The 72,089-nt window shown below is 43.5% G+C and overlaps 3 protein-coding genes across 11 annotated transcripts in view; 2 read left to right on the forward strand and 1 right to left on the reverse strand.

Annotated features, from left to right (window-relative positions):
* Positions 1–31,138: 31,138 nt before the first annotated feature.
* LOC121554357 (oocyte zinc finger protein XlCOF6.1) lies at positions 31,139–39,775 on the reverse strand. 3 transcript variants are annotated; one of them, XM_045213227.1, is made up of 3 exons: positions 39,643–39,775; positions 33,887–33,903; positions 31,139–32,811 (listed from the first exon to the last, which is right to left on the reverse strand). In XM_045213227.1, the coding sequence occupies exons 2-3, from the start codon at positions 33,896–33,898 to the stop codon at positions 31,537–31,539; spliced, it is 1,287 nt and encodes a 428-aa protein (XP_045069162.1). In that variant the 5' UTR covers positions 33,899–33,903; positions 39,643–39,775; the 3' UTR covers positions 31,139–31,536. The 3 variants fall into 3 exon arrangements, with proteins under 3 accessions (XP_045069162.1, XP_045069161.1, XP_041723846.2); XM_045213226.1 differs by lacking the exons at positions 33,887–33,903; positions 39,643–39,775 and adding an exon at positions 37,583–37,827 and having other exon boundaries at positions 31,139–32,822; XM_041867912.2 differs by lacking the exons at positions 33,887–33,903; positions 39,643–39,775 and adding an exon at positions 33,454–33,805 and having other exon boundaries at positions 31,142–32,822.
* A 1,569-nt stretch (positions 39,776–41,344) lies between these two features.
* Positions 41,345–54,719, forward strand: LOC121554218 (kelch repeat-containing protein). The gene is made up of 12 exons (XM_045213228.1): positions 41,345–41,571; positions 41,938–42,099; positions 42,559–42,640; positions 45,471–45,521; positions 46,153–46,432; positions 46,530–46,661; positions 50,792–50,979; positions 51,156–51,352; positions 51,829–51,920; positions 52,264–52,318; positions 52,653–52,750; positions 53,356–54,719. The coding sequence occupies exons 1-12, from the start codon at positions 41,510–41,512 to the stop codon at positions 53,589–53,591; spliced, it is 1,635 nt and encodes a 544-aa protein (XP_045069163.1). The 5' UTR covers positions 41,345–41,509; the 3' UTR covers positions 53,592–54,719.
* A 1,086-nt stretch (positions 54,720–55,805) lies between these two features.
* Positions 55,806–72,089, forward strand: part of mark2b (MAP/microtubule affinity-regulating kinase 2b) — a 73,643-nt gene continuing 57,359 nt past the window's right edge. For 5 of the 7 annotated variants that reach the window (XM_041867895.2, XM_041867899.2, XM_045213220.1 and 2 more), the window contains exon 1: positions 55,806–57,086. In XM_041867895.2, the coding sequence (XP_041723829.1) occupies positions 57,033–57,086 (54 nt within the window). In that variant the 5' untranslated portion in view covers positions 55,806–57,032. The remainder of the gene's footprint in view (positions 57,087–72,089) is intronic. The other 2 variants (XM_041867896.2, XM_041867900.2) reach the window with 2 other exon arrangements.

The raw sequence follows: 72,089 nt of genomic DNA on the forward strand, positions 1-72,089 counted from the left end.
CTTAAATTAATATTTGAAAGATATCAAAGGAGAGGAATTCTGCAAAAAGTAGAGGGAACCCACAGTACCTGTCTGTTGATCTCTTGCACATGTGGATAGCAAGCTATTAAAAAAAGGTCATTATTACCTGAAATATTCATTTAAAATCAGTGAACTTTAAATTAGGAATTCTAATGGATGTTGCATGGATTAGGGACATCCGTGACCTTGCTCCAAGTGATTTTTATCTCTCTATGTAATGCAAGTGGCTAGAGTAGATTGTATCCAAGTTAGAAAGGAGATAAATAAATAATATGCCATTTAGCAGACGCTTTTATCCAAAGCGACTTACAGTCATGCGTGCATACATTTTTGTGTATGGGTGGTCCCGGGGATCGAACCCACTACCTTGGCGTTACAAGCGCCGTGCTCTACCAGCTGAGCTACAGAGGACCACATGGGTGTATTCATATTTTTTTGACCTCGTATTTTTACATAAATCCTTAAAAATATACAAGATCAAATTTCATAATGTAATTGTTGTGGGAAAAACAACATAACATTGGTTTAAGATCTCAAGATCATTCAATTGAGACCACAGGAGGCTGCTCAGGGGAAGACAGCTCATAATATAGTCCCCTGTAGTTCAGTTGGTAGAGCATGGCGCTTGCAACGCCAGGGTTGTGGGTTCTTTTCCCACGGGGGCCATTTTGAAAAATGTATGTACTCACTAACTGTAAGTCGCTCTGAATAAGAGCGTCTGCTAAATGACAAAAAAAATAAAAATAATAATGGCCGGAACGGAGCAAATGGAATGTCATTAAACACATGGAAACCAGGTAGTTGATGTATTTGATACCATTCCACTGATTCCGCTGCAGCCATTACCACGAGCCCATCCTCCCCAATTAAGGTGCCACCAACTTCCTGTGATTAAGACAAAAACTTTTTTTTTCTGTTAACACCAGGTTCTGCAGATGGCACTTTTAAGACAGTCCCTTAGCCGTGAGCGCAAACATTCCCCCATTGAAACCAATCTAAAGTCACTTTATGAAAACAGAACTGAACTCGAAAAACAAAGGGTGTAGCTTGCTCTCTACTGTCAAATGATTCTAGACACTTTCACTTTCATCATCAAAGGACCTTCCGTCAAAGAGAGATTGACGAGCGAACTTTGAATATCTAACCAATATCCCTGCCCTGAAAACAAGTTCAGGGCAGGGACAACGTCGTATAACTGTCTCCAGTCTCCTTTTCAGGGCAGGGACAACGTCGTATAACTGTCTCCAGTCTCTTTTTCAGGGCAGGGACAACGTCGTATAACTGTCTCCAGTCTCTTTTTCAGGGCAGGGACAACGTCGTATAACTGTCTCCAGTCTCCTTTTCAGGGCAGGGACAACGTCGTATAACTGTCTCCAGTCTCTTATTTTTACGAAATAGCTTCTTCTCTTCAGATTATAAGGAAGTCATTGAAAATAGATTATAGTCTTACAATCATTGAATTTGAATTTCAGTTCACCTTTTGAATTGACCCCAACAATGATGTCTAAAGCCTTTATAGATTACCTCTGCTCCTCCTCTCCTTCCCTCCAGACTCCCTGCAGTTCTCTCTCTCTGTCTCTGAAGAGGAGGTTCCTCCTGAGCAGCAGCACTGTGAGCAGGAGTGGAGCCCCAGTCTGGGGCAGGAGGACCCAGAGCCCACACAGATTAAAGAGGAACAGGAGGAACTCAGGACCAGTCAGGAGGAAGAGCAGCTTCAAGGGCTCTTTGATACCAACGACTCCATATTTACTCCTTCCTGTGTGAAAAGTGAATGTGATCAGGAGGACCCATTTCAGTTGTTGACTCTTCCGCAAACTCAGACTTTGCACTCTAAACCAGTGGATCTGAAACCTTTTGGCACTGTGACCCGCCTAAAGGATCTCAACATTCTGTGTGACCCTCAAGATAATCAAAACAATGCCTCCAGCCACAGCTCAGCCATAAGCAGCGACCCAGTAGGACTTGACAGCAGCCCACTATTGGATCCCAACCCACCATTGGATCCCAACCCACTGTTGAATCCCAACCCACCATTGGAGAAACACTGTTTCAAACCAAGCACCACATCTAGAAAAACTCACCACTGCCGTGACTGTGGTGAAACATTTGCTCTGAAAGCTGACCTGCAGAGGCATGTGACTCACACCAGGAAGAGACCCGGCGAATGCCTCTTTTGCAAAAAACTCTATAACTCCACCTGTAAACTGAAGGCTCATGTCAGACTCTGTCACGGTGGGAAACCCTGCACCTGCCCCTTTTGTGGCAAGACCTTCAAACAAAAAGGACATCTGTCCAGGCACATGAGTATTCATACAGGAGAGAAACCATTTTGCTGTGGTGACTGTTGGAAAAGCTTCAATCGCAAGGAGCACCTTACCAGACATATACGCATTCACAGAGGAGAGAAACCATTTAGCTGTGGTGACTGTGGGAAAAGCTTCAATCGCAAGGAGCACCTAACTGAACATAGACAGACTCACACAGGAGATAAACAACATGGCTGCTCAGTCTGTGGTAAAAGATTCACCCGGAAGACTCATCTACTGAAGCATATAGATAATATCCACAAAGAGAGGAAAACAGAAAGAAGAAAGATCATCTTCAGTCAGGAGATGGGAATAACAAGGCAGGATGTGGACAACACTCTTAGGAAAGGAGAGCAACTCCAGACCATTCATACTGTGGGTCTCAGACAAAGAAATCTATCATGGATTTAATGTCGGAAAACATTGTATGTAAATAAAGTTTGATTTGAATGATGAGGTAATGATCAAATAGTACAAAGTATTGTAGGAAATTCAAAGGTCTGCTGTAATAATAATAATAAATGATTTATTCCATTTGTAAAGTGCTTTTAATTATACAGAATAATCTCAAAGTGCATAAAATAAAAACCCAAACATATATAAAAATGGACACAATAGACAGGGCAACTGACACAAAGAACACAGCTGACGCTAAAAGGGACATGGACACCAAGGAGCACAGCTATCAACAGAAAGCCTTCCTAAAGATAAAGGTCTTTAGGCCTGTTTTAAAGGAGCCCAGAGTCTGTGGTGCCGTCAGGTGGTCCGGGAGGGCATTCCAGAGGCTGGGGGCGGTCGAGCTGACAGCCCAATCCCCCAAGGGGTGGAGCTTGGTCTTGGGGGTGCAGGTGCCGGTGGGGTTAAGGAGGGAGAGCAGTTCTTTGAGATAAGGAAGGGTAATGCCATGAATACACTGGAAAGTCAGCAGGAGGGTTTTGAATTCAATCTGGAATGAGATGAGGAGCCAGTGCAGAGATGCCAGGATGGGTGTGATGTGATGGTGTTTCCGCACTCTCATCAGGATCTTTGCAGCGCTTTACTGGATGTATGGGAGCTTCTGAAGACTCCTGACAGGGATCCCGATGAAGAGTGGGTTGCAGTAGTCCAGCCTTGAGGAGATGAAGGCATGGATGAGCTGTACAAAGTCTGTATAATTATTTTTATATAATTAAAAACAGGAATATCTGGTCGTTTGATTCGGAATGTTTCTCAGGGTGATGAGAGAATGGTTGGGCTGATGTAATTGGTCCATGAAATGAAATAAAATTCCAGAAAAGGTCTCCTTGCATTTGTCCAAGAGTATTTCTCATAAATTCTGACCTAATGCTGCTCATTCATGATTATTGATGTAATGCTATATAGAGTAATGATAAACAGTCGACTCCTGATGAATAATGTAGCAGCGGGACAGCGACGGGTGAGGTTGTGTCTCTCTCTGGCGGGAGGTAAGCTTGGCTCATATGGTGTCGAGTAAAGATTAAACCATGTATTTAGATTGTAGGCAGGTCGGTATTGTAGTTAGGTATTGTAGGTAGTTTATCTAGGTAGGTAGTTATTGTAGGTAATTATTGTAGGTAAGTATTGTATTCGGCTGAGCCCGGTGAAGCACGAGGCTAGCTAACTCACTACCTGGACCAATAAAGCTAGCTAGCTAGCGGGTAGCTACTGGTAACTATTAGCAACTGTGGATAGTTGTTTCCAATGTTATTAAGAGTACCTGTAATTATGCCAGCTAGCTACCTACCATTCAGCTGTTTTTCTAACCTCATTATCTGAAGCGCTAACGTTAGGTAGTTAGTAGCTACTGTACTCGAAATGTAGCTACCTGGATAGCTAACTAAACAATAGCTGGAACGACCTAGCGTTAATATTTGGAGACGCTTTCTCTCCATTGGGACAGACGCGAACTGGCTGAATCGATTCAGTGGCTTTGCACTTAACTGGCTAACAGTAGCTACTAAGGGTAAGCTATAACCTACATTTATTTTAGTTTTGTTTTTACATACTGGTAACCAGAGTCGTTCAAGGGAATTCGGGACATGGGTGACTAGCTAACGTTAGCTTGGCTCTCTGTGTGTTTGTGCCGTGGGAGGAGGGGTTAGTTTGTTGGCAGAGAGCAATGGCTAGCTAGTATGCTAACTATTCTAGCTAACTAACTGGCTGAATAAGTTGACAACGTACTCACTCAAACTGTCAAAACTACCCCAAAACTTTACACAACGTTAGACACGGACACAAATGATCTGCTTGGCGTGTTAACACATTGGTGATTTGTTGTAACCGAGGATTGGTGCTAAACCATGTTATTGGAGGCTGGCATGCTAGTTGGCTTTGGCGTCATATGATTCGGTGTACCAAGTTAGCTAGCTGAATAAACTAAGTTAGAGTCTATTCCTAGAAACATTGAACCGCTGTAGTTTACAACAGTTATAATTTCTAAAGTGGAAGTTGGGAGAGTTATATTTGAGTGTTTCAGTTAAACGTAAGTGAGGGAGGCCCCGCTCTCTCGCTTTCCCAGATGTTTAGTTCATTTCATTCCGATCTCCTTTGCATTATTGTAACCTTTCTCTGTAGCCTGTCAACTATGTGTCTGTCTATCCCTGTTCTCTCCTCTCTGCACAGGCCATACAAACACTTCACACCACGTGGCTGTTGCCACTCTAATCTGGTGGTCCCTGCGCGCATGACCCACGTGGAGTTCCAGGTCTCTGGCAGCCTCTGGAACTGCCGTTCTGCGGCCAACAAGGCAGAGTTCATCTCAGCCTATGCTACCCTCCAGTCCCTCGACTTCTTGGCGCTGACGGAAACATGGATTACCACAGACAACACTGCTACTCCTACTGCTCTTTCCTCGTCTAACCATGTGTTCTCGCATACCCCGAGAGCATCTGGTCAGTGCGGCGGTGGCACAGGAATCCTCATCTCTCCAAAGTGGACATTCTCTCTTTTTCCCCTGACCCGATCTCCTCATTTGAATTACATGCTGTCACAGTCACTAGCCCATTCAAGCTTAACATCCTTGTCATTTATCGCCCTCCAGGTTCCCTTGGAGAGTTCATCAATGAGCTTGACGCCTTGATAAGTTCCTTTCCTGAGGATGGCTCACCCCTCACAGTTCTGGGTGACTTTAACCTCCCTACGTCTGCCTTTGACTCATTTCTCTCTGCCTCCTTCTTTCCACTCCTCTCCTCTTTTGACCTCACCCTCTCACCGTCCCCCCCTACTCACAAGGCAGGCAATACGCTTGACCTCATCTTTACTAGATGCTGTTCTTCTACTAATCTCACTGCAACTCCCCTCCAAGTCTCTGACCACTACTTTGTATCCTTTTCTCTCTCGCTCTCCTCCAACACTACTCACTCTGCCCCTACTCAGATGGTAATGTGCCGTCGCAACCTTCGCTCTCTTTCTCCCGCTACTCTCTCCTCTTCCATCCTATCATCTCTTCCCTCTGCTAAATCCTTCTCCCTCCGATCTCCTGAATCTGCCTCCTCAACCCTCCTCTCCTCCCTTTCTGCATCTTTTGACTCCCTGTGTCCCCTATCCTCCCGGCCGGCTCGGTCCTCCCTTCCTGCTCCGTGGCTTGACGACTCATTGCGAGCTCACAGAAGAGGGTCCGGGCAGCCGAGCGTAAATGGAGGAAAACTAGACTCCCTGCGGACCTGTCATCTTTTCACTCCCTCCTCTCTACATTCTCTTCCTCTGTTTCCACTGCTAAAGCCACTTGCTACCACTCTAAATTTCAAGCCTCTGCCTCTAAGCTCTAAGCCACCTTCTCCTCCCTGCTGAATCCTCCTCCTCCTCCCCCTCCCTCCTCCCTCTCTATGGATGACTTCGTCAATCATTTTGAAAAGAAGGTTGACGACATCCAATCCTCATTTATTAAGTCAAATGACACCGCTGGTCCTGCTCACACTGCCCTACCCTATGCTTTGACTTCTTTCTCCCCTCTCTCTCCAGATGAAATCTTGCGACTTGTGACGGCCGGCCGCCCAACAACCTGCCCGCTTGACCCTATCCCCTCCTCTCTTCTCCAGACCATTTCCGGAGACCTTCTCCCTTACCTCACCTCGCTCATCAACTCATCCTTGACCGCTGGCCATGTCCCTTCCGTCTTCAAGAGAGCGAGAGTTGCACCCCTCCTCAAAAAACCTACACTCGATCCCTCCGATGTCAACAACTACAGACCAGTATCCCTTCTTTATTTTCTCTCCAAAACTCTTGAGCGTGCCGATTTTAGCCAACTCTCCTGCTATCTCTCTCAGAATGACCTTCTTGATCCAAACCAGTCAGGTTTCAAGACTGGTCATTCAACTGAGACTGCTCTTCTCTGTGTCACGGAGGCTCTCCGCACTGCTAAAGCGAATTCTCTCCTCTGCTCTTGTCCTTCTAGACCTGTCTGCTGCCTTTGATACTGTGAACCATCAGATCCTCCTCTCCACCCTCTCCGAGTTGGGCATCTCCGGCGCGGCTCACTCTTGGATTGCGTCCTACCTGACAGGTCGCTCCTACCAAGTGGCGTGGCGAGAATCTGTCTCCGCACCACGTGCTCTCACCACTGGTGTCCCCCAGGGCTCAGTTCTAGGCCCTCTCCTATTCTCGCTATACACCAAGTCACTTGGCTCTGTCATATCCTCACATGGCCTCTCCTATCATTGCTATGCAGATAACACACAACTAATCGAATCGCATCTCTGCATGTCTGTCAGACATATCAGTGTGAATGACGGATCACCACCTCAAGCTGAACCTCGGCAAGACGGAGCTGTTCTTCCTCCCGGGGAAGGACTGCCCGTTCCATGATCTCGCCATCACGGTTGACAACTCCGTTGTGTCCTCCTCCCAGAGTTCAAAGAGTCTTGGCGTGACCCTGGACAACACCCTGTCGTTCTCCGCTAACATCAAGGCGGTGACCCGATCCTGTAGGTTCATGCTCTACAACATTCGGAGAGTACGACCCTGCCTTACACAGGAAGCGGCACAGGTCCTAATCCAGGCACTCCCGTCTGGATTACTGCAACTCGCTGTTGGCTGGGCTCCCTGCCTGTTCCATTAAACCCCTACAACTCATCCAGAATGCTGCAGCCCGTCTGGTGTTCAACCTTCCCAAGTTCTCTCACGTCACCCTGCTCCTCCGCACACTCCACTGGCATCCAGTTGAAGCTCGCATCTGCTACAAGACCATGGTGCTTGCCTACGGAGCTGTGAGGGGAACGGCACCTCCGTACCTTCAGGCTCTGATCAGTCTCTACACCCAAACGAGGGCATTGCGTTCATCCACCTCTGGCCTGCTGGCCCCCCTACCTCTGCGGAAGCACAGTTCCCGCTGAGCCCAGTCAAAACTGTTCGCTGCTCTGGCACCCCAATGGTGGAACAAGCTCCCTCACGACGCCAGGACTGCGGAGTCACTCACCACCTTCCGGAGACACGTGAAACCCCACCTCTTTAAGGATTACCTGGGATTGGATAAAGTAATCCTTCTACCCCCCCCCTTACCCCACCCCCCAAAAAAAAAGTTTTAAAAAAAATACATATTGTAAAGTGGTTATCCCACTGGCTAGAAGGTGAATGCACCAATTTGTAAGTCGCTCTGGATAAGAGTGTCTGCTAAATGACGTAAATGTAAAATGTAAATATAATGAAACTGGCTCTCATGAGGACCGTCACTGGAAGACCTAGAGTTACCTCTGCTGCAGAGGATACGTTCATTAGAGTTACTAACCTCAGAAAATGTAGCCCAAATAAATGCTTCACATTGTTCAAGTAACAGACACATCTCAACATCAACTGTTCAGAGGGGACTGGGTGAATCAGGCCTTCATGGTCGAATTGCTGCAAAGAAACCACTACTAAAGGACACCAATAAGAAGAAGACACTTGCTTGGGCCAAGAAACACGAGCAATGGAAATTAGACCGGTGGAAATCTGTCTTTTGGTCTGATGAATCCAAATGTGAGATTTTTGGTTCCAACCGCCGTGGCTTTGTGAGACGCAGAGTAGGTGAACGGATTATCTCCACATGTGTGGTTCCCACCGTGAAGCATGGAGGAGGAGGTGTGATGGTGTGGGGGTGCTTTGCTTTAGAATTCAAAGCACACTTAACCAGCATGGCTACCACAGCATTCTGCAGCGATAAGCCATCCCATCTGGTTTGCGCTTAGTGGGACTGTCATTTATTTTTCAACAGGACAATAACCCAACACACCTCCAGGCTGTGTAAGGGCTATTTGACCAAGAAGGAGAGTGATGGAGTGCTGCAGCAGATGACCTGGCCTCCACAATCACCCGACCTTATCCCAATTGAGATGGTTTGGTATGAGTTGTACCGCAGAGTTAAGGAAAAGCAGCCAACAAGTGCTCAGCATATGTGGGAACTCTTTCAAGACTGTTGGAAAAGCATTCCAGGTGAAGCTGGTTGAGAGAATGCCAAGAATGTGCAAAGCTGTCATCAAGGCAAATGGTGGCTACTTTGAAGAATCTAAAATATATTTTGATTTGTTTAACACTTTTTTGGGTTACTACATGATTCCATATGTGTTATTTCATAGTTTTGATGTCTTCACTATTATTCTACAATGTAGAAAATAGTAAAAATAAAGAAAAACCCTTGAATGAGTAGGTGTGTCCAAACTTTTGACTGGTAGTGTTTATGTGTGTGTGTGTGTGTGTTTGGTTTTGAATCGGGGGGGGTAGCATCTAATAATTGGATTTAATCATTTCCTTGGCACCACTCAGCAATGCAAACTAAGCATTATTATCAGAACTGTGCACCGACCACTGATATACCTTCCAACGTGGGAAAAGCGTTGCCAAACTTGCACAGACACAGGACGATAAATACGTCACATGGTGGGCTAGTTTTATACTGCTAGACCGAGATACAATCTAGATACAATGTCTGTCTAGAAGCTGACACTCAGGCATGTCTAAAGGCTGTATAGAGCTTAGAAATCTATAATTCAAATGTATGATTCAAGTGTCTGCTCCTCCTCTCCTTCCCTCCAGACTCCCTGCATCTCAAACTTTTGACTGGTACTGTATATACGGTGGAGTTGAGTTTTCTCAGCTAGTCTAAAGGCTGTATAACCTCTACCCTCCAGACTCCCTGCAGCTCTCTCTCACTGTCTCTGAAGAGGAGGTTCCCCCTGAGCAGCAGCACTGTGAGCAGGAGTGGAGCCCCAGTCTGGGGCAGGAGGACCCAGAGCCCACACTGATTAAAAAGGAACACGAGGAACTCCGGACCAGTCAGAAGGAAGAGCAGCTTCAAGTCTGGAGGCTGATATCATAGAGTTTAAATTCACTACTTCCTGTGTGAAAAGTGAATGTGATCAGGTGGACTCACTTTGGTCCTTGACTCTTCTCCAAACCCAGACTGTGGAGAACAGAGAGAGTGACTCTAAACCAGTGGATCTCAAACCTTTTGGCACTGTGACCCACCTAAAGGGTTTCAAAATTCCCTGTGGCCCTCCATATAATCAGAACATTGCCTACAGCCACAGCTCAGCCATAAGCAGCGACCCAGTAGGACTTGACAGCAGCCCCAGTCCACAAATGAATCTAAACCCACCAATGGGGGAACTCTGCACCTGCCCCTTTTGTGGCAAGACCTTCAAACAAAAAGGAAATCTGTCCATGCACATGAGGATTCACACCGGAGAGAAACCGTTTAGCTGTGGTGACTGTGGGAAGAGCTTTATTCGCAAGGAGCATCTACTGACTCACACTGGAGATGTTTCGGTCTCAAGCAGAACCTAACCATGTAGAAACTGATAAATAGATCAATGATCGATTTAATGTTGAAAACATTCAGTAAATAAAGTTTGATTTGAATGATTAGGTAACGATCAAACAGTACAGAGTATTGTAGGAAATTCACAGGTCTGCTGTTCAAAGTCTGTTGAATTTTTCCCTTAATTAGAAACAGGAATATCTGGTCATTTGATTTGGAATGTCTCTCAGGGTGATGACATAATGGTCGGGCTGATGTTATTGATACATGCCATGAAATATAATTCTAGAAAATGTCTCCTTCCATTTGTCCAAGAGTATTTCTCATCAATTCTGACTTAATGCTGCTCATTCATGATATTGATTTAATCTTGTATAGAGTAATGATATACAGTCGACTCCTGAAGAATAATTGATTATCCCAGATCATCCAACTGGCGCTGCTGTTGTGTGTTTCTGGGATCGTCACCCACTAGAACAAAGAATTTCTCAAATTGACTAGAACATGGAAGTAAGATTGGAAACGAGTTTGTGTTGGTTTTGCATTCCTTGTGTGGAGTACAGAAAGACCTACTGACTGAACTAAATAGGCGACCCGACTCTCATTCGACTGAAATGTCTGAAATACAGTTGTTGCTTGTGTTTTTAAATGAGCGCTTAATGGCGGCTGCTGTGGAGATTTTCGGTGCAGTTGAGGAAACGGTAGTGGTGTACCAGGCGGAGAATGATCGGCTATGGAGACTGCTGCGGATCACACCAGAGATAAAACAATGTAGAATAGGTTCGTATGTAGATCTACTGATAGCTAGCTTAAGTTTTACTCGATTAATAAACTTTGGGGTAACAGTGATCACTATGAATCCATTTTAAAGAACAGTTATTTCATGTAAGATTCACCCGTGCATGATTTAGAAGAATTTCTGTCACGAAAAGCTTATCATTATTGAAATAGCATATAGCTGGCTGAACCACAATCTGGCTGAACCACAGTCTGCCGTTACAGGAGACGTTGATACTGTTTACATTTTAGTCATTTAGCAGACGCTCTTATCCAGAGTGATTTACAGTTAGTGAATACATTATTTTTTAAATGTTTTTATACTGGCCCCCCGTGGGAATCGAACCCACAACCCTGGAGTTGCAAACGCCATGCTCTACCAACTGAGCTACATCCATGCCGGCCATTTCTTCCCCTACCCTGGACAACGCTGGGCCAATTGTGCGCCGCCCCAGAGGACATTTCTCCAAAAAGTACAATCTTTGTCCCCATGTGCAGTTGCGAACCGTAGTCTGGCTTTTTTATGGCGGTTTTGGAGCAGTGGCTTCTTCCTTGCTGAGCGGCCTTTCAGGTTATGTCGATATAGGACTCGTTTTACTGGAGATATAGATACTTTGCTGTTGTTCTGGGATTGATTTGCACTTTTCGCACCAAAGTACGCTCATCTCTAGGAGACAGAACGCGTCTCCTTCCTGAGCGGTATGACGGCTGCGTGGTCCCATGGTGTTTATACTTGCGTACTATTGTTTGTACAGATGAACGTGGTACCTTCAGGCGTTTGGAAATTGCTTCCAAGGATGAACCAGACTTGTGGAGGTCTACAATTAGTTTTTTGAGGTCTTGGCTGATTTCTTTTTTCCCATGATGTCAAGCAAAGAGGCACTGAGTTTGAAGGTAGGCCTTGAAATACATCCACAGGTACACCTCCAAATGACTCAAATGATGTCAATTATCCTATCAGAAGCTTCTAAAGTCATGACGTCATTTTCTGGAATTTTCCAAGCTGTTTAAAGGCACAGTCAACTTAGTATATGTAAACTTCTGACCCACTGGAATTGTGATACAGTGAATTATAAGTGAAATAATCTGTCCATAAACAATTGTTGGAAAAATTACTTGTGTCATGCACAAAGTAGATGTCATAACCGACTTGCCAAAACTGTAGTTTGTTAAAAAGAAATTTGTGGAGTGGTTGAAAAACAAGTTTTAATGACTCCAACCTAAGTGTATGTAAACTTCCGACTTCAACTGTATATAAGATTCAACCTTGCATGATTTAAAAGTTGTCTGTCACGAAAGCTTATTGAAATAGCATATAGCTGGCTATTGCCCTTCTGACAATGCATTTAAATTGGAGACATTGAGAATCTTCCTTTTGATTAGCTGAGGATAAATGGTTAAATGTCATTTCCATGTAAAAGGACCCATGAGCACCAACATGTGCCGTTCATAGGAGCACGTCAAATTTGATGTCAAATGAAAGCTAAGAGTCTATATATTTTGGGTAAATTAAGGCATATATACATTTTGTAACCATTTTTCATCCTGAAATTAGGAATAAACAAAGGATCTAATTTCTGGTCAAACAGATGGAAAAGGTGTCTTAGAACACATCTATGAGCTAAAGTATTAAAAGGTATTAGAATACATCAAAACACAATAATGTTAAGACTACAGTTCCCGATTTCGGTGGTGTAACTGACAATAATTATTAATATGTTTACATTCCTAGGCGCTCCTGAAGCTCCTCTGTCTAATAAATGTGTCTTTGGCTCCATCCAGTGGTTAGCTACGACCCATAGGACACAGAGTAGCAGCAGCGTGTGAAGAGTGAAATAGTGTGAAAGTGTGTGTGTATGTGTATGTTTGTGTGTGTGTTGTAGTGTCAGTTTAGTATGTGTGAGTGTGTGGGTAGAGTCCAGTGAGTGTGAATAGAGTCCAAGAGAGTCCTACAACAAAAAAAGGGTTCTATGCCAATAGTCCGGGTAGCCATTTTGATTAAAGGTTCAGCAGTCTTACGGCTTGGGGGTAGAAGCTGTTCAGTGTCCTGTTGGTTCCAGACTTGGTACATCGGTACCTCTTGCCGAGCGGTAGAAGAGAGAACAGTCTTATGACTTGGGTGGCTGGAGGCGGACAATTTTTAGGGCCTTCCTCTGACGCCGCCTGGTATAGAGGTCCTGGATGGCAGGGAGCTCGGCCTCAGTGATGTACTGGGCCGTACGCACTACCCTCTAGCGCCTTGTGGTCGGAGGCCGAGCAGTTGCCATACCAGGCGGTGATGCAGCCAGTCAAGATGCTCTCAGTGGTACAGCTGTAAGACCTTTTGAGGATCTGAGGGCCCATGCCAAATCTTTTCAGCCTCCTGAGAGGGAAGAGGCGTTGTCGTGACTTCTTTACGACTGTGTTGGTGTGTTGGTGTGTGTGAACCATGATAAATCCTTAGTGGACACCAAGAAACTTGAAGCTCTCGACCCGCTCCACTACAGCCCCGTCGATGTGGATGGGGGCGTGCTCGGCCTTCCATTTCCTGTAGTCCACAATCAGGTCCTTTGTCTTGCTGATGTTGAAGGAGAGGTTGTTGTCCTGGCACCACACTGCCAGGTCACTGACCTCCTCCCTATAGGCTTTCTCATCGTTGTCTGTGATCAGGCCAGCCACTGTCGTGTCGTAAGCAATCTTAATGATGGTGTTGGAGTCGTGTGCGGCTACGCAGTCATGGGTGAACAGGGAGTACAGGAGGGGACTAAGCATGCACCCCTGAGGGACCCTCGTGTTGAGGGTCAGTGTAGCAGATGTGTTATTACCTAACCTCACCACCTGGGGTTGGCCCATCAGGAAGTCCAGAACCCAGTTGCAGAGGGAGGTGTCCTGAGCTTAGTGGTGAGCTTGGAGGGCACTATGGTGTTGAACACTGAGCTATAGTCAACAAACAGCATTCTCACTGTTACGGATTTCCCTGCCTGTGAGTTTTATAACTCCACACATCCCCCCGACGGTGGCAGAGAGACTCATTCTGTCTATTAGTATATTCATTCATTTCTTAGTTATTCATTCAGTTATTTAGTGTGTAACTCTCTGTGACCGGGAAAGCTGTCAGCGAATCACAGACCAGCCCAACCGGAGAGACGAATTGGAATGGGTCCAGGGTGTTTGGGATGATGGTGTTGATGTGAGCATTTCGAAGCATTTCATGTCTACAGATGTGAGTGCTATGGGACGATAGTCAGAGGTTACTTTGGCGTTCTTGGGCACAGGGACTATGGTGGTCTGCTTGAAACATGTAGGTATTACAGACTGGGTCAGGGAGAGGTTAAACATGTCAGTGAAGACACTTGCCAGCTGGTTAGTACATGCTCTGAGTATGTATCCTGGTGATCAGTCTGTGAATGTTGACCAGTTTAAAGGTCTTACTCATATGTTAACCTCACATTGGCTACGGAGAGCGTGATCACACAGTCGTCCGGAACAGCTGGTGCTCTCATGCATGGTTCAGTGTTGCTTGCCTTGAAGCGAGCATAGAAGGCATTTAGCTCATCTGGTAGGCTTGTGTCACTGGGCAGCTCGCAGCTGGGTTTCCCTTTGTAATCTGTGATAGTTTGCAAACCCTGCCACATCCGACGAGCGTCAGAGCTGGTGTAGTAGGATTCGATCTTAGTCCTGTATTGACGTTTTGATTTTTTGATGGCTCGTTGGAGGTCGTAGGGGGATTTCTTATAAGCGTCATGATTAGTGTCCCGCTCCTTGAAAGTGGTAGCTATAGCCTTTAGCTCAGTGGGTATGTTGCCTGTAATCCATGGCTTCTGGTTAGGATATGTACGTCCGGTCACTGGGGGGATGACGTCATCAATGCACATATTAATGAATTTGGTGACTGATGTGGTACACTCCTTAATGTTATCGGATGAATCGCGGAACACATTCCAGTCTGCGCAAGTGAAACAGTCCTGTAGCTTAGCATCCGCTTCATCAGACTACTTCCGTATTGAGCGCGTCACTGGTATTTCCTATTTGAGTTTTTGCTTGTAAACGGGAATCAGGAGGAGAGTTATGGTCAGATTTGGTTAAAGGTGATAAAGAGTCTTGTCGCCTCTAGTTGCATAGGTGACATGCTGGTAAAAATGAGCTAACATGGATTTCATCTTGGTCATTGTGTGTAAATAAAGTTCCCATGTATCAACACTTGGGTTGTCTTATTCCCGTCTAACAGGGCGGTGTCAGTGGGCCACAAACCAGTAAAATACGTAGAGGCGGGTTGCTCTCATTCACTATATGCGATTCGATACTGTGATGTTATTGCAATTTGATGTTGAAAAACATATTGCTCCCTGTACAGTGCCCTCCACTAATATTGGCACCCTTGGTAAATACAGTGGGGAAAAAAAGTATTTAGTCAGCCACCAATTGTGCAAGTTCTCCCACTTAAAAAGATGAGAGAGGCCTGTAATTTTCATCATAGGTAGACGTCAACTATGACAGACAAAATGAGGAAAAAAAATCCAGAAAATCACATTGTAGGATTTTTAATGAATTTATTTGCAAATTATGGTGGAAAATAAGTATTTGGTCAATAACAAAAGTTTCTCAATACTTTGTTATATACCCTTTGTTGGCAATGACACAGGTCAAACGTTTTCTGTAAGTCTTCACAAGGTTTTCACACACTGTTGCTGGTATTTTGGCCCATTCCTCCATGCAGATCTCCTCTAGAGCAGTGATGTTTTGGGGCTGTCGCTGGGCAACACGGACTTTCAACTCCCCTCCAAAGATTTTCTATGGGGTTGAGATCTGGAGACTCCAGGACCTTGAAATGCTTCTTACGAAGCCACTCCTTCGTTGCCCGGGCGGTGTGTTTGGGATCATTGTCATGCTGAAAGACCCAGCCACGTTTCATCTTCAATGCCCTTGCTGATGGAAGGAGGTTTTCACTCAAAATCTCACGATACATGGCCCCATTCATTCTTTCCTTTACACGGATCAGTCGTCCTGGTCCCTTTGCAGAAAAACAGCCCCAAAGTATGATGTTTTCACTCCCATGCTTCACAGTAGGTATGGTGTTCTTTGGATGAAACTCAGCATTCTTTGTCCTCCAAACACGACGAGTTGAGTTTTTACCAAAAAGTTATATTTTGGTTTCATCTGACCATATGACATTCTCCCAATCCTCTTCTGGATGCACTCTAGCAAACTTCAGACGGGCCTGGACATGTACTGGCTTAAGCAGGGGGACACGTCTAGCACTGCAGGATTTGAGTCCATGGCGGCGTAGTGTGTTACTGATGGTAGGCTTTGTTACTTTGGTCCCAGCTCTCTGCAGGTCATTCACTAGGTCCCCCCGTGTGGTTCTGGGATTTTTGCTCACCGTTCTTGTGATCATTTTGACCCCACGGGGTGAGATCTTGCGTGGAGCCTCAGATCGAGGGAGATTATCAGTGGTCTTGTATGTCTTCCATTTCCTAATAATTGCTCCCACAGTTGATTTCTTCAAACCAAGCTGCTTACCTATTGCAGATTCAGTCATTCCAGCCTGGTGCAGGTCTACAATTTTGTTTATGGTGTCCTTTGACAGCTCTTTGGTCTTGGCCATAGTGGAGTTTGGAGTGTGACTGTTTGAGGTTGTGGACAGGTGTCTTTTATACTGATAACAAGTTCAAACAGGTGCCATTAATACAGGTAACGAGTGGAGGACAGAGGAGCCTCTTAAAGAAGAAGTTACAGGTCTGTGAGAGCCAGAAATCTTGCTTGTTTGTAGGTGACCAAATACTTATTTTCCACCATAATTTGCAAATAAATTCATTAAAAATCCTACAATGTGATTTTCTGGATTTTCTTTTCTCAATTTGTCTGTCATAGTTGACGTGTACCTATGATGAAAATTACAGGCCTCTCTCATCTTTTTAAGTGGGAGAACTTGCACAATTGGTGGCTGACTAAATACTTTTTTTCCCCACTGTATGAGCAAAACGGGGTGTGAAAAAAAATTATTTATTTTTGATCCTCTTGGTCTTTTCATTCAAAATATTCACAAAAATCTAACCTTTAATTAATGTAAAATAATTGAAAGAAAAAATAATTATTATCATAAAACAAATATTTTTCTCAAATATATGTGTGCCACAATTATTGGAACCCCTTCATTCAATACTTTGTGCAACCTCCCTTTGCCAAGATAACAGCTCTGAGTCTTCTCCTATAACGTGTGATGAGGTTGGAGAACACATGACAAGGGATCTGAGACCATTCCTCCGTACAGAATCTCTCTAGATCCTTCAGATGTAGCAAGTTATGGAGGTAAGGCAATAAATAGACTATAGTGCAAAATAATTACAATTAGTATTAACACTGGAATGATAGATGTGCAAGAGATGATGTGCAAATAGAGATACTGGGGTGCAAATGAGCAAAATAAATAACAATATGGGGATGAGGTAGTTGGGTGGGCTAATTTCAGATGGGCTGTGTACAGGTGCAGTGATCGGTAAGGTGCTCTGACAACTGATGCTTAAAATTAGTGAGGGAGATAAGAGTCTCCAGCTTCAGAGATTTTTGCAATTCGTTCCAGTCATTGGCAGCAGAGAACTGGAAGGAATGGCGGCCAAAGGAGGTGTTGGCTTTGGGGATGACCAGTGAGAAATACCTGCTGGAGCGCATACTACGGGTGGGTGTTGCTATAGTGACCAATGAGCTAAGATAAGGTGGGGATTTGCCTAGCAGTGATTTATAGATGGCCTGGAGCCAGTGGGTTTGGCGACAAATATGTAGTGAGGACCAGCCAACAAGAGCGTACAGGTCACAGTGGTGGGTAGTATATGGGGCTTTGGTGACAAAACGGATGGCACTGTGATAGACTACATCCAATTTGCTGAGTAGAGTGTTGGAGACTATTTTGTAAATGACATCGCCGAAGTCAAGGATCGGTAGGATAGTCCGTTTTACCAGGGCATGTTTGGCAGCATGAGTGAAGGAGGCTTTGTTGCGAAATAGGAAGCCGATTCTACATTTAACTTTGGATTGGAGATTCTTAATGTGAGTCTGGAAGGAGAGTTTACAGTCTAACCAGACATCTATGTATTTGTAGTTGTCCACTAGTGAGGGTCATATATCATACACATCCAAAATACAAAATCCTATTACACACACTTCTCAACACTTTAACCATCGTTTCAGTCCATTTACGCTGTTTGCTTGAGGAAATAAGAGAGTTTGATGCACTTTTGTGTGCAGTGTGTTGTTCTCCAATGGAGAAGTTCCTTGACTGAGCCGTAGTCATCCTCAGTCTTCATCGGGACCCTGCTGTGTCCATGTCTCCAGCAGGCCATCTGAGCACCATTTGATGAGACTGGCCGCTCTTGAGGCTGATAGGAGAAACTTTGAAGTAGACGGTAAGCGAAGGGGGAAGGGTTGGACTCATCTCGTTGCAAAGTTAGCTTTTCAGTTTCTCTAAAAACTCAGACAACATGGGAGTGATCTGTATTGATGATGACTGAATATATTTGCGCAGTGTAGGGAAATGGAGTGTTTTGTTTGGCCTCAAATCAGAGAAAATAACATTTATTTAGAAAAGAAGTCCGTTTTTCAATCATGTCAATAACTGTTTTATCCCTCCCCTGTAGTCCAAAATTAAGTCCATTCAACTGATTGAAGATGCCACTAAAAAACAAAAACGAATCTGATAGGAACTGACCTCATCAAGCATTTTCTCTAGATGTGTTGGCTTTCTTGTGGCAGCAACCGCGGAGAAAAGCAACTCAGTGCGTAATAATGGTGTTTAACGACTACCTCATCTCTGTACCCCACACATACAATTATCTGTAAGGTCCCTCAGTAGAGCAGTGAATTTCAAGCACAGATTCAACCACAAAGAGCAGGGAGGTTTTCCAATACCTTGCAAAGAAGAAGGGCACCTATTGGTAGATTGGTCAAAAACAAACATTGAATATCCCTTTGAGCATGGTGACGTTTTTAATTACACTTTGGGTGGTGTATCAATACCCCCAGTCACTAGAAAGATACAGGCGTCCTTCCTAACTCAGTTGACGGAGAAGAAGGTAACCACTCAGGGATTTCACCATGAGGCCAATGGTGATTTTAAACCAGTTACGGAGTTAAATGGCTGTGATAGAAAACTGAGGCTGGATCAATAACATAGTAGTTACTCACAATACTAATTTAAATGACTGAGTGAAAAGAAGGAAGCCTCTACAGAATGAAAATATTCCAAAACATGTTTCCTGTTTGAAATAAGGCACTAAAGTAACACTGCAAAAAAATGTGGCAAAGAAATATACTTTTTGTCCTGAATACAAAGCGTTATGTTTGGGGAAAATCCCACACAATACATCACTGAGTACCAGAAGGAAACCTGGTTCAGTCTGCTTTCCAACAGACACTGGGAGACAAATTCAGTGACACAAGCCTACCAGACGAGCTAAACCACTTCTATGCTCGCTTCGAGGCAAGCAACACTGAAGCATGCATGAGAGCACCAGCTGTTCCGGATGACTATGTGATCACGCTCTCCGTAGCCGATGTGAGTAAGACTTTTAAGCAGGTCAACATTCACAAGGCCGCAGGGCCAGACGGATTACCAGGACGTGTACTCCGAGCATGTGCTGACCAACTGGCAAGTGTCTTCAGCGACATTTTCAACATGTCCCTGACTGAGTCTGTAATACCAACATGTTTCAAGCAGACCACCATAGTCCCCGTGCCCAAGGACACTAAGATAACCTGCCTAAATGACTACCGACCCGTAGCACTCATGTCTGCAACCATGAAGTGCTTTTATTGGCTGGTCATGGCTCACATCAACACCATTATCCCAGAAACCCTAGACCCACTCCAATTTGCATACCGCCCCAACAGATCCACAGATTATGCAATCTCTATTGCACTCCACACTGCCCTTTCCCACCTGGACAAGAGGAACACCTACGTGAGAATGCTATTCATTGACTACAGCTCAGCGTTCAACACCATAGTGCCCTCCAAGCTCATCACTAAGCTAAGGATCCTGGGACTAAACACCTCCCTCTGCAACTGGATCCTGGACTTCCTGACGGGCCGCCCCCAGGCGGTAAGGGTAGGTAACAACACATCTGCCACGCTTATCCTCAACACGGGGGCCCCTCAGGGGTGCATACTCAGTCCCCTCCTGTACACCCTGTTCACCCATGACTGCATGGCCAGGCACGACTCCAACACCATCATTAAGTTTACCGATGACACAACAGTGGTAGGCCTGATCTTCGACAACGATGAGACAGCCTATAGGGAGGAGGTCAGAGACCTGGCCGTGTGGTGCCAGGATAACAACCTCTCCCTCAACGTGACCAAGACAAAGGAGATGATTGTGGACTACAGGAAAAGAAAGAGGACTGAGCACGCCCCCATTCTCATCGACGGGGTTGTAGTGGAACAGGTTGAGAGCTTCAAGTTCCTTGGTGTCCACATCACCAACAAACTATCATGGTCCAAATACACCAAGACAGTCATGAAGAGGGTACGACAAAGCCTATTCCCCCTCAGGAGACTGAAAATATTTGGCATGGGTCCTCAGATCCTCAAAAAGTTATACAGCTGCACCATCGAGAGCATCCTGACTGGTTGCATCACCGCCTGGTATGGCAACTGCTCGGCCTCCGACCGCAAGCCACTACAGAGGGTAGTGCGTACGGCCCAGTACATCACTGGGGCCAAGCTTCCTGCCATCCAGGACCTCTATACCAGGCGGTGTCAGAGGAATTGTGAAAGACTCATGCCACCCTAGTCATAGACTGTTCTCTCTGCTACCGCACGGCAAGCGGTACCGGAGCGCCAAGTCTAGGTCCAAAAGGCTTCTCAACAGCTTCTACCCCCAAGCCATAAGACTCCTGAACAGCTAATCATGGCTACCCGGACTATTTGCACCCCCACCCCATTTTTTTACGCTGCTGCTACTCTGTTAATTATTTATGCATTGTTGTTTTTGTTTTTTTTACATTGTTTGCAAACTGGTATGTGGCACGTATTCATGCCAAATAACATGCAAAACAGGCATCCCAAATTATTATTATTTTAGCTAGAAAGGCGGGGCTCAAAAAAGGTGGGGCTCTTCCCTATATGTCGGGTCGCCACTGAGAATGTACAAAGAATCTCTGTTGCTAGGCAGGTGGTGTTATCGCCCGAGTCCAGAACCTTTGTACTCCTCCACACATCTCCCGGTCTTCTTATCAGTAGGGAGTATACATTCTGGCACCTTGTCTCAGTCCATTGTTAATTATCCAGACTCATACACAAACAGCTATTTGAGAATAAGCAACCCATTCCTATTCAAGTGAATATCACGATGCAAAACAGAGATAATACAATGATATAAAACAGTGAAGCTATAACATAGAGATAATATTATGATATAAAACAGTGAAGCTATAACATAGAGATAATATTATGATATAAAACAGTGAAGCTATAACATATTGAGATAATATTATGATATAAAACAGTGAAGCTATAACATATTGAGATAATATTATGATATAAAACAGTGAAGCTATAACATAGAGATAATATTATGATATAAAACAGTGAAGCTATAACATATAGAGATAATATTATGATATAAAACAGTGAAGCTATAACATATAGAGATAATATTATGATATAAAACAGTGAAGCTATAACATATAGAGATAATATTATGATATAAAACAGTGAAGCTATAACATATAGAGATAATATTATGATATAAAACAGTGAAGCTATAACATATTGAGATAATATTATGATATAAAACAGTGAAGCTATAACATAGAGATAATATTATGATATAAAACAGTGAAGCTATAACATAGAGATAATATTATGATATAAAACAGTGAAGCTATAACATATTGAGATAATATAATGATATAAAACAGTGAAGCTTTAATACAGTGCTATAGGGCAATAGTTCACTATCTATAGTATTAGCTCTATCACATGACTCCTATCTCATCCTTATGGAAACATTCTGTCTCAGAGACAGGCCCCTTATGTGCTTTGCCTCTGACCACAAATACATTTGCACATAGATCATTCCACCTAACCCATAACACGTTAATCACTACTGCTAGGCCACTTATATAGTTATAAACATACTAAAACGTGCTCAAGTCAATTAGTCACTCGCATGTTCCATGGCAACTAGAATACATATTGACTTGAACAGGGAAGAGAGAAAATACATGTTTAATAATTTCACACCCCCCTTGATGAGAATGAGATTGGGGCAAGGACCACAAAGCCCCTAATATCAACGTCCTAATTATGGTTAGTCCAAGTTACAATCTAGTGTGTTTTCTGATAACCTCCCTCTCGGAAGGACACGGAAAGATAAGGTTTCCCTGGGAGGAACCCTCCCTGGACTCACTGGATTCTCACAAATATTGAATTAGTTTCAGAAACCACCTGCAGGATGAGCAGTGCACCCTCCCCTTCACTTTGTGCTCTCCTCACAGTTTAGGGGCAACGCACTCCGTCTCTCCTTCTCTCCTTTCCCAATCATAATTAGAACTATTGATAAGTTATTTAGAATGACAGTCCTTAGTGCTTCACGTTGAGTCTATCACAAGGCCCTCAACTTAGCACACCACCGACACTGGCAGAATGGACATTTACATACGGGAAATATATATATACAGTATGTATTACTAAACATTGACATACATTATATTCATCTTATATTCCCAGCATTAACTTTTCTCAGCACGGCCCCTGTTTGTCCCTGTCTTACACTGCCACGAGTTGCATGTTAATGACAGATCGGTATCTCAATGCATTTTTTGTCTAAATTACTATACATTTCCCAGTGTGTAGACCCCGAAAATCAACCTGATACCCCAAAATAAAACATTTAGGGCAACCCTAACTCAATTACGGGCACGGTTGACCCCTCCTTCCCGGCACTCATTCTTCTGGCGTCTCTTCTACTTCATCCTCCCCATGGCACACATGTAACTAACGCCTGTCAAAGTGGATGGCCCTTGATAATGTCCCGATTTTCAATATCTTGGGAAATAATCTGATTTCCCCAAGCAGACGAATGTCTCACCTGAGCCGCCACAACCCTTTTACGGTCCATTCTGTCTTGTCCATTTTACGACCAGTACACCACTCTCCATGCTCACGCCACCACTTCTTTCACTCCTGAGAGAAAAGGCAGTTGATAGCTTCGACTGGTTGCTGGCTCGGACTCAGGTCTCAGGTAGAAGTGGTGAAGGACCATAGTGAACGCCATTGTCGCCATTACTTCGGCCGGTTAGAGGGGGTGAGGCTCACACTGTTCTCGGTCAAATGATCCCTTCCTTGCATCTAAATACCATCTGGAGTCACTATCGCCATAACCTCGAGAGAGGACAGACCAGAACGACAGTTTAGGGTATTTCTGATTCAGGATATCCAGACAAACTATTCACTGTATGACAATTATTACACTTCCAATATTCTTCATAAACATTTCTAAAACAAATGTCAAAGAGAATAACAACACATGTTGAAACCATTTTGCAAATTGGCGTATACTCCCCTATCATATTGGCGACCTCACCGCAGAGTTACAGGGTCAGGGAGTCAGAGGACTAACCCTTAGGGAAACATCCCACCATACAGCAACCCAATCTGGTGAGATTTGTATTGAAGCAAGACAAAAACAAAACAAAAACAAACAACAATACACTTCTTCATATTTACCAGCATTTACATATTATATTTAAATCTCACCCAATGTCTCTATCCTTTCTGGCGAGGGTGATCAGGCCTCACCAGAAAGTCAGAACAGCGGTCAGATGTCATTCAACACCATTAAGTGAGTCTGTTCTTTCCCTGTACTTCAGACTCATTATTTAAAAGACATTTCAAACATTCTGTGAACCAGGTTTATATTGGGTTTTTCAGTACATTTCTTTCCCCCTTTTCCCCCCCGATTTCGGCATATCCAATTGGTGGTTACAGTATTGTCCCATCGCTGCAACTCCCGTACGGACTCGGGAGAGGCGAAGGTTGAGAGCCATGTGTCCTCCGAAACACAACCCAGCCAAGCCGCACTGCTTCTTGACACAATTCACGCTTCACACGGAAGCCAGCCGCACCAATGTGTCAGAGGAAACACCGTACACCTGGCGACCGTGTCAGCGTGCACTGCGCCCGGTCCGCCACAGGAGTCGCTAGAGTGCGATGGGACAAGGACATTCCGGCCGGCCAAACCCTCCTGACGCTGGGCCAATTGTGCATCGCCTCATGGGTCTACCGGTCGCGGCCCGGTATCGAACCAGGATCTGTAGTAACGCAGATAGCTCTGCGATGCAGTGCCTTAGACCACTGCGCTAGTTGGGAGGCCTCAGTTAATTTCTTATCAGGAGAACTTACATATGTGCAACCAGAATTCGGACAATAGCTACTTCAGAAAACTAAATGTGTGTGCCCTTTAAGGTGCATCCTCTCTAACCCACGAAGAACCTACTAAAACCAAATAAAAAGACCCCACACAATAAATCAGACACGGTATTAACACCACTAACTAATATTCATAACAGGTGGGTCGTGTGTGGGTGTGCTGGTGTGTGTGTGGTAAGACGTAGGGCAAAAACAAACAAAACGGCCAGGCTTTACTGAATTGGGAGCTCCCATTCCGGCCGGATCTGGGTACCTTTATACTTAATAGAACTGCAGAATTTCACTAACTTCTCTCCCAAGGCAACAGCCTCGGTAAACATTTCAAAGGGAGAGATAAGGACACCCCATCCTCTCCTAAAAGAGAAAATAAACATTGTTAGTTTTCACTTTGCTAAGCCTTAAATCAGCAACAAAAAGGTTTTAATTACAGACTTAACAAAACATGATAACGTCTGTTCACAGGGAGGCCAATGTCCACCCTCCACTCATTAATCATTTGTGTTTTAATCCATCCCAACATTTACTGCATATACTATCACCAATCTCCATTGGATATTCAATATTAATATGATATTCACTAATATTCTATTCGGACAACATATTTGGTAAATTACCTTCTTTCTTTTCTAATACAGGGGTTTAGATATTCACAAATTCATCCTTCACACTAATATTCTATTCAGACAACATATTTGGTCAATTACATTCTTTCTTTTCTAATACAGGGGTTTAGATATTCACAAATTCACCCTTCACACTAATATTCTATTCGGACAACATATTTGGTAAATTACATTCTCTCCTTTGCTATTTTCACACACCACCTCACTATTTTCCTATATTTAATTCACACATAACTTGCTTCGGTATTCACACAGAATCCCTATACAACGTTATCAATCGAAGTCCACACAGAACTTCGTGCAGTTCCCTGAACTACTTAAGCTATTCCCAGAATGCCTATATAACGGGACTTCGTTCAGTTCACACAGAACTTTCTTAGATATTCACATCCACACCACCAGCAATGATCAGCACAGTGCAGTCAGCCTGAGAGGTACCAGGTGATCATGTTCTTGATATAATCTGTGTCCGGGGGGCATCAATGAACATATTTCCCTATTCTAAACGAAGTTCGCAGAACATTCATGTCGTTCCCTGAACTACTTAGGTATTCTCCCAGAACGCCTATATAACCCTTGCTTAGGTATTCTCCCAGAACCCCTATATAACGTTATCAATCAGTCCACACAGAACTAAGAACAGTCCACACAGAACTAAGAACAGTCCACACAGAACTAAGAACAGTCCACACAGAACTAAGAACAGTCCACACAGAACTAAGAACAGTCCACACAGAACTAAGAACAGTTCACACAGAACAGTCCACACAGAACTAAGAACAGTCCACACAGAACTAAGAACAGTCCACACAGAACTAAGAACAGTTCACACAGAACAGTCCACACAGAACTAAGAACAGTTCACACAGAACTAAGAACAGTCCACACAGAACTAAGAACAGTCCACACAGAACTAAGAACAGTCCACACAGAACTAAGAACAGTTCACACAGAACTAAGAACAGTCCACACAGAACTAAGAACAGTCCACACAGAACTAAGAACAGTCCACACAGAACTAAGAACAGTCCACACAGAACTAAGAACAGTTCACACAGAACAGTCCACACAGAACTAAGAACAGTCCACACAGAACTAAGAACAGTCCACACAGAACTAAGAACAGTTCACACAGAACTAAGAACAGTCCACACAGAACTAAGAACAGTTCACACAGAACTAAGAACAGTCCACACAGAACTAAGAACAGTCCACACAGAACTAAGAACAGTCCACACAGAACTAAGAACAGTTCACACAGAACTAAGAACAGTCCACACAGAACTAAGAACAGTCCACACAGAACTAAGAACAGTTCACACAGAACAGTTCACACAGAACTAAGAACAGTTCACACAGAACTTGTTTAGGCATTCAAAGACACGCACACACATATTCCCTTCCTAATTACTATTACCATATGCTAACTATTCCATAGTTTAAGAGCATTCACACAGAACACTAGACTACGTTATTAAATTAAAGTTCACACAGAATGCCTATATAACGTTATAAACGATGTTCCCCGAACTCGCCCAGTTCACACAGAATTTGGATCCTTTCTAAAACAATGTATTACTTCAATTAAGTTGACTTACTGAAATCAGTTGAACCGTCCTTCAAGGTGTCGTTGATGCTGTGTTTCTCCCCAGGTGTGTTCCGCAGTGGAGGTCTGTTAGGGACGGGTCCTCGTCCTCTTTTAGGGAGATGGAAATGTCCCTTGACGCCTTCCCAAAGAATGCGCCGCCGGCGTTCCCTCGCAGACCTTTACTGCTGGATCACACCGAGAAGATCAATCACCTGTTCGTGACGCCAGAACTGTTGTGGAAATTCAACACTAAAGGACTCAAACTCAAAGTAAATGAATCAATCTTTATTTAACACGCTGAGAGGTTCACAAACTCAACACAAGCTTGATGAAAATTCTGAAAGGGGCGTTCCCTTTCAGTCCTTATATACTGCTACACAGACAAGTTATATAAGCATGATTTACATTATTCATTATTAAAACGTTGGTTCCTGCATGTGACTGACTGATACCTCACGAGGCTTCATCTCTCAAAGCTGAGACCTTGTATCGCCTCTCTAGTCCCAGAACAATGTTCTGCCAAATTGCTTATGAGTGATAGTGTGGGTTTACTCCTTCAACCAGTCACTCGCATGAACCCAACCAAGACAGCTTATTACAAAGCAGCATCGTGCTAAACACATGTTCACATACACACAAGAAAATGTCCATCACAGGAAAAAGGTTTTGAAGTGTCTCTCCTATATCTAGGAGATATAAGAAAACCATGTTTGGTCACATTATCCTTTGAGACATTTTACACTATGCACTGGTACTGCATTATCTTCAGACGACTCCCCTGAAGCTCGTGTGCATTGTAGAGCAGGAAAACGGACACCTTTCGCCTTCGTGACAGTTGCCGATATCGGTGACACATTGGTTTATAGCTCCAACAGTTCGGTCTGGACAGTCGGTTTTGTGAGAATACCTCTTCGAAACGAAGTAGTTCAGAGGCCTGCCGTGACGCTTGTGTCGTAGAGCCAAATAAAATCTCCCCTTTCCATATTGGTAACATATTAGTTTATAGCTCACACGGTTTGGGTTTTACAGATGATTCCGTGATGATTTTCTTGTCCGGATCCTCTCATGTGTAGAAAATGGTCTCTTTCACAAGCCTCATGTTATGGAATAAGCGAAAAAAGAGGGGATTGAGCTGCAGCCACTACAATATGGTATTAAATTATATAACCTCTAGCATACACACGGAGAGCTATTCAATATTCAACATGACGTCACTGTGTGACGCACAGCAGCATCAATTGACTCTAGGGGGTTTTAAAAAGGGGCAATCTGTGATTGGTACATCCATTTTTTGGACTTTGGACAGTCACACCGCCACAGAACACAAAATAAATCTGAACCTAAAATGCTAAGCATGTTTTAATCTATTGTTTGTAAACAATGTAAATTGCTAACAAACACTGTATATAGCCTCATAACATGGTTAAAACTATTATATGGGTGATCAGTCCTGGCATCCAAAGATCTGTCTGAATATGAGTTTACATTTCTCCAACCTCAGTTGTTTACCAAAACAGTGGCAGGTTTCCCACTTTGTTCTTGTTTTAACTGCAGAGGGGTACACTACAAAGCAGGGTCAATGAGCCAGATAACTTTGATAAGCAACCAGAAATAACTATAGATTTTCTGATTCACTAAGAAATCTACACTCACATACGTATTTCGGTTGTTGAGGCAATAAGACCACGCCCATTTGGTGCTCATCTTTCTCAAAATAAAAGTTTATTTCTGAATATTTTGTTATCTGGCGGAGGTTCAGTCAAGCTAGTCGTCTTCACTACTTTCTCATGGCATTCTCGTTGGCACCAAAAGTTTAAAAAAGTGTTGCTAGGGGACAGAATGCGGTCGGACCATCAAATAATTGGCATATACATTACTCTTACTGAATTTCCACATGGGCGAGGATATTGGAAATGTAACCAAAGCCTATTGGATGATAACTTGTTTTTAACTAGGACAGAATAATTTATAACTGACTTTTACGACATAACATAGTTACAGCAGATCCCCTTATTGTATGGGGCACTTTCAAATGTGCCTTTAGAGGCCATGCAATTCAATACTCATCTCTAAAACAAAAGCATTTTTAGAACAAAAGAGTCCATATTAATAAAGGAAATGGAAGGACTAACAGAACAGATAGATAGCAATAAAAACGGTACTATAGAGGCACAGAATAAGTTAGAGGAAAAACTAAAAGAAAGTGAGGAACTCATTCAAGAAAGATCAAGTGTTATATACTATAAAATAAAGCCAACTGGATGGAATATGGGGGAAAAAAATGCACCAAATAATTTTTAATCTTCAACATAGAAATGCTACCAAAAATTATTTACTGAAACTAGTTACAAATGACAGAGTCAACCATGATTCACCAAACAATATTTTGAAAGAAGAAGCAAAGTACTTTAAGCATATGTTTTCGTTTCAGTCTCCTTCGTCTCGACTAACCGATGTTAATTGTATGGATTTATTTTCTGTTAATAAATGTAAAATTAACACCTGTACAGAAAGACTCGTGTGAATGCCAAATTACAGAAGAGGAACTTCTTGATGCAATTAAAGCCTTTAAGTCCGGTAAAACTCCAGGGTTGGATGGCATACCAGTCAAGGTATATCAAACCTTTTTGATATACTCAGAGGACCGTTAATAGCATGTTTTAACCACTACTATAAAAATAGTAGATTATCAGATACTCAACAAGAAGGTCTGATTTCATTATTACTGAAACAGGACCCAAGTGGTAAATATAAAGATCCAGTCCATTAAAAAAATTGGAGGCCCCTTACACTTCAGTGTCGTGATGTGAAAATTCTAGCAAAATGTATAGCGCATAGAATTAAAAAAGGTATTGTCGGACATTATTCAATCTAATCAGACAGGTTTTTTTACATGGACGATACATTGGAGATAATATAAGGCAAGTACTGGAAACAATAGAACACTATGAAAAATCTGGGAAACCAGGCCTAGTATTGATAACTGACTTTGAAAAGGCTTTTGATGGAATATTTCAATTTAGGAGAATCTCTTATAAAATGGGTTAAAGTTACACTACCGTTCAAAAGTTTGGGGTCACTTAGAAATGTCCTTGTTTTCAAAAGAAAAGCAATTTTTTGGGCCATTAAAATAACATCAAATTGATCAGAAATACAGTGTAGACATTGTTAATGTTGTAAATGGCTATTGTAGCTGGAAACGGCTGATTTTTTATGGAATATCTACATAGGCGTTCAGAGGCCCATTATCAGCAACCATCAGTCCTGTGTTCCAATGGCACGTTGTGTTTGCTAATCCAAGTTTATCATTTTAAAAGGCTAACTGATCATTAGAAAACCTTTTTGCAATTATGTTAGCACAGCTGAAAACTGTTGTGCTGATTAAAGAAGCAATAAAACTGGCCTTCTTGAGACTAGTTGAGTATCTGGAGCATCAGCAATTGTGGGTTCGATTACAGGCTCAAAATGGCCAGAAACAAATAACTTTCTTCTGAAACTCATCAGTCTATTCTTGTTCTGAGAAATTAAGGTTATTCCATGCGAGAAATTGCCAAGAAACTGAAGATCTCGAACAACGCTGTGTACTACTCCCTTCACAGAACAGTGCAAACTGGCTCTAACCAGAATAGAAGGAGGAGTGGGAGGCCCCGGTGCACAACTGAGCAAGAGGATAAATACATTAGTGTCTAGTTTGAGAAACAGACGCCTCACAGGTCCTCAACTGGCAGCTTCATTAAATAGTATCTGCAAAACACCAGTCTCAACGTCAACAGTGAAGAGGCGACTCCGGGATGCTGACCTAGGCAAAGTTGCAAAGAAAAAGCCATATCTCAGACTGGCCAATAAAAATAAAAGATTAAGATGGCCAAAAGAACACAGACACTGGACAGAGGAAGATTGGAAAAAAGTTATGGACAGACGAATCGAAGTTTGAGGTGTTCGGATCACAAAGAACAACATTTGTAAGACGCAGACCAAATGATGCTGGAGGAGTGCTTGATGCCACCTGTCAAGCATGGTGGAGGCAATGTGATGGTCTGGGGGTGCTTTGGTGGTGGTAAAGTGGGAGATTTGTACAGGGTAAAAGGGATCTTGAAAAAGGAAGGCTATCACTCCATTTTGCAGCGCCATGCCATTCCCTGTGGATGGCGCTTGATTGGAGCCAATTTCCTCCTACAACAGGACAATGACCCAAATAACAGCTCCAAACTATGCAATAACTATTTAGGGAAGAAGCAGTCAGCTGGTATTCTGTCTATAATGGAGTGGCCAGCACAGTCACCGGATCTCAACCCTATTGAGCTGTTGTGGGAGCAGCTTGACCGTATGGTACGTAAGAAGTGCCCATCAAGCCAATCCAACTTGTGGGAGGTGCTTCAGGAAGCATGGGGTGAAATCTCTTCAGATTACCTCAACAAATTGACAACTAGAATGCCAAAGGTCTGCAAGGCTGTAATTGCTGCAAATTGAGGATTATTTGACGAAAGCAAAGTTTGAAGGACACAATAATTATTTCAATTAAAAATCATTATTTCTAACCTTGTCAATGACTACATTTCCTATTCATTTTGCTATATTTCCTATTCAAACTCATTTCATGTATGTTTTCATGGAAAACAAGGACATTTCTAAGTGACCCCAAACTTCTGAACGGTAATGTGTGTGTGTGTGTATATATATATATATATATATATATATATAAATAAATGGGGGATTGGAAATGCAGACAATTATTGATGGAAGCTAAATTTATTAGTTAAATAAAGGTTTTAAATAATAATAATAATAATAATAATAATAATAATAATAATAAGCAATATTAAAGCTGATCTACCCCCACCAAAACATTTCAAATTAATTAATTCACTGGCTAACTTGCCAAATCTTGAATTGTAGTTTACACCTCCGATTGCCCCTTTAATTAACAAAGTAGCAACAGGGACATAGATAGATTAGATCATTAGCGTGACATTGGACTGAGCAGGATAAGGAGGACCAGTTAAGAGTCCACAGGTGATCTTGGGTGTATCTCAATACTCTTATTACACTCTCTGGGTGTATCTCAATACTCTTAGTCTCTCTGTCCTAATTTCCTTTCTTTGTTCCTTCATCTTCTCTTTCTTTGTGGTTGTTTTTGACATGCCTCAACAGATTAGTCTTCTGAATGAATCTTTTACCACAGACTGAGCAGCCATGTTGTTTCTCTCCTGTGTGAGTCAGTATATGTTTGGTTAGGCTATTCTTGAGACTGAAGCTTTTCCCACAGTCACCACAGCTAAATGGTTTCTCTCCTGTGTGAGTCAGTATATGCTTATTCAAATCTCCCTTATGACTGAAGCTTTTCTCACAGTCACTACAGCTAAATGGTTTCTCTCCTGTGTGAGTTCGTATATGCATGGTTAAGTGTCCCTTCTGACTGAAGCTTTTCCCACAGTCACCACAGCTAAATGATTTCTCTCCTGTGTGAGTTCGCACATGCATGGTTAAGTGTCCCTTCTGACTGAAGCTTTTCCCACAGTCACCACAGCTAAATGGTTTCTCTCCTGTATGAGTTCGTATATGCTTGGTTAAGAGTTTCTTCTGACTGAATCTTTTCCCACAGTCACCACAGCTAAATGGTTTCTCTCCTGTGTGAGTAAGTATATGATTGGTTAGGGTATGCTTGAGACTGAAGCTCTTCCCACAGTCACCACAGCTAAATGGTTTCTCTCTGGTGTGAGTCCGTATATGCATGGTTAGGTTATACCTCAAAAAGAAGCTTTTGCCACAGTCACCACAGCTAAATGGTTTCTCTCCTGTGTGAGTCAGTTTATGCCTGGTTAGATGCTTCTTGATACTGAAGCTTTTCCCACAGTCACAGCAGCTGTGAGTTGTTCTAGACGTGGTGCTGGGTTTGGAACGGTGTTCCCCCAATGTTAAACTGGGATCCAATAGTGGACTGCTGTCAAGTCCTACTGGGTCGCTGCTTACGGCTGAGCGGTGGCTGGAGGCATTGTTTTGATTATCTGGAGGGTCACAGGGAATGTAGAGACCCTTTAGGTGGGTCACAGTGCCAAAAGGTTTGAGATCCACTGGTTTAGAGTCACTCTCTCTGTTCTCCACAGTCTGGGTTTGGGGAAGAGTCAAGGACTGAAGTGGGTCCTCCTGATCACATTCACTTTTCACACAGGAAGGAGTGAATATGGAGTCTTTGGTATCAGCCTCCAGCCCTTGAAGCTGCTCTTCCTCCTGACTGATCCAGAGTTCCTCCTGTTCCTCTTTAATCTGTGTGGGCTCTGGGTCCTCCTGCCCCAGACTGGGGCTCCACTCCTGCTCACAGTGCTGCTGCTCAGGGGGAACCTCCTCTTCAGAGACAGAGAGCTGCAGGGAGTCTGGAGGGAAGGAGTGGAGGAGCAGAGGTTACCAATACACTATTTAGACATGCCTGAGTGCACAATAATATTTCAAATGTTTAGCTAATGGAACCTCGAGAAGGAACACAAATAAACATAGTCTCAAAGCTGTGTTACACAAAAATCTCTGTGGAAATGTGTGGTAAAACAGCTAAGGAGTGAATATGGAGTCTTTGGTATCAGTATCTTTTGTATTTGTAAAGTTATTTTGGATGATAATTACGTTGAGTGTTCAAGGTTTCCAAAACCGTATCACAATCAAGGATCAATTGTTTCTAGATAAAACTTTTCACAATTAACCAAATCATCGTCCTCAGCTAATCAAAATGGACGTTGAATAACTCCACTGTCTCATTGTAGTCAGAAGGCCAACATAAGGACCAACTTTATGGAAGATCTGAGTAAATTCTAATAGAATTGTATTCAACATTCGTCAATGGAAAAATGTGGGACGCTGTTGTCCAAGTAAGGGAAAGCATTGGCACGTCGTCAGTGCTACTTTTATCCATTCACGGTAAAAAACAACTTCTTCAAATTGTTGATCATTGAAAGCCTAAACAGTTTATTGAGTAGATCTGTAGCTACAGTATCAGTAGATCTACATACGAACCTATTCTACATAATTGTATTTCCGGAGTGATCCTCAGTAGTCTCCGTAGCAGATCATTCTCCTCCTGGTACTCTGCTACCGTTTTCTCAACTGCACTGAAAATCTCAATCGCAGCAGATGCCGTTAAACGCTCATTTAAAAACACACGCAACAACTGTAGTTTAGACATTTTCAGTGGACTGAGAGTTGGGTATTCAGCTAGTATGGCTTCGTGAAGTGGGTCCTCCTGATCACATTCAATTTTCACACAGGAAGGAGTGAATATGGAGTCTTTGGTATCAAAGAGCCCTTGAAGCTGCTCTTCCTCCTGACTGGTCCAGAGTTCCTCCTGTTCCTCTTTAATCTGTGTGGGCTCTGGGTCCTCCTGCCCCAGACTGGGGCTCCACTCCTGCTCACAGTGCTGCTGCTCAGGGGGAACCTCCTCTTCAGACACAGAGAGCTGCATGGAGTCTGGAGGGAAGGAGAGGAGGAGCAGAGGTTACCAATACAGCACAGAATTAAATAGAACACTTAAATAATTTTTTACATTTTAGTCATTTTAGCAGACGCTCTTATCCAGAGCGACTTACAGTTAGTGAGTGCATACATTTTTCATACTGGCCCCCCGTGGGAATCGAACCCACAACCCTGGCGATGCAAGCCACACCAACTGAGCTACAGGAGGGCCTATATAGCCAATATAGCCAAGCAGGCTCAAACCTCCAGCGGCATAGTTAAAGCTTGTGCCTGAGGTTGAGCAGAGGTTCCATTGTCAATAAAAGGTAAAACAATTATCAACCAGTCATACTTGGCGATACTTCCTTCATCCTAGATTTGGAAGGCAACAGTGTCTTAAAAACGTCTGTTACACCATGTTAGCTGCAGCATCAGAAGGAGACGACAGCATCAGTCAGCGCGACCCAAACAAGACCCAAACATTTACACACATGGGAGAGGCCATTTTTCACTTGACACAAGTGATTAAGGGGGTTCGATTAAGATGGCCTGGCTGAGCGGACTTTGCACAGTGTGAAAAGCGACTGCATTTGTTTTAGAACCGGGCTGCCTCCTGGTCAACGGCGAAGTCTTCCCAAAACAAGTGACGTAGAGCGGGTGGATTAAAGCAGAGTCTAAAGCTGCGGGGCCCATTGTGACACACGTTCGTGGGTGACGCACAGCCAGTGGTGTAGTGGAACAGATCTGAATGTTTAGCTTAAAATGTTGATAAACATAAATGATTCTCTTCACATTTTAAGGGGCAGCACAGCGGTAGGCCTACGAAAAATATATAGCGATGGGCCTAACCGTCTTCTGGTAGATTGGAAGGTGTTCCCAAAATAAATGTAAACTAGCTACAAAGTAGCCTACGTCTACCTGGCAGAATGATATGATTATTTGCATCAATCCAGTGTTAAGCAAACTGTAGCTCATGTGCTACAGACACAGCACTAACAGTGCTAGGTACACAGTTGAATTAAAACTACACACAAAAAAAAAATCTATACACAGTGCATTCGTATTCAGACCCATTGACTTCTTCCACATTGTTACGTTACAGCCTTTTTTCTAAAATTGATTAAATAATGTTCCTCAATCTACACACACACAATACCCCATAATGACAAAGCGAAAATACTTTTCTAGAAATTTTGGCAAATGTATAAAATAAATGGAAATAGCTTATTTACATAAGTATTCAGACCCTTTGCTATGAGACTGGAAATTGAGCCCAGGTGCATCCTGTTTCCATTGATCATCCTTGAGATGTTTCTACAACTTGATTGGAGTCCACCAGTGGTAAATATATATAGTCCCACAGTTGACAATACAATAGCAAAAACCAAGCCATGAGGTGGAAGGAATTGTCCGTAGAACGCCGGGACAGGATTGGGTCGAGGCACAGATCTGGGGAAGGGTACCAAATTTTTTTTTGCTGCATTGAAGATCCCCAAGAACACAGTGGCCTCCATCATTCTTCAATGAAAGATGTTTGGAACCACCAAGACTCTTCCTAGAGCTGGCCGCCCGCCCAAACTGAGCAATCGGGGGAGAAGGGCCTTTGTCAGGGAGGTGACCACGAACCTGATGGTCACTCTGACAGCGCTTCAGAGTTCCTCTGTGGAGATGGGAGAACCTTCCAGAAGGACAACCATCTCTGCAGCACTCCACCAATCAGGCTTTTATGGAAGTGGCCAGTAAAAGGCACATGACAGACCGCTTGGCGTTTGCCAAAAGGCGCCTAAAGACTCTCAGACCATAAGAAACAAGACTATCTGGTCTGATGAAACCAAGACTAAACTCTTTGGCCTGAATGCCAAGTGTCACGTCTGGAGGAAACCTGGCACCATCCCTACGGTGAAGGCTCGTGGTGGCAGGATCATGCTGTGGGGATGTTTTTCAGCAGCAGGGACTGGGAGACTAGTCAGGATTGAGGGAAAGATGAATGGAGCAAAGAGATCCTTGATGAAAACCTGATCCAGAGCGCTCAGGACCTGACTGGGGTAAAGGCTCACCTTCCAACAGGACAATGAACCCTAAGCACACAGCCAAGACAACGCAGGAGTGGCTTCAGGACAAGTCTCTGAATGTCCTTGAGTGGCCCTGCCAGAGCCTGGACTTGAACCCGATCAAACGTCTATGAAGAGACCTGAAAACGGCTGTGCAGCGACGCTCCCCATCCAACCTGACAGAGCTTGAGATGATCTGCAGAGAATAATGGGATAAACTCCCCAAATACAGGTGTGCCAAGCTTGTAGCATCATGCTCAAGAAGCCTCGAGGCTGTAAATCACTGCCAAAGGTGCATCAACAAAGTACTGAGTAAAGGGTCAGAATACTTATGTAAATGTCATATTTCCGTTTTGTATTTTCTAAAAACCTGTTTTTTGTCATTTTGATCGTTTCAATAGTAGGCCCACTATTAGCCTACTGCACAGTACCGCTAGGGATTCCCTGACTGAAAGACCAATGTGGGATTAATAATTTTAGGTCATTCAGAGTGTATGGTACTGTTTGTCATATAACTTTCATATACCTTCTCACAAAGGGCGCCATTCCTTGGCCAGGTGGCCGTTTGCGATTTTTACGACCGCGTGGGAACACTAACAGCCCTATAAAGGCCAGTAGTATTTTATCTGATATGAAATATACATTTACAAAACAGTAGCGCAAGCGATGCGTGTTAGAGGTTTACAGCAAGACGGGCTCTTAACAAAACACCCCACGGTCAGAAGATACTATCGTCAATAGGCGTTAAAGCAGTTCGCGTCTATGAATGGGGTAGCTCCAAGTGAACCGGGTTAGCTTTGATTGCATTAGATTTGGAACTGGGCTGCCTCCCGGGCGTGAGCCAGGTGCCGTGTTCTGGCCAACCGCGAAGTCCCCTCAAAACAAAAGTGACGTGGCGTAGGTTAAGCATGTGGAGTAATGAGTAGGATTCTGTGATTGCTTTTTTTAAATATTTTTTTTTTTATCCGCCTTCCCAATGAAAACTAGTTTGAAAATTCTAACATTTATTTTATGGAAAATAGTATGTTTCTGAACAATGCACCATTTAAAAAATTGTTGACAACATGAGTGGAGCAGATTACTGTTCTTTTTTTTAGCAGCCATAGCCAGTTCAACCCTGCGCAGTTTAATAGAATCCCCTCATTAATACACCACCAGTGCCTTAAAAAAGGTGCTGCATAGTCAATCCAACGTCTGTGTAAAGGACGTCACGCTGCTTTCATAGCGAGTACCACTTCCTCCCGATTCGGCCCATACCTGGGCTCGAACTCGGGCACAAACACACTTGACCGCAGTCCTCAAGCATCTTAGCCTAGCTAATGAAGCGATGCAAGCGGGACACTTAAGGCTGAGGAGTAAGTTGCACACATCCCCCATGTGCTACGTTTGCGTCGGCCTTGCAGCATTTTACGGTGAAAAGGCCTCTGCAGAAGTCAGGGCATTCATGCTTCCCAGGCAGAGCTGTTGTGAAGGACGTTGTATTAACACAAACTCACTTCCTTGACAAGACGCTTTTCGTGAAGTCAACCTTTTAATCTATTCATGGTAAAATATACAGTAGATAACTGTTCTTAAAAAGATTAAAATGGTGATCACTGTTTGACTAGAACTATAGCCAGCAAACAGCAAATCTACATATGTACCGATTCTGCATAATTTTATCTCTGGTGAGATCCGCAGCAGTCTCCGTAGTCGATCATTCTCCTCCTGGTACTCCACTACCGTTTTCTCAACTGCCCCGAAAATCTCCACATCATCCGTCATTAAGCGCTCATTTAAAAACACACAAAACGACTGTAGTTTAGACATTGAGTCTTTTGAGAGATATTCAGCTAGAATGGCTTCATCCACGAAGAAAGAATTGTGTTCACAAACAAAACAAATTATACCAGCGGCTCGTCAACGACACTAAAAAAAGTACTTCCGGGTCACGGAATTTCGAAAACGTTCTAAATAAAAAGTCCCCCGTAATACATTTGTCATTAACCTGTATTTGTTCATGATATATGAACAATAATTGTCTAAGCATTAACAAGTGATATTTGCATTACATTTGGGTTTCAAAACATGTTCCAAGATCAAATAAATTCCCCCAATGCAATATATGAAATGCATTTTGGCTTATAGAGAGAACTATTCTCGGTGCCAAAGTAAAAGTGGGGTTGGGATTACTCAATAGGGTCTGTAGAATCTATACATCCTTGCATGGTATTCCCCCCCCCCCCGGGTACTGAGGTCTATATGCCAGCAACACTTCCTACTCCACCCATGCCATAGCCCCCAAAGCAATACAGTAAGCCGAAAAATGACATATTGGCTTATAGAGAAAAAGTATTTGATGTGTCATTTGTCACATGCACCGAATACAACGGGTATTGACCTTACAGTGAAATGCTTAGTTACAAGCCCTTAACCAACAATGCAGTTAAGAAAAATAAGTGTTATGTAAAAAATAAAAAAATAATTAAAAGAGCAGCAGTAAAATAACAGTAGGGAGGCTATATACAGGGGGTACCGGTACAGAGTCAATGTGCGGGGGCACAGGTTAGTCGAGGTACATGTAGGTAGAGTTAAAGTGACTATGCATAGATAATAAACAGTTGCAGCAGCATAAAAGAGGGGGTGGGGGGAATAACGCAAATAGTCCGGGTAGCCATTTGATTAGATGTTCAGGAGTCTTATGGCTTGGGGGTAGAAGCTGTTAAGCCTTTTGGACCTAGACTTGGCGCTCAGGTACCGCTTGTCGTGCGGCAGCAGAGAGAACAGTCTATGACTAGGGTGGCTGGAGTCTTTGACAATTTTTAGGGCCTTCCTCTGACACTGCCTGGTATAGAGGTCCTGGATGGCAGGACCTCTATCATCTTAAATAACTGCTCATTATTTATTCATGGCTCAAATAATAATCTGCTCTGCTTGGTCATATTGTAAACAAAGAAGCATCCTGCATCAACATCATGACGTCTATGATTGCTTCATAGACGTCCAAAAATCAATGTCCGTGGAAGTTGAAATCAAGGCGGTCTGGACTGCACCAAATCGGAACCAAATATAGATGTCTATGATTGGTTCAGATTTACTCCAGATCAGACCTAAAACCAATGTCCGTGGACGTTGAAATCAAGGAACTGCACCAAAATAAAATACTTCCAAAAGGCATCGGCGTCGATCCGTGCTTAATGAGGTGTAGCCTACAGGGTTGACTGAAATTGAATTTTATGAAAGCCTACCGTTTATAAAACACCTAAATAAGACGTTGACTCCGTGCTAACTGGGGTGTAGCCTACCATGTCGGCTACAATGGAATGTGCCCACCCGTTGTAAAACAGGCCATTGCGTTGGCTTTATTAGTCCTGATTCCTGTGACTAATCAATTTGGCTATTTAAGCTCTGAATTTCAACTACCCAACTTTATCAGGAGTTATCTTGAGCCTATTTGCAATGTGTTTACACAGTAGGAAATGCAAAAGTATTTCATTTTTCGCTATGAACAGCTTGTCAAAAATGTACGAATACAAACATGACAGCGCATTTTTTATTTGATTGGGCGCCATTTAGGTTAGGCTATTTGATCGGAGAAACCTGCATGATGTAAAAAAAAAAAAGAGCTTTCTGCGGGAATTTGTACTCTTTCTGAGGTCTTCTGTCGCTAATTAGCATTTCTAATTTGAGAGTAAATTGATGCCAATATATTGATAAAACTCACCTTGTTTGAGAGAGAATTACACGGTTATCAAAACGTCACGCAAAGGCTACATCAAACTCACACTTAATTTGAAGTGTTTGTACAACTCACGATATGAAAAATTAATGTCGGAAAAAACATTTACAACCATTTCCTTGTTTTACCGCTAGGTTTTATGGGTATTTTGACGCGTCTTCGTCTTCTTCAGTGGGGTTTATCGGCGGTTGGCGTCCAACGTTATGGCGCATTATCGCCACCTACTGTACTGGAGTGTGGGCCAGAGACAGGGAGAAACTAAATCCTACCTGCCAGCCCCGTTGCTCTTAAAAAAGATAACAAAATATTTGAGACTATGTCTAATGACGTTTTACTCAATATACTCTTTAAACTAATTTCCTATATCCCCTTCTCCCTCATACTAGATCTCATCCTCTCTCTTTCCCTCTGATACTGCCCACACTGTAGCAATACATGGTCTCTGTTTCCTGACAATAATCACACTTTCCTGTTGGATGCTTTCCTATCACATTTAATGTCTTAGGTATTTTGACGCGTCTACTGTGACAGACTATGAATCAGTTTGATGGAAACATCTCTGGTGGGAAAATGCGCATGTTATGTTATGCAGATTTTAGAATATTCGCATGAAAATCTGTCGCAAATTGAATGGAAACCTAGCTACAGGTTCTTTGATGATGTTGGTGGTGTAACGTCATTTCATCCAGCTGTTTTTATCGACACAAGATAGTTCAATGGAAATGCACTGCAGCAGACAGTTGCCGCATCTATTTTCTATATGATTTTTCTAAACGTCGATAAAAAAATATCACTGGCCAAGTTAATGGAAACACAGCTTATTTTGCATGAGGAAACCCAGAATCCTACTCATTAGGCTCCACGTGCTTAACCTATGTCACTTTTGTTTTGAGCCGACTTCGCCGTCGCCAGGGAGGCAGCCTGGTTCCAAAACGTATGCAATAATTTTTCACCTGGCGCAAACTCTGCCCAATATGGAGGTTTTCCAGGTGCAGTCAGTGGTCATGTTCCCCTGCTCAGACGTTGCATGCATCAACCAATGGTTGCGTGCCACGTCATCGACTGTGCCATCGGGTACTATATTGATAAAACCTATGATGTGGTTAGATGATATGTAAAATACCTATCCTGGCGTTGTAAGATCTAGCATGCGTCGGGCAACGTCTGAGCAGGGCAACACGACCCGTAGACTACTGTTAGACTGTGTGATCTACAACTCACCTTGCATCCTAAATAACTACCCATTATTATATATGGATACATTAATAAATTAATGCACGTCTCGTCATCTGCAGGACAATTTTGTTTTTAGATGTGTCTGTTTTTTTTGTCTGTATAACTTCCAAAAAGTGAAGAGAGGATATTACACTTTAGAGTCTACTTCTTCAGTTTACTAACTGAATACAATTTATAGACTTTAAGATATCCATAACAGTTACAATTTATAGACTTTAAGATATCCATAACAGTTACAGCTTCAAGCGCATAACTTGAAATTCGGAACAGTACTCGAATGCTTTGGAGGCTGTTCAATATTCTTGAACACGACACACACAGGAATCTGAATATCCCGCCTACGGAAGGCCTCAGTGGCCGGCGACCATTTGTTCCATCGACGCTACTGAACCCAGCCGTCTGATTGGCTTACAGAAGGTGCAAAACTTGGAGAACTGGCGCGGGTTTTTGTATTTTATGCACTACGGTGGCGGGAGATGAGGAGTTGGACTGGGAGACATTTGATTAGTAACTAGCTTTCTAGCTACTTTTGAGAATTAATGAAAGTAGCTTAATGTTTTGAGTTTATTTCTGTTTCTGAAGATCAAACTTGCTTTGCTTCGGGAGGAGAAGGACAATGGACGATTTTGGGGTCTACGTTGTTTTGGGAGTGAACGATGCACCCATAAAGCTTCTATGGTAAAGTATCTAGCTAAACGTGTAACGTGAGTTTGATGTATCTTATTCGATACTAGATGGCTATCTATCGTAAATGTATCGATTTTTCAACTTATTTGTCATATTGTGTTTATTAATCGAGAACATGAATGTGTGTAAACTAGCCTGCCTGCTACGAGTTGCATGTTTTTATAAATGCATTTAGCTAGCTATGCTATCACAATTCCATAGTCACGCATGATGCAACAGTCAAAGCTAGATTGTGGTATGGCTACCCCAACACATTATTTATTGTCAACGTGTAGGAAAATGCATGATATAATGTAGCCCAAGCGTCTATATTTTTTGTAATAGCTAAGTAGTTCATCTTCAACTCTCCTTTTACAGCGCCGACGGGTCAGCCCAGTTTTCCGTTGCAGTACCACCGAGTGCCCAGCAGGTGGTACTGTTTTCCAAGGGGCGATGGGGAGACAGGATCTGCGTCAACGCAGAACTCAACGACGCTGACAGAGTTCCAATCACCATTGGAAAACTGACACCTTATAACAGGTACGTTCCCATCTTTCCAGGGCCAGGACACGTTAAGAAAAACACAACGTTGAGGAACGTTTTAGATAGACATGTCATGAAGAACAAAAAAATGCCTCCCTGACATGTAGCACAACGAATCACATCAGCCCTTAGTGACGTTGCTATCTGAAAACGTTCCACAACATTTGCTTACTGAACGTGGCGCAGCTTGGTATGTTGTAGACAATTACAATGAAGGATATTGTAAGGGTGTCTCCCACAAAGGCACACACTGTCTGACTGACTTGTCCCTGGTAAAAGTGTATTTTGCATGTCTCCTAGACCAGTATTTCTCAATCCTGGTCCTGGGGGAAAAAAACAGAAATGTGCACCCCTTTGGGTCGCCAGGACCAGCATTGAGAACCACTGTCTTAGACGGTAATAATAGGATGTAAAATGTTGTAGTGTGATCGTCACATTATCTTGTCCCTGGTTTAGGTGTTTAACATGGGAGCAGTGGGAAGAGGAGAGCTGGACTAAGGGAGTGACGTTAACTGCCAGCTTGGAAGGAGGACGCCTGGTGAGTGGATTGGTGGACAAATGGGACAGAGGAACAATTGAACGACTTGACTAAACATTCCAAAATGTTACAGTGGAACATCAAATGGCTTCTTTTTGTAAGGGTTACTGTGGCTTTTAGCGACTATTCAAACAAAAAATGACTTAGCAATTCCTACTAAATATAATGAACAAAGATACAGTGAGGGGGGGGGGGAAGAATTTGATCCCCTGCTGATTTTGTACGTTTGCCCACTGACAAAGAAATGATCAGTCTATAATTTTAATGGTAGGTTTATTTGAACAGTAAGACAGAATAAAAACAAAAAAATCCAGAAAAATGCATGTCAAAATTTTATAAATTTGACCCCCTCTCAATCAGAAAGATTTCTGGCTCCCAGGTGTCTTTTATACAGGTAATGAGCTGAGATTAGGAGCACACTCTTAAAGGGAGTGCTCCTAATCTCAGCTTGTTACCTGTATAAAAGACACCTGTCCACAGAAGCAATCAATCAATCAGATTCCAAACTCTCCACCATGGCCAAGACCAAAGAGCTCTCCAAGGATGTCAGGGACAAGATTGTAGACCTACACAAGGCTGGAATGGGCTACAAGACCATCGCCAAGCAGCTTGGTGAGAAGGTGACAACAGTTGGTGCGATTATTCGCAAATGAAAGAAACACAAAATAACTGTCAATCTCCCTCGGCCTGGGGTTCCATGCAAGATCTCACCTCGTGGAGTTGCAATGATCATGAGAACGGTGAGGAATCAGCCCAGAACTACACGGGAGGATCTTGTCAATGATCTCAAGGCAGCTGGGACCATAGTCACCAAGAAAACAATTGGTAACACACTACGCCGTGAAGGACTGAAATCCTGCAGCGCCCGCAAGGTCCCCCTGCTCAAGAAAGCACATATACAGGCCCGTCTGAAGTTTGCCAATGAACATCTGAATGATTCAGAGGAGAACTGGGTGAAAGTGTTGTGGTCAGATGAGACCAAAATTGAGCTCTTTGGCATTAACTCAACTCGCCGTGTTTGGAGGAGGAGGAATGCTGCCTATGACCCCAAGAACACCATCCCCACCGTCAAACATGGAGGTGGAAACATTATGCTTTGGGGGTGTTTTTCTGCTAAGGGGACAGGACAACTTCACCGCATCAAAGGGACGATGGACGGGGCCATGTACCGTCAAATCTTGGGTGAGAACCTCCTTCCCTCAGCCAGGGCATTGTGGATGGGTATTCCAGCATGACAATGACCCAAAACATACGGCTAAGGCAACAAAGGAGTGGCTCAAGAAGAAGCACATTAAGGTCCTGGAGTGGCCTAGCCAGTCTCCAGACCTTAATCCCATAGAAAATCTGTGGAGGGAGCTGAAGGTTCGAGTTGCCAAACGTCAGCCTCAAAACCTTAATGACTTGGAGAAGATCTGCAAAGAGGAGTGGAACAAAATCCCTCCTGAGATGTGTGCAAACCTGGTGGCCAACTACAAGAAACGTCTGACCTCTGTGATTGCCAACAAGGGTTTTGCCAACAAGTACTAAGTCATGTTTTGCAGAGGTGTCAAATACTTATTTCCCTCATTAAAATGCAAATCAATTTATAAAATTTTTGACATGCGTTTTTCTGGATTTTGTTGTTGTTATTCTGTCTCTCACTGTTCAAATAAACCTACCATTAAAATTATAGACTGATCATTTCTTTGTCAGTGGGCAAATGTACAAAATCAGCAGGGGATCAAATACTTTTTTCCCTCACTGTATAAACGCAACGTGCAACAATTTCAAAGATTTTACTGAGTTACAGTTCATAGAAGGAAATCAGTCAATTGAAATAAATTCATTAGGCCCTAATCTATGGATTTCTCATGACTGGGCAGGGGCACAGCCATGGGTGGGCCTGGGAGGGCATAGGCCCACCCACACGGGAGCCAGGCCCAGCCAATCAGAATTAGTTTTTCCCCACAAGGGCTTTATTACAGACAGAAATACTCCTCAGCACCCCCCTCAGATGATCCCGCAGGTGAAGAAGCCAGATGTCGAGGTCCTGGGCTGGCGTGGTTACACGTGGTCTGCGGTTGTGAGACCAGTTGGATGTACTGCCAAATTCTCTAAAACGACGTTGGGAGGCAGCTTATGGTAGAGAAATGAACACTAAATTCTCTGGCAACAGCTCTAGTGCACATTCCTGCAGTCAGCATGCCAATTACACACTCCTGCAAATTGAGACATCTGTGGCATTGTGTTGTGACACAACTGCACATTTGTGGCCTTTTTATTGTCCCCAGCACAAAGTTAACCGGTGTAATTATATCTTGATATGCCACACCTGTCAGGTGGATGGATTATCTTGGCAAAGCAGAAATGCTCACTAATACATTTCTCTGATCTTTTTCATTTCAGGTCATGAAACATGGGACCAACACTTTACTACATGTTGCGTTTTATATTTTTGTTCCGTGTAGAAAGTCTACATCCAGTTGATTTTATTTTTAGCGCCGGTTTAGACCCGAAACAGACACTTGCGTTCGCCGCACACTACCTTCTCAGACTGTTCGCTAACGTTAACAAATGGTCGCAGCTAACAAAAAAACACGAATGGAATATGTTCACAAACTTTTCCCCTTGTTGAACGCCCCCCTCTGGGGAATACTGCCTAAACAACTATGGTATCTATAGAGCTGGAGAAAAAGGGATAGATGGATGGTTCGATATAGATCAAACATTCATGTTTCTTATAGACTGGCAGGAATACCATCTCTAAACCAGAGCATGTAGATATACAGGAGTATGTATTACATTTCAGACGACCCAAATGATGATGGACTTGACTCTGTTTGTGCTACAGGTCAAAGGGGACTCTGACCTCACCCTGTCCATGAAGGAATACACCCCAGAGGTGAGATCAACACGCCTGGCTCGTCACAGTCTTCTAGAGCAGTGTTTCTTAAAGGGTACACATTGTAGTTGTAACAATGGGCTTATCTCTTTTGAATTTAAAGATGGCTTCCTCTCCTTTCCCCAACATGGGGCACTTTCCCTAGAGCAGTTTCTTAACTGCTTCCCAAAGGGCTGCCCATTTTAGTTGTTGCCCTAGAACTAACACACCCCATTCCACTAATTAAAGGTTTGATGATGAGTTGACTTAGTGGAATAAGGTGTGTAGTGCTAGGGCAAAAACTAAAATGGGCAGCCCTTTGGGAAGCAGTTAAGAAACTGCTCTAGGGAAAGTGCCCCATGTTGGGGAAAGGAGAGGAAGCCATCTTTAAATTCAAAAGAGATAAGGCCATTGTTACTTTAGAACCTCATCATTCTAATAAATGATGCCACTCAAAAGCCGGAGTCAGTATTGCACGAAGTAGATGGCAATATCGGGCTGACATCCGCAACAATGAAGAATGTCTTGCACTGCACTCCTCTGCAATATCTGCAGTTCTTCCTGCTTGTGGCCATGTCATTGCTGAGTCTGTTTAACTTCTTCCATTCTCCCTCTCTCCTCCCTTTCCTTCCTCTCTCCTCTTCTATTGCAGAGCGCCATGGCCCATTCCCCTGTTAGGGAGGTGAAGAGGAAGAGGGGACAAACGGGGGAAGAAGAGGAGAGAGGAAAGGAGAACATGTGTCCCAACGAAGTGGTGTCATCATTTTCAGAGAAGTCGACCCCCCTCAGAAAGGTCAGAGGTCAGACCAGAGGGGGTCAGACCAGACTGTTCCCCCAGGGCGAGGGGCAGGGGGCCGCGGCTCTCACCCCTCAGAACATTCCTCCACAGAGGGGCAAGGGTAGACAGACCAAGGCACCCATTACACAGACTGGTGAGTTAATGTGTGTGTTTGTGTGTAGGTAGAAAGGCCACATTATTGTATGTAGACTTCCAACCAGTGTATTGACCCCACCGCCTCATCGATGCAGCCCCATTGGTCAACCCGTCGGGTCGCTGGGGTCAGAGCTTGTGCCCCATCGACCCCCAGACGGCCATTCTGATTGGAGGGCAGGGATCCAGGATGCAGTTCTGCAAGGACCCCATGTGGAAGCTGTGCACTGGTGGGTTTACCTTAATACATGGTGTATAGCCTCACCTCAATACCAATAACAGACCTGTAATAGATGGGATATAGCCCCCCTCTCAATACCAATAAGACATCATAAATGGTACAGTGCCTTCAGAAAGTATTCACACCCCTTTTACTATTTCCACATGTTGTTGTTACAGCCTGAATTTAAATGTCATTACATTTAGATGTTGTCACTGATCTACACACAATATCCCATAATATCAAAGTGGAATTTAGTTGTTTACACATTTTTACAAATTAATGAAAAGCTGAAATGTCTTGTCAATAAGTATTCAACCCCTTTTGTTATGGCATGCCTAAATAAGTTAGAGTAAAAAATGTGCTTAACAAGTTGCACACGGACTCACTCTGTGTTCAATAATAGTGTTTAACATGATATTTGAATGACTACCTCATCTCTGTACCCCACACACATACAATTATCTGTAAGATCCCTCAGTCGAGTAGTGAATTTCAAGCACAGATTCAAGCACAAAGACCAGGGAGGTTTTCCAATGCCTCGTAAAAGAAGGGCACCGATTGGTAGATGGGTGAAAATAAAAAGCAGACATTGGATATCCATTTGACGGGGAAGTTATTATTTACACTCTGGATGGTGAGGAGGAAGGAAACCGCTCAGGAATTTCACGATGAGACCAATGGGGACTTTAAAACAGGGTTTAATGGCTGTGAGAACTGAGGATGGATCAACAACATTGTAGTTACTCCCACAATAATATAACCTAAATGACAGAGTGAACAGAAGGAAGCCTGTACAGAATACAAATATTCCAAAACATGCATCCTGTTTGCAATAAGGCACTAAAGTAATGTGACAAAGAAATTAACTTTTTGTCCAGAATACAAAGCGTTATGTTTGAGGAAAATCCCACACAATACATCACTGAGTACCAGAAGGAAACCTGGTTCAGTCTGCTTTCCAACAGACACTGGGAGACAAATTCACCTTTTAGCAGGACAATAACCTAAAACACGAGGCCAAATATACACTGAAGTTGCTTACCAAGACGACACTGAATGTCCCAGAGTGGCCTAGTAACAGTTTTGAATTAAATCGGCTTGAAAATCTATAGCAAGACTTGAAAATGGCTGTCTAGCAATGATCAACAACCAACTTGACAGAGCTTGAAGTTTTTTAAAAAGAATAATGGACAAATATTGTGCAAAGATCTTGGACTTACCCAGAAAGACTCACAGCTGTAATCGCTGCCAAAGGTGATTCTAACATGTTTTGACTTGGGTGGTTGAATACTTATCTATTCATTTACATTTTCGTCATTTAGCAGACACTCTTATCCAGAGCGACTTACAAATTGGTGCATTCACATTATAATAGCCAGTGGGACAACCACTTTACTTTTTTTGGGGTGGGGTAAGGGGGGGTAGAAGGATTACTTTATCCTATCCCAGGTATTCCTTAAAGAGGTAGGGTTTCAAGTGTCTCCGGAAGGTGGTGAGTGACTCCGCTGTCCTGGCGTCGTGAGGGAGCTTGTTCCACCATTGCAGCGAACAGTTTTGACTGGGCTGAGTGGGAACTGTGCTTCCGCAGAGGTAGGGGGGCCAGCAGGCCAGAGGTGGATGAACGCAATGCCCTCGTTTGGGTGTAGGGACAGATCAGAGCCTGACGGTATGGAGGTGCCGTTCCCCTCACAGCTCCGTAGGCAAGCACCATGGTCTTGTAGCAGATGCGAGCTTCAACTGGAAGCCAGTGGAGTGTGCAGAGGAGCGGGATGACGTGAGAGAACTTGGGAAGGTTGAACACCAGACGGACTGCAGCGTTCTGGATAGGTTGTAGGGGTTTAATGGCACAGGCAGGGAGCCCAGCCAACAGCGAGTTGCAGTAATCCAGACGGGAGATGACAAGTGCCTGGATTAGGACCTGTGCCGCTTCCTGTGTAAGGCAGGGTCGTACTCTGTGAATGTTGTAGAGCATGAACCTGCAGGATCGGGTCACCGCTTTGATGTTAGCAGAGAACGACAGGGTGTTGTCCAGGGTCACGCCAAGGCTCTTTGCACTCTGGGAGGAGGACAAAGTGATGTTGTCAACCGTGATGGCGAGATCATGGAACGGGCAGTCCTTCCTCGGAAGGAAGAGCAGCTCCGTCTTGCCGAGGTTCAGCTTGAGGTGGTGATCCGTCATCCACACTGATATGTCTGCCAGACATGCAGAGATGCGATTCGCCACCTGGTTATCAGAAGGGGGAAAGGAGAATATTAATTGTGTGTTGTCTGCGTAGCAATGATAGGAGAGACCATGTGAGGATATGACAGAGCCAAGTGACTTGGTGTATAGGGAGAATAGGAGAGGGCCTAGAACTGAGCCCTGGGGGACACCAGTGGTGAGAGCACGTGGTGCAGAGACAGATTCTCGCCACGCCACCTGGTAGGAACGACCTGTCAGGTAGGACGCAATCCAAGAGTGAGCCGCGCCGGAGATGCCCAACTCGGAGAGGGTGGAGAGGAGGATCTGATGGTTCACAGTATCATAGGCAGCAGATAGGCCTAGAAGGACGAGAGGAGAGAGAGTTAGCTTTAGCAGTGCGGAGAGCCTCCGTGACACAGAGAAGAGCAGTCTCAGTTGAATGACCAGTCTTGAAACCTGACTGGTTTGGATCAAGAAGGTCCTTCTGAGAGAGATAGCAAGAGAGTGGGCTTAAGATGGCACGCTCAAGAGTTTTGGAGAGAAAAGAAAGAAGGGATACTGGTCTGTAGTTGTTGACATCGGAGGGATCGAGTGTAGGTTTTTTGAGAAGGGGTGCAACTCTCGCTCTCTTGAAGACGGAAGGGACATAGCCAGCGGTCAAGGATGAGTTGATTAGCGAGGTGAGGTAAGGGAGAAGGTCTCCGGAAATGGTCTGGAGAAGAGAGGAGGGGATAGGGTCAAGCGGGCAGGTTGTTGGGCAGCCGGCCGTCACAAGTCGCAAGATTTCATCTGGAGAGTGGGGAGAAAGAAGTCAAAGCATAGGGTAGGGCAGTGTGAGCAGGACCAGCGGTGTCATTTGACTTAACAAACGAGGATCGGATGTCGTCAACCTTCTTTTCAAAATGGTTGACGGAGTCATCCACAGAGAGGGGGAGGATTCAGCAGGGAGGAGAAGGTGGCAAAGAGTTTCCTAGGGTTAGAGGCAGATGCTTGGAATTTAGAGTGGTAGAAAGTGGCTTTAGCAGCAGAAACGGAGGAAGAAAATGTAGAGAGGAGGGAGTGAAAAGATGCCAGGTCCGCAGGGAGTCTAGTTTTCCTCCATTTCCGCTTGGCTGCCCGGAGCCCTGTTCTGTGAGCTCGCAATGAGTCGTCAAGCCACGGAGCAGGAGGGGAGGACCGAGCCGGCCGGGAGGATAGGGGACATAGAGAGTCAAAGGATGCAGAAAGGGAGGAGAGGAGGGTTGAGGAGGCAGAATCAGGAGATTGGAGGGAGAAGGTTTGAGCAGAGGGAAGAGATGATAGGATGGAAGAGGAGAGAGTAGCGGGAGAGAGAGAGAGCGAAGGTTGTGACGGCGCATTACCATCTGAGTAGGGGCAGAGTGAGTAGTGTTGGAGGAGAGCGAGAGAGAAAAGGATACAAAGTAGTGGTCGGAGACTTGGAGGGGAGTTGCAGTGAGATTAGTAGAAGAACAGCATCTAGTAAAGATGAGGTCAAGCGTATTGCCTGCCTTGTGAGTAGTGGGGGAAGGTGAACGGGTGAGGTCAAAAGAGGAGAGGAGTTGAAAGAATGAGGCAGAGAGAAATGAGTCAAAGGTAGACGTAGGAAGGTTAAAGTCACCCAGAACTGTGAGGGGTGAGCCGTCCTCAGGAAAGGAACTTATCAAGGCGTCAAGCTCATTGATGAACTCTCCAAGGGAACCTGGAGGGCGATAAATGATATATTAGTGTTTTATTTATCATTGTATTTTTTTAAATGTTTTGTGTAGATTGTTGACAGAAAATGACAATTAAATCCATTTTAATCCCACTTCGTAACACAACAAAATGTGGAAAATGTCAAGGGATGTGAATACTTTCTGAATGCACTGTAGCTAGCGGTGTTTTTCTTGAACTTTGGATCTTTGTTTTAATTGGTTCACATGACACCCTCACTTCCTTGTTTGTCGACCCTTCAGAGGACATGTCATGGGTTCCCGCGGAGACGCTTGCAGAAGGCCCCACCCCCGAGGCCCGGATTGGCCATACTGCAACCTATGACCCTGATTCCAAAAGAATCTTTGTGTTCGGAGGTTCTAAGAACAAAAAGTGGTTCAACGACGTTCACATCCTGGATACACAGAGCTGGAAGTGGAGCACCGTGGAGGTGAGAGACTGGACACACAAATAAACACACACCTAATAACCCAGGACTGGATAGCTGTAAGCATCTATCTGTGCAAATGTAATAACATGAATGCTCTTTCTCCCCTCATCCCCCTCTCTCTCTCCCTTCCTCCCTCCCTTTCTCTCTCCATCTTCCTCCATCCCTCTCCTCTCCAGGCCCAGGGAAAAGTACCTCCGTTAACCTATCACAGCTGCAGCATGTTTCGAGGTGAACTATTTGTCCTGGGAGGGGTGTTCCCTCGCCCTCACCCTGAACCCGACGGCTGCAGTGACTCCCTCTACATCTTCGACCCACATCTCTCCATTTGGTACCAGCCCATCGTCACGGGCGACAGGCCCGCCCCCCGCTCAGGGTGAGATGGACCGATCCAAACCACAAGCTTCAGACCATAGTTAGAAAGAGGACTCTGATTCACACTCACTAGTCCACATGGGTAGCCTGGGGGCAGATCTGTTTGGGCTCTTGCCTCCTTCGCTCCCTTGTTTTCGCTCTCCCTCCTCCTCCCTCGCCCTCCTCCTCACTCTTCTATGTCGCTCGCTCTCTTTCTCTCTCCGTCCTCCTCACTCTTCTCTCTCTCTCTCTCTCAGTTCAATTCAATTAAAGGTCTTTATTGGCATGGGAAACATATGTTAACATTGCCAAAGCAAGTGAAATAGATAATAAACTAAAGTGAAATAAACAATAAAAAATGAACAGTAAACATTACACTCACAAAAGTTCCAAAAGAATAAAGACATCTCAAGTGTCATATTATGTCTATATACAGTGTTGTACCACCACCTCCTCACTCTTCTGTCTCCGTGTCCCTCTCTCTCTCCCCGTCTCCAGTCACTCTGCCTGTGTTATCCAAGGGAAGATCTATGTGTTTGGAGGCTGGGACACTCCCCTCTGCTTCAACGACATGTACATGCTTGACCTGGGTAAGACACACACACACACACACACACACACACACACAGGCTTGTTTGTCCAGTAGGTCTATGTGTGGTGAGACTTCCACCTAACGGCCATTTTGTTTACTCTTCATGGCTCTCTCCAGCTTGCCTGAGGATCTGCAATACAATTGGCCAGTTAGTTATTAGAGGGACGGCATTGGAGGACTGACATTTAAATGAGATTGTCTTTGTTTATTTATTCATGTTTTAGTCATTATGTATGTTGTTTATTGCTTTATGGATCCCAGCACTCCCTGGAAAACGGTGGCAAGTGTTGCTGAGTGGACTATCCTGACTAAATACATTTAAATGAATGGACTGTTTTCAGGACTGATGGAGTTTTCGTCTGTTCAGACCAATGGATCACCCCCCTCTCCTCGCAGGTAGGACTAAAGGCTATAATAACTAATGCAGCTTACCGAAACACACACACACACACACACATAGTTTAAAGACTCAATGAATCTCTCATACTTTAGACTGCCATCTTTTATCCATCCCTTTAAGGTAAGTTGAACGTTTTATCCCAGAAAGTGCCATTGAATTTCTCCTTTTTATATAAGGGAGAACCTGTGATCGATATAATGCTTTGTCTGTCTTCAGAAATGTTTCTGCTTTTTGATACTGCTGCTCCCTAGTATTAAAAGTGTTCCAGAGCAGAACATATTTAACACGGTTCCAGAGCAGAACATATGACCAGGAAGTGTTTGTTTACAGCTGGCATGGTTGTGTGCTGCTCTCTGACTCTACGTTTCTGGTCCACGGAGGATACAATGGAAACCAGGCCCTCAACGACACCTTTACCTTCAACACAGGTCAGACACACACACACACACACACACCCTGCTTCTCTACACACACACACACACACACACACACACCCTGCTTCTCTACACACACACACACACACACACACACACACCCTGCTTCTCTACACACACACACCCTGCTTCTCTACACACACACACACCCTGCTTCTCTACACACACACACACACACCCTGCTTCTCTACACACACACACACACCCTGCTTCTCTACACACACACACCCTGCTTCTCTACACACACACACCCTGCTTCTCTACACACACACACACCCTGCTTCTCTACACACACACACCCTGCTTCTCTACACACACACACACCCTGCTTCTCTACACACACACACCCTGCTTCTCTACACACACACACCCTGCTTCTCTACACACACACACCCTGCTTCTCTACACACACACACACACTGCTTCTCTACACACACACACACTGCTTCTCTACACACACACACCCTGCTTCTCTACACACACACACACCCTGCTTCTCTACACACACACACCCTGCTTCTCTACACACACACACACACACTGCTTCTCTGCACACACACCCTCTTCAAGAACCAGGCCCTGACCTCTGTGTGTTCCAGACACCAACACCTGGACTGAGCTGGTTCACCCACAGCTCTCCGTGCCCAGAGCTGGACATTCCATCATCACAATGGCGCTAGCCAATCAAAACCTTTCATTCGAGGATGACTGCAACGACCGGAACTCCGACCGCACCCACAAAACCCTGCTGGTATTTGGAGGGGGCGACAACGAGGGAAACTTCTATTCCGACCTGACGACCCTGACTGTCGCTAAACTGCTGGACCAGAACTAATGCTGTGTTCATAACCAAGTGGGAATTTACCACGTACAACTGGGGGAAAAATCCACTTGAATGCCCCTCCAACTGGTCATTACTGATGGGAAACCTGTATATTATCCCTGAGCTCTGACTTCTCCCACATGCTGACCTCTGACCTCCAGTAAGGAAATGACCCCAATAACAGCATTTTCGGCAGCTAAATGCAACAACAAACCATTATTTAGAAAAAGCTATCTATTAATGTTTTTTGAGCACTATAATTTGTTTTGCAAGCATAATAGCAGTACTTATAGTTTATGGTTGAAGCAGCTTGTTTGCCATTAGCCAATCGGCATTTCTCAACAAGTTCAAAGCACGTGAATAAATCCAACAGGAATTTACTATTTCACAACTGGTAATTACCACCTTCCCACTTGGTTATGAACACCGCATAAACCACATGAGTGGAGTCCCAAACGGCACCCAATTCCCTATATAGTGCACTACTTTTGACCAGGGCTCTGGCCCCATACACAGCCTTATGGGTGTATTAGAGGAATCTCACAGATCTGCTGTTCAGTCTGTTGATGTTTTCACGTCATTAGAAACAAAGTCCTGGTCGTTTGTTTTCAAATGTCTCTCAGGGTGATGAGAGAATGGTCAGACTGATGTTATTGATACATTAAAACATGTATACCTTCCATGAAATATCTCTTTCTGTAGGGCTCTGGTCAAAAGTAGTGCACTATGTAGGGAATGTGTTGTCATTTGGGACACAAACCACATGTCTGGGTTGTGTTCATCAGTGCACACTGTAGCAAAACTGTTTTCAACTGAAAATGTTTTTGGTTAGACTAGAGGTGTGATGTAGCTTATGTTGCATGTGTACAAGTGGGGTTTTTATATTTTTAGATGGTCATCAACCATAGTGGAATTACACTAAAGCATCATTTGTAGCCGGTTGCCAGTCAGTTTCTGCTCACTTGCCAATTCAATTCCATATGGACTTGGTATTTGAACTCAATCGGATTGGAAACCAGTTGTACATTATGTTGTTGACCCTTCTATAAAAAAAAAAATTTGTTTTAAGACTTGGTCATAGAAATAAATAATTGTGTTTTTGCCTACTTTCAAAAAAAATAAAAGAAATTGATGAAGCTACTCAAGTTCTGGGTCTCAAGTACACACACGTTCTAATTAGAGCCTGACTGATTCCTATCAGCGGATATTCCCCTCCCTCCCCCAGTCGTGGTTCAAGCGGGCATGTTCGCTCGGTCGTCACTTGTTACCACAGCCACAGTCATAATTCTGGCAAGGAATCGAGGAAAGATGAATTGAGAAAGTCTGTTTGGAGACATACCTTCGCTATGGGTGGGTAGGTAGCTATATGAAAGTTGTGCCATCTTAGCTATGGGTAGGTAGCTATATGAAAGTTGTATCTGTATTTTGAAGAGAACCGACTGCAGTCGACTTCATTATAAATTAGACTTCAATTATTGGTATACAGTCAAACAAAGCACTGAAAAAGGAACGTTTCCTTACAAGCCAGAATGTTGAATAAAATGACATGGATTTACTGTACCGGTTATCTGTGCGGTTGGTCCTTCAGATGGTTGAAATTTGAAACAATCTACAGGCAAGTATTGTTTACCCGACTTTAGAGTGCTGGTACTGAAGTTGACATGTGCAAAACCATGTAAAAACACCTGCAAGACATCGGTTGGTATGCATGGTTCGCAGAGTAAGTTCAAGTATAATTTTATTCAACATTCATGACAGACCTGGGATGTTAAGGTTTATTTCTATGTAAATGCGTGGCGTTGCCTACACAATTGAAGGCATCGCTACATTTCGTGACTATTCAGGTAGCAGCTGTATCCAACACCTGTACAGTGTACACTTTCCGTAATGTACCGAGTTTACCCGAAATCAGAGAGCGCTCGGTCGTGGTCCAAGCGGCCATGTTCGCTCGGTCGTCACTTGTTACCACAGCCACAAAGTCATAATTCTGGCTAAACCCCGCCCATTTCTACAATTAATATTCTTAAAATCATAGTTTAAGCCTAACCTTAACCATAGCCTGAACCACACTGCTAACCTTGTGATTAACCCTAACCTTAAATTACGACCAAAAAGCAAATGTTTGTTATACACTAGCATAGCATTTTATTTTTTTACATTGTGGCTGTGGTAACTAGTAACAACCTGTTCGCTCGGGCTTTTTCCGGTATCGGGCTCGATCGTGCGCATAGGCTCCATTTGCAAGTGTCACTCGGGCGCAGCTCACTCGCACGTTCGTTGACACGCACCCCCCGAGAGAGAAAAGGCAAAAACCCTGTTGCCAATGTAATGGATTTTACAACTTGAGTATTTCTTCAGTCGCTCTCACGGAAATAAACACCGTATGCAAAGACCGGACATCGCGGGGCTGCAGTGCAGCATTTGAAACGACCTTACTCGAATCACGCAATCGGGATGACTGGAAGCGATTTCCGTGGATTTAAAATTTTGTAGATTATTCAGTTGCTAGCTAGCTGGCTCCAGCCCGAAAGCACGCATCCACAATTACAACGTTACATGGGCTAATCAACCGTTTTGATTTCCTTGCTAGCCAGCTAGCTAGCACACTAACGTTTGTTAGCTACTTTTATTAGGCAAGGTGGTGGTGTGTTATTTACCCGGGTATTGGAGAATAACGTCGTGTGTCAATTTTTTTTATCAACGCTGGCTAGCTAGCCGGAAAGCTTTTAAAAATTATATATATACGTCAACGAAGGTCAGGGTTCGAGCGGGGGGCTAACTTGGCCTGAAATTGAAGTCCTCGGATGTTATTTTAACACTTCCATAACATAACGTTACCTGTGAGATTTTAGCTAGGTTTTCCTTCAATGACAACTAACGTAACTAACTAGTTTATTAGCTAGCTGACTTTAGCCATGACACTGTACTGATAACGTTAGCTTAGAATGTGTGCTTCCTCAAACGTAGCCGCTACTAGCCAACGTTGATGTGCTTTTTTTGGACTTCGTATTTTATTAACGCGAACTAGCTAGCGAACTGTAGCTAGCTAGACAACTCATATAGCTAATGGTGGTGACTAGCCATCTGAGACATATTTGCTGGCTAATTGGCTAGCTAGAAACCTAGCTAAATTGTGTTGCCGGCATAAATAGCACTAGTACTACCCAGTTAGTTCACACTAACTGTGGATCCCCCTATTTACCCCCCCGTGTTGACATGGGACACATACTTGTACGCTAGCTGTCTGGCTAGCTAATTTAGCGGCTAATGAAGGAATCAACTTGTTGATCACACAGGCGGTGTAACTAACAGTTTGCTAGCTCTGGCTAGCGACTTCACTTTTTCCAACGGACGCACGGCGGTTTTACCACTGCTTGCTAAATGAACACAAGATCCTGAAACTATTTGTATTCGTCTTCCCCTCTACCCTTATTTTCTACAACATCCCTGAAAATGTCGGCCAGGACGCCATTGTTGTCCGTCATTGAAAAATCGTCAGGTGGCCAGGTAAGATTTTTTGCTAATGCTAGCTATTTACCTAGAACAATAATTGCTAGTTACCTAACTAAACTGTCTAACTAAATTGTTGTCTTGTAAACTAACGTTAACTAGAAAACTATCATGTCCAGCTAACGTCACCTACAGTAGCTTGCTTCTTTCTTTTCCTTCCTTGGCAATGAACTGTGCGTGTGACCAGCACTTTGTGAGTGCAGTTCTGTAACTAGCCAAGCCAACTGGCATTGATTCAGACTATCTGATTGTTTTGGCTGTGTAAACTTGTTTTCTTTTACCATCAACTGGGCAATCAAACTAACTTGGCTTCCAACGCCTACACACTCACTCCGGTGTTTAGATTATGTCATGTATTTTCCTACCTAGCTACATTTTCTTTCTCCTTGTATCTTTGTCTCATATTGTCATTTCATGTACGTTTGTACAGGCACATAAATATAATAACAAGCTACATTATATATACAGCAGTATGTGGACACCCCTTCAGATTAGTGGATTCGGCTATTTTAGCCACACCCGTTGCTGACAGGTGTATAAAATCGAGCACACAGCCATGCAATCTCCATAGACAAACATTGGCAGTAGAATGGCCTTACCGAAGAGCTCTGACTTTCAATGTGGCACCATTATAGAATACCACCATTCCTACAAGTCTGTGTGTCAAATGTCAACCCTGCTAGAGCTGCCACAGTGAACTGTAAGTGCTGTTATTGTGAAGGGGATGTGTCTCGGAGCAACAACTACTCATCCGCAAAGTGTTAGGCCACACAATCTCACAGAACTGGACCGCCGAGTGCTGGAGCACGTAACGCGTAAAAAACGTCTGTCCTCGGTTACAACACTCACTCTACCGAGTTCCAAACTGCCTCTGGACGCAACATCAACACAATAACTATTAGTCGGGAGCTTCATAAAATGGGTTTCCATGGTTCGGGCTAGGCACCTTGGTTCCAGTGAAGGGAAATCTTAACGCCACAGCATACAATGACATTTTAGACGATTCTGTGCTTCAACCTTTGTGGCAACAGTTTGGGGAAGGCCATTTCCTGTTTCAGCATGACAATACCCCCGTGCACAAAGCGAGGTCCATACAGAAATGGTTTGTCGAGATCGGTGTGGAAGAACTTGACTGGCCTGCACAGAGCCCCGACCTCAACCTCTCAAACATATTTGGGATTAATCTGAACGCAGAGATCAGTGCCCGACCTCACTAATGCTCTTGTGGCTGAATGGAAGCAAGTCCCCGCAGCAGAGATCAGTGCCCGACCTCACTAATGCTCTTGTGGCTGAATGGAAGCAAATCCCCGCAGCAATTTTCCAACATCTAGTGGAAAGCCTTCCCAGAAGAGTGGAGGCTGTTATAGCAGCAAAGGGTGGACCAACTCCATATTAATGCCCATGATTTTGGAATGAGATCTTTGACGAGCAGGTGTCCACATGCTTTTGGTCATGTAGTGTATGTAATTCTAGTTTTATTGGTATGTCATCGTATTGTCTATTCCATATTGTTTGGATGAAACTGTTAATTACAGGAATACTGTGTTGTAACCTCCTAGCTAGGCCTACGTGTTTATTTTTATGATCATTGTCATAAATGGTTAATCATGACTGGATATTGATCTTTACCACCAAGGTTCCAACTGCCAAACCCAATGTATCTATCTATCTGTCATAATCAAATTACAGTACGTTTATTATTATAAGTTGTCATAACAGCCGTAATAACACACCAAGGTGCTTTCAGTTTGCTTTAACAGTTGGCTGTATTTTCTGTGCCTTCCAGTTCCTCAGGCTGTGTATTCATTCATAGGCTAGTTTAAACCAGTAAGCTGGGTCATATTCATCAGTGCACACCATTTCAAAACGTTTTGTAATGGAAAAGGAGAACATGTTTATTTATTGATTGGTGAAGTCCAGGAAGATTCCTCCCTGTTTCAGTCAGTTTTCCTCTGTTTGGTGCCTGATGAATACTACCCTGGTCCTTGGATTAACTGCCTCTGGTGTTGTGGCGACTCGCCCTGTTGTGATGTCACGCCCTGTTGTGATGTCACACCCTCCCACTGGCCCACCTGTCCAAGTTGACTAGCGCTGCAGAGAACACTGGCTGCCAGGGGCTGGAAATGGCACGAAGCTGCAGTCCGCTCAGCCGATGGACTCGCTCAACACGAGCGCGCGCACACACACACACAGGTTCAAATTCCATCCAGGAAGGAAGGAGATTTGAATTTGAGCCGTCGGTTGGCCACGTCTGAAACAAAACCACACAGCCTTTTAGTATGGAAGGGACAAAGCCAGGTCCTCAATGTTACAGGTGTGTCCCAAATGACACCGTGTATCCTATATAGTGCACTGCTTTTGTGCAGGGTCCATAAGACTCTTGTCAAAAGTAGTGCACCATATAGGGAATAGGGTGCCATTTGAGACGCAACCAGGGAGTGGGACTGATGGTGGTGGGGTCAGGGAGGAGTTTAGCTGACTAGAATCAGGTATTCTTTAGTAGCTATACAAACAGATTAAGTGTGTGTCACTGGTTCTCTCATCGTTGCCACGGGACATGATTTGTCATTTAATCACAGCCCTCTGTGATTGGCTTGGCATCCAGGGTGTGTTACACAAAAACAGGTAATGTATGCCTTCCTGGGTGGAATTTGAACGTGTGTGTGTGTCTCTCTCTCGCTCTTTCTGTGTGTGTGTGTGTTTGATTGCTGTTGCTACGATGACTCACACAAAGGTAAAGTGAATGCAAATGTCCACAAAGGTCTAAGTGTAATAAAAATAATAATAAAACCCATATCAGCTTGTTAGTGTCATGACCAAACTAAGCTTGTTTCTCAGGGCGGCCATTGATATCAATGGGAAAAGCAGCCTGAGTAGCAGAGTAGACACACTTAGGTTGAGTCCCAAAAGCACCCTATTCCAGAGCCCTGGGCCTTGTTCAAAAGTAGTGCTCTATCGGGCTTGGCTTAACGCAGAATTTTCACAAGAGAGAGAGAGAGAGAAAAATATATACAACGCGTAAGATGCCACATTTTGTCTTTTCTGCTCGGCATCAGACTAATTTTGTGCTTCAGTTGCGCGTGGAAAGGGTATGCCTGATGCGTCGCTACTTTTCTCCGCTACTTTTCTCGGGGTAGCCTACAAAAAATACCTTGCTTTTTCCTTGCAAGCAATATAAAACACAGGTGAAATGGTTTAAAACGCAGATCTTTATTATTATTTTTTTGATGGTCTGTGTTCAGACTGTCTTGGTGCCTAAACTATACAAGTGAGTGATTCTAGCTAATCATGTATACGAGGAAAACGATGCAATGTTTAAGCTTTGTACCAGGCTGCATAACGGGTGCCCCCCGCCCCCCACTCCCCCTTTTGTGGCTCTCTTTGTGGCTATTTAGAGATGGCCCTCTGAGCTCCCAGGTCTGACACACTGGAGTCCTGCAGTGTGACACATGCTATGACATACACTGTCACACACACACACGACATACACTGTCACACACACACACACGGTCCTAAGTGTCAACACGTGGTGCACATACAGTGCATTCAGAAATTATTCAGACCCCTTCCCTTTTTCCACATTTTGTTACGTTACAGCCTTATTCTAAAATGGATGACATTTTATTTTTTACCTCATCAATCTACACACAATACCCCATAATGACAAAGCGAAAACAGGTTTTTAGACATTTTTGCTAATTTATAAAAAAATAAAAAAACATACCTTATTTTCATAAGTATTCAGACCCTTTGCTTTGAGACACGAAATTGAGCTCAGGTGCATCCTGTTTCCATTGATCATCCTTGAGATGTTTCTACAACTTGATTGGAGTCCACCTGTGGTAAATTCAATTGATTGGACATGATTTGGAAAGGCACACACCTGTCTGTATAAGGTCCCACAGTTGACAGTGCATGTCAGAGCAAAAACCAATCCATGAGGATATTCGATTAACCGTGCCCATCCCTACTGTGTGAGTCTTTTCACGTCCATTTGTGCCCTTTCACCTACAAACCCAGTTTAGGACTAGCCCTGACCCTCACCCCTGTCTCACCCCTTTGCCTCACCCCTGTCTCACCCCTTTGCCTCACCCCTACACAGCATCACATAACACACAGGCTAGTGGCTGTAGTGAGTCTGCTTGGGAAACACTTCCCATCAGATGACATGAGACGGTACTTGTAATTGACCTTTCGCTAAACCCCGCCCCAGAATTTTCAGCAATCAATCGCAGTGCTCCAATGGATAGCAACTGTCGTTGAGTCCGACACTTTGGACAAGCTCACACTTAAATCGCTCGAAGGGCAATGTGGAAAAACAGTTTTCATAAAAATACATGTTTAAATGGCTAAATAATTTAACAGTGCACCAGGAGTACGTGCTACTGTGATTCCTGAAATTCAGAGCCTGTTGCTGGAGTAATTTTTGAATCCGAAATTATACTTTTGTTACATTGTTTGCTAGCTCAGCTGGTTAGCTAGCTCTGTCTCATTGACCACCAAACATTGCTAACGCTAGCTAGCTAGCCACTTAATATAACTTATTTTCTAGCTAAGTTAGCAATGACCACGTTTACATGCACACAGTATTCTGGGTAGTAGCTCATGACCGCTTAAGGTCTTATTCGGATAAGCTTTTTACATGCACCTTTGACATCCCGCTCACGAGTATCCCTGTATTCATTAATAAACTGATTATTCCTCTTTTAAGTTCATATGGGTTAAATGAAATATGGACACTGAGTGTAGGCCTATAACTTCTCACATGTAGCTTAATATAATATTAACACCTGCAGAATTATACATTTCTTGCAGTAAAATGATACAACAAATGTTAATTCGTGGAGAAATTATTTCTTTCTTTCAGCATCTCTTGAGAAAATGTGAATGTGTGTGTTGTAATGTGTTATCTTTGACACTGTTATGCAAGCGGACGGTATTTCAACCACATAAAATATGCACCCAAGACCAACTGTGAAATGTTATCAGAGAACTTTTAATTTTCTTAAAACCGGTCAAACTGATGACATTTTGCACAGGACCTACAGTTGAAGTTGGAAGTTTACATACACCTTAGCCAAATACATTTAAACTCAGTTTTTCACAATTCCTGACATTTAATCCTAGTAAAAATTCCCTGTCTTAGGTCAGTTAGGATCGCCACTTTATTTTAAGAATGTGAAATGTCAGAATAATAGTAGAGAATTGTTTATTTCAGCTTTTATTTCTTTCATCACATTCCCAGTGGGTCAGAAGTTTACATACACTCAATTAGTATTTGGTAGCACTGCCATTAAATTGTTTAACTTGGGTCAAACGTTTCGGGTAGCCTTCCACAAGATTCCCACAATAAGTTGGGTAAATTTTGGCCCATTCCTCCTGACAGAGCTGGTGTAACTGAGTCAGGTTTGTAGGCCTCCTTGCTCGCACACGCTTTTTCAGTTCTGCCCACACATTTTCTATAGGATTAAGGTCAGGGCTTTGTGATGGCCACTCCAATACCTTGACTTTGTTGTCCTTAAGCCATTTTGCCACAACTTTGGAAGTATGCTTGGGGTCATTGTCCATTTGGAAGACCCATTTGCGACCAAGCTTTAACTTCCTGACTGATGTCTTGAGATGTTGCTTCAATATATCCACATACATTTCCTTCCTCATGATGCCATCTATTTTGTGAAGTGCCCCAGTCCCTCCTCCAGCAAAGCACCCCCACAGCATGATGCTGCCACCCCCGTGCTTCACGTTTGGGATGGTGTTCTTCGGCTTGCAAGCCAAACATAACGATGGTCATTATGGCCAAACAGTTCTATTTTTGTTTCATCAGACCAGAGGACATTTCTCCAAAAAGTACGATCTCTGTCCCCATGTGCAGTTGCAAACCGTAGTCTGGCTTTTTTATGGCGGTTTTGGAGCAGTGGCTTCTTCCTTGCTGAGCGGCCTTTCAGGTTATGTCGATATAGGACTCGTTTTGCTGTGGATATAGATACTTTTGTACATGTTTCCTCCAGCATCTTCACAAGGTCCTTTGCTGTTGTTCTAGGATTGATTTGCACTTTTCGCACTAAAGTACGTTCATCTCTAGGAGACAGAACGCGTCTCCTTCCTGAGCGGTATGACGGCTGCGTGGTCCCATGGTGTTTATACTTGCATACTATTGTTTGTACAGATGAAGTGGTACCTTCAGGCGTTTGGAAATTGCTCCCAATGATGAATCAGACTTGTGGAGGTCTACAATTATTTTTCTGAGGTCTTGCCTGATTTCTTTTGATTTTTTCATGATGTCAAGCAAAGAGGCACTGAGTTTGAAGGTAGGCCTTGAAATACAGCCACAGGTACACCTCCAATTGACTCAAATGATGTCAATTAGCCTATCAGAAGCTTCTAAAGCCATGACATTTTCTGGAATTTTCCAAGCTTTTTAAAAGCACAGTCAACTTAGTGTATGTAAACCTCTGACCCACTGGAATTGTGATACAGTGAATTATAAGTGAAATAATCTGTCTGTAAACAATTGTTGGGAAAATTACTTGTGTCATGCCCAAAGTAGATGTCCTAACCGACTTGCCAAAATTATAGTTTGTTAACAAGAAATTTGTGGAGTGGTTGAAAAACGACTTTTAATGACTCCAACCTAAGTGTATGTAATCTTCCGACTTCAACTATATCTTTCCACTGTTTTGGAGTTATTGCGTTTTCTCCCCCCAGTCCCTAAACGAAACAGACAACTTAACCGGTGTTAACTAGATTGCTAATTCATTTATTCTGGTGAACACTACTTTATTTAGTCTTCTGATGCAACAAGCTATGACAGACGAGAAGCTGCATGTATCTAACTATAGTAACTATTGAGTATCCCGAATAATAACGGGGATATTGGTGCATGTGAACGTGGTCACTGTTATGAATACTACTCCCATCTGCTGTCGACATCAGGATCCAATTTGAAAGCACTAGATAGTTAGCTCCAAAACGGGGGTACAGCTTTGACTGCGTGCTGACAAGTGAATTCAAAGCCACTCAGTGGCTAGCTACACTACAAACCATTTTACCAGGTCCCCGTGAAGCCAGTGTGAAATGACAGTCCACCACAACAAACCCAATAGTTTCCTGATTAGCAAGGGGTTAGGTCTGTGTTTTTAATTTAATTGTCTGTTAGAAACAGTTTTGAGATCGTTGTGAGGGGATTTCTCCAGTGGTTGAATGGGGAATTGTGCTTCCCAGGAAAACAGTTGTTTTGAGGTTGTGACTGTAAAGGGGTGAAATATTAGGAGTAAGTCTGTTATTTGTTTGGCATTTTGTTTGTATGTTTACTTATTCAGATATGAGACATGATGGCCAGACCCAAGCAAAGGTTTTCAAAACGGAAATGGTAATCGATACCTACCTGCTATTGGGGGTAAAGATATATACAGTGCATTCAGAAAGTATTCAGACCCCTTCCATTTTCCAACATTTTGTTACGTTACATCCTTATTCTAAAATTGATTAAATTAATTTTTTTCCTAATTAATCTACACACAATACCCCATAATGACAAAGCGAAAAGGCACACACCTGGCACCATACCTACGGTGAAGCATGGTGGTGGCAGCATTATTATGAGACTAGTTAGGATCGAGGGAAAGATGAACGGAGCAAAGTACAGAGAGATCCTTGATGAAAACCTGCTCCAGAGCGCTCAGGACCTCAGACTGGGGCGACGGTTCACCTTCCAACAGGACATCGACCCTAAGCACACAGAGCCAAGACAACGCAGGAGTGGCTTCGGGAAAAGTCTCTGAATGTCCTCAAGTGGCCCAGCCAGAGCCCGGACTTGAACCCGATCGAACATGACAGAGAATGGGAGAAACTCCCCAAATACAGGTGTGCCAAGCTTGTAGCTTCATACCCAAGAAGACTCGAGGCTGTAATCGCTGCCAAAGGTGCTTCAACAAAGTGCTGAGTAAAGGGTCTTTCCAGGTTTTTAAAAAAATATATTAGCAAACATTTCTAAAAGCCTGTTTTTGCTTTGTAATGGGGTATTTTGTGTAGATTGATGAGGGGGGGAAAACAATTTTTATTAATTAATTTTAGAATAAGGCTGTAACAACAAAATGTGGAAAAGTCACGGGGTCTGAATACTTTCCCCTAATGCACTGTAACACTAAACTCTACAGCTGCCTAATCTGCTTTGGCTAGGGGACACACACAGCCATTTACTCTCACGCACCGACAGGTAGACTAGGTATATTCCATGCAGCAACAACAGGGTCGTATCCATTTACAAACGGAAGAAAACAAACTGAATCGGGTCGGGCTGTGATGGTCGTGGAATTTTGGATGGCGGTTCTGTTCAGATTATTATTATTTTTTGACACATTTTCTACTCTGCTCCTGGCTGCATGTGCTGCCTTAGAAATGTAATAATATATTTATTTTATATAGCGCTTTTCATTACAAGTAGAATCTGTCGCTTCAAAATCAAGAAAAAACTATTTAACAAAACAAATGTAGGGTTCTGGCGGTTCTTGCGCAATGGTTTTCTACAGCTTTGGATGATGGGCAGTTCAGAACGGTACATTTACGTTTTTAAGTCATTTAGCAGACGCTCTTATCCAGAGGGACTTACAAATTGGCCCATTCAACTTGGGATAGCCAGTGGGACAACCATTATAATTAGAAGAGGAAGTGTGAACTCTAACCGCTTATTAGCTAGAAACACATTTTTGCAAAGAGCAGCTTGTTTTTTAACTGGTTAAACAAAGGTTAGCCAGCAGGCAGCGGCACTTGTCGCAATGGAAGCCTATTCGCGGGTGCTTTTTCAAAGCCTATGTCAGATACTCCAGTGAGTGTAATTCGCTGCAATGAGTGTAATTTGTTCAATATTAGGAGTTGAGAAATGTAAGTTGGCATCATTAGTAAAGATATTCTCATTTCTACTAAATTTATTTAATTCAAAATGTGTATATTCTGTTAGCGATATTCATAAAAACATTGAAATAAAAGTTCTCCCTTTTGGGGTTTTTTGAGGCCCGTCTGCAGTACCGCCGCGGACCTCTAGGTGGCTTCGTACCCCAGGTTGAATACTCTGGGCTGTTCCACATTACCATGGAAATTATAGCATCACAATAACAGGCAGCCATTGCAAGTGTAACCATGAGTTTACAAGTCAAATTGCCATGGTTAGAGGTTCCAAGCCCTTTCTATTAATGATATTTCTATATGCTGCCGCTGCATTGTGGGGGTGCGTTACCTAGGCAACCGAAGACTCATTTGCTTGTTTCAGCAAAGAGCAACAAAGTTTAATCACGTTGAGTCAATCTTACGGCCGACGCGGACTCAACCTCACGAATGCCCGGCCGTCCCATCTCCAGTGTGCTGTTCTATTTTTATGGTTATAGCAGTTATTTTATTTTCATGACTGGTATTTTCATGATCCATAACTGTCAGTTATATATAATTGTGCCAGCCCTAGAATCAGGGAGGGACATTTTCGGCACGTTTTTCATTTTCTGTTGCAAAGCGTTTCGCTACGGTCTGCACCAATGAATAGGACCCAGCACTTGTCCTCTGTTGTGTAAATGATTGTGTTTTTGTTCAGCACAGAATGACCTCTGGTCTAGTAAGCTGGAACAGCAAGGTGTGTTCCTTACCTGTCTGTCTTTCGAAGGTCTGCCTTGCCTAGTTACCTGTCTGTCTTGCATGTCTGTTTTCTCCTGTATAGTTAATCAGCTATTCCAAAGGTCAGTGTTCTCTGTGTGTGGCCAGAGTTCCCCGGTTGTAACAGTCAGGAAGGAGCGATAATAAAACAAATAACTCTCTTTAATGTCTATAAAACACTTACGCAGGGTTAAACTTTTAGTTTATAAAGATTGTGTGCCAAATGGCATCGCACCATATTGGCATCGCACGTTATCTCACCATAATATAGGGCACTACCTGTTGACCAGGGCAGCAGGTAGCCTAAAGGGAAAGGCGTTAGGCCAGTAACCAAAATGACGCAGGTTCGAATCCCCGAGCCGACTAGGTGAAAAATCTGTGCCCTTGGGCAAGGCACTTAACCCTAATTGCTCCTGTAAGTCGGCCTGGCTATCCACAGCTACAAGCTCTGGCCTTTCATTTCTTTGTGTGAGAGAGAACTGGCTTTTCAAGTTGAGCTGGGCATTGCCCTTTAATTGTGTGTTGGATTAGTTTTCAAGTTTTATTGTCGCATGATGCACCAGTACAGTGCAGTATTCCATATCGAAGTAGAAGTACTAATAAAAAAGCATAAGGTAACCAATAGAGAAGAAATGTAGAATGGGAGCTATATACAGGGTCGGTGCCGGTACCAAATGTACAATGTGCAGGGATACCAGAGTATTTGAGGTAGATGTGTACATGTAGGCAGGGATCCGCAGAAAGTGACAGGATAAATAATAAACAATATGCATACAGGGCCTTCAGAAAGTATTCACACCCTTTGACTTATTCCACATTTTGTTACAGCCTGAATTTAAAATGGAGTAAGTAGATTTTTGTTCCAACCATCTACACACAATACCCTATGACAAAGTGAAACGTTTTTAGAAATGTTAGCAAATCTATTGAAAGTTAAATACAGAAATATCTAAATTACGTAAGTGTTCGCACCCCGGAGTCACTGCTTTGTAGAAGCACCTTTGGCAGCGATTATAGCTGTGAGTCTTTCTGGGTAAGTCTCGAAGAGCTTTCCACACCTGGATTGTGCAACATTTTCCCATTATTCTCTTCAGAATTCTTCAAGCTCTGTTAAATTGGTTGTCATTGCTAGATAACCATTTTCATACCAATAACATGTTGCAACCACCACTGTGCTTGAAAATATGGAGAGTAGCACTCAGTGATGTGTTGTATTGGGTTTGCCCCAAACATAACGCTTTGTATTCCGGACAAAAATGTCATTGCTTTCCCAATTTTTTTTGCAGTATTACTTTACTGCCTTGTGTCAAACAGGATGCATGTTTTGAAATATTTTTATTCTGTGCAAGCTTCCTTTTCACTCTGTCAATAAGGTTAGTATTGTGGAGTAACTACAATGTTGATCCATCCTCAGTTTTCTCCTATCAAAGCCATTAACCTGTGTAATTGTTTTAAACTCACATTTAGCCTCATGGTGAAATCCCTGAGTGGTTTCCTTCCTCTCCGGAAACTAAGTTAGGAAGTACGCCTGTATCGTTCTAGTGACAGGGTGTATTAATACACCATCCAAAGTGTAATTAATAACTTCACCACGCTCAAAGGGATATTTTAAAGTCAGCTTTTTTTCTTTCTTTTTTTACCATCTTTGTGAGGCATTGGGAAACCTCTGGTCTTTATGGTTGGATATGTGTTTGACATTCACTGCTCGACTGAGGGACCTTATAGATAATTGTATGAATGGGGTACAGATATGAGGTAGTCATTCAAAAATCACGCTAAACTCAATTGCACACAGTGAGTCCATGCAACTATGTGACTTGAGCACATTTTTACTCCTGAACTTATTTAGGCTTGCTGTAACAAAGGGGTTGAATTCAATTTGTATTGAAAAATGTTTATGTCCACTGACATTGTGTGTGTGTGTGTAGGTAGAAAAAATCACTTCAAATTCAGGCTGTAACAACAAAATGTGGAAAAGGTCAAGGGGTGTGAATGCTTTCTGTATGTGCTGTGTGTGTGTGTGTGTGTGTGTGTGTGTGTGTGTGTGTGTGTGTGTGTGGTAAGTGTGTGGCAGGGTTTCCATTAGCCGATTTAATAGCTGGCTTTTGCCCAAAATAAAATAAAATGAAAAGCCAATTTTTTTTTATTTATTATTTTTTTTAAATAAAATTGTCCGGGAGAAAAAAATAAAAAATCCCATTGCAAAATAATGCTTTTTAGCCTATTCGTTGATGGAAATACCAGTCGACGTAAATACATTTGACCAGTCATGCTTATCGGTCTATAGCTTAATTTGCATATTTTATTGGAATTAAATTGTTTCTTTTCGTTAGTAGTTATGTTTATCACACGCATAAAGAGACTATGTTCCAAAAATCTGTCAGATGGCACGAAAACTACTGCCATAGCTTCTCAAACTGCTGGAGTGAAACGTGCTTTTAGAAACCCAATTATTGCGTAACAATTCTAAATCACGTGTTAAAAACAGTCCTGATGGCCACGAAAAATATTTTTTTTTCTCAACTAGTAATTGAAGTGTGCGCTTCCCATTTAGCATAAAGGCAACAGTAGACAGGCTTCAGCGCGTTACACCACACTTTGCAATGAGCTGGAGGCACTATGCATTTAGAAAACACAGCCTTTCCTTAAAGGCTAGGTAGGTATAAACGTAACCACATGTAACATATGGATTTGCATTAGTATACGCATCAAAAGTCCCAATGCAACGTTACACCTCCACTGTTCAATTTCTTCTGAGTTATTACATAAAACGGATCAGAATGCCTGAAGTCATGTCGGTGTGATGTAATATGGAGGACCCGGCAAGCCAGCCTATTCACTAGACAGAAGTCACAGAGAACATGCCGGAAAGTTGACAAAACAAAAAAAAGAGAACAGCTGAGGTACTACACAATTAGAGCAGGTAGGATTTTCTCTTTCCTTTTTTGAGCCCCATGTCAAGAAGGCACCAGAGCCTGCTGTGCTAACAGGTTCCCACCTAGATAACACAGCCACAAAGTCTGTGGATAGCCTGAGGTGTAGCTAACGTTAGCCAGCTTGGGCTAGCACACGAACTCGGTAGCACAGAGTAGATCCTCCATATGACCTTGAGGAATAGTGCATAGTGGGTAGTTTAGACGTTAACCCGGAAATAAGTTAATAAATATGTAACGACTGTCTTTATACTTATAGGTAACCAGATCGTGACTGCAACTAGTTACTAAGTCATGTTTCCTACGGATCTACCCGAGATGCAACCCGGGAACCGACCGGTTCAGATCCCACATTTTGTAGTTAACCCTCGGATCCTGTGTTGGATCCCGCTCGGTGGCCACGGAACTCGGATCTGTGTGAAAATGTGAAATACCGACCGGATCCGCATTTGAAGAGTTTCACACATTTTTAAAATTGTAAAATTGTCCCCCAATCATCAAACCAAATGTGTCAATGTAATTTCGTGACAAAACGGCATATTCGCGTTATGAAAATGAGCCACCTGCGCGTAATTCAGGGGTAAAATAGGCTGCTGTGGGAGAGGAGGAGGCAGCAGAAAGAAGTGATAGCCCCTAGTCTGTATGAAGTGAGTTTCTGAAACGTGTCGTTCTTTGCTGATGTGAAGAAGAAACGGAATAAAAGAGTACGTACAGGGAGGAAAAACCCACAGGCAACTCATCTGTATTCACCTCATGTATATACCAACATGTTTCAAGCAGACCACCATAGTCCCCGTGCCCAAGGACTCTAAGATAACCTACCTAAATGACTACCGACCCGTAGCACTGACGTCTGTAGCCATGAAGTGCTTTGAAAGGCTGGTCATGGCTCACATCAACAGCATTATCCCAGAAACCCTAGACCCACTCCAATTTGCATACCGCCCCAACAGATCCACAGATGATGCAATCTCTATTGCACTCCACACTGCCCTTTCCCACCTGGACAAGAGGAACACCTACGTGAGAATGCTATTCATTGACTACAGCTCAGCATTCAACACCATAGTGCCCTCTAAGCTCATCACTAAGCTAAGGATCCTGGGACTAAACACCTCCCTCTGCAACTGGATCCTGGACTTCCTGACGGGCAGCCCCCAGGTGGTAAGGGTAGGCCAGGCACGACTCCAACACCATCATTAAGTTTGCCGACGACACAACAGTGGTAGGCCTGATCACCGACAACGATGAGACAGCCTATAGGGAGGAGGTCAGAGACCTGGCCGTGTGGTGCCAGGACAACAACCTCTCCCTCAACGTGACCAAGACAAAGGAGATGATTGTGGACTACAGGGAAAAAAAAGAAGACCGAGCACGCCCCCATTCTCATCAACGGGGCTGTAGTGGGACAAGTTGAGAGCTTCAAGTTCCTTAGTGTCCACATCACCAACGAACTATCATGGTCCAAACACACCAAGACAGTCGTGAAGAGGGCACGACAAAGCCTATTCCCCCTCAGGAGACTGAAAAGATTTGGCATGGGTCCTCAGATCCTCAAACAATTATACAGCTGCACCATCGAGAGCATCCTGACCGGTTGCATCACCGCCTGGTATGGCAACTGCTTGGCCTCCGACCACAAGGCACTACAGAGGGTAGTGCGTACGGCCCAGTACATCACTGGGGCCAAGCTTCCTGCCATCCAGGACCTTTATACCAGGCGGTGTCAGAGGAAGGCCCTCAAAATTGTCAAAGACTCCAGCCACCCTAGTCATAGACTGTTTTCTCTGCTACCGCACGGCAAGCGGTACCGGAGTGCCAAGTCTAGGTCCAAAAGACTTCTCAACAGCTTCTACCCCCAAGCCATAAGACTCCTGAACAGCTAATCATGGCTACCCGGACTATTTGCACTTCCCCCCCACCCCATCCTTTTTACGCTGCTGCTACTCTGTTAATTATTTATGCATAGTCACTTTAACTCTACCCACATGTACATATTACTTCAACTACCTCAACTAGCCAGTGCCCCCGCACATTGACTCTGCACGGTACCCCCCTGTATATATAGCCTCCCCTACTGTTATTTTATTTTACTTCTGCTCTTTTTTCTCAACACTTTTTTTTGTTGTTGTTTTATTTTTACTTTTTTTGTTAAAAAGAAATGCACTGTTGGTTAAGGGCTGTAAGTAAGCATTTCACTGTAATGTCTGCACCTGTTGTATTCGGCGCATGTGGCCAATAAAATTTGATTTGATATGTACATTGTGGATACGGAGGGGAAAAATGTTGCCTATATTTTCAAGACCTGAGCTATTTAATTAAATTGTTTTTGTTTATTTATTTAGGCCCCGCATACTCAACTGGCTGTCCATATCCGGACCCAGAACGGGATCAATACACACCGCGTGTCCCAACTTTAATTGTTTTT

Source organism: Coregonus clupeaformis, unplaced genomic scaffold (assembly GCF_020615455.1).
Source record: "Coregonus clupeaformis isolate EN_2021a unplaced genomic scaffold, ASM2061545v1 scaf0090, whole genome shotgun sequence".
Classification (NCBI taxonomy): domain Eukaryota; kingdom Metazoa; phylum Chordata; class Actinopteri; order Salmoniformes; family Salmonidae; genus Coregonus; species Coregonus clupeaformis.

Excerpts from the sequence above, each read along its gene's own strand:
- LOC121554357 (XM_041867912.2), bottom strand. The coding sequence starts at position 33,622 with ATGTCTAAACTACAGTTGTTGCGTGTGTTTTTAAATGAGCGTTTAACG. Across the intron at positions 32,823-33,453 it reads AATACAATTATGTAGAATAG|ACTCCCTGCAGCTCTCTGTC; the intron begins GTTCGTATGTAG and ends CCTTCCCTCCAG.
- LOC121554218 (XM_045213228.1), top strand. The coding sequence starts at position 41,510 with ATGGACGATTTTGGGGTCTACGTTGTTTTGGGAGTGAACGATGCACCC. Across the intron at positions 41,572-41,937 it reads GCACCCATAAAGCTTCTATG|CGCCGACGGGTCAGCCCAGT; the intron begins GTAAAGTATCTA and ends CTCCTTTTACAG. Across the intron at positions 50,980-51,155 it reads GGAAGTGGAGCACCGTGGAG|GCCCAGGGAAAAGTACCTCC; the intron begins GTGAGAGACTGG and ends TCTCCTCTCCAG.